Source organism: Sus scrofa, chromosome 12 (assembly GCF_000003025.6).
Source record: "Sus scrofa isolate TJ Tabasco breed Duroc chromosome 12, Sscrofa11.1, whole genome shotgun sequence".
Taxonomy (NCBI): Eukaryota; Metazoa; Chordata; class Mammalia; order Artiodactyla; family Suidae; genus Sus; species Sus scrofa.
Genome location: NC_010454.4, coordinates 23,676,294 through 23,730,028, shown reverse-complemented (window position 1 = coordinate 23,730,028; position 53,735 = coordinate 23,676,294). Strand labels below are relative to the sequence as shown.

Sequence of the window (53,735 nt, the reverse complement as noted above, 5' to 3'; positions counted from 1 at the left end):
GAGCCAGAGGTAAGGGTAATGGGAGGGGCTGAGGAGAAGAGAAGAAACAGTATTTCTTTGGAGTTCTCTTGTGGAACAGTGGGTTAAGCATTTGGCGTTGTCACTGCTGTGGCTCAGGTTGCTGCTATGCCTTGGGTTTGATCCTTGGCCCTGGAATTTCTGCATGCTGCAGGCGCAGCCAAAAAAAGAAAAGAAGACAGTTTTGCCTCTGCTTCTTCCACCTTCATTTTGTTATCCTAAGCCCTGTCCTCTTCGTTTCTTCATGGAAACCATGGTAACCCCTCTGTTTTTCCTGGTCTTCTTACCCCTCCCATCCTTCCCTCTGTTGGACACAGTTAATGGGGAGCCCAGACTTAGCACTGTCTGAGGCAGCCCCCTGGATCCACAAGGGTGTGGATTTCTTTTTGCTTTTTAGGGCTGCACCTGCGGCATATGGAAGTATGGAATTTGAATTGGAGGGACCTAGGGGATGAATCGGATCTGCAGCTGCTGGCCTACGCCGCAACCACAGCAATGCCAGATCCATGCCACGTCTTCGCCACAGCTCAGATCCTTAACTCACTGAGTGAGGCCAGGGATTGAACTCATGTCATCATGGTACTAGTTGAGTTAGTTACTGCTGAGCCACAATGGGAACTCCAAGGGTGTGGATTCTTTTATTTTCTTTTTTTCTTTTTCTTGTCTTTTTTTTTTTTTTTTTTTTTTTTTTTTTTTTTTAGGTCTGTACCTGCGGCATATGGAAGTTTCTAGTCTAGGGGTCAAATCAGAGCTATAGCTTCTGGTCTATGCCACAGCAACAGCAATGCAGGATCCGAGCCTCATCTGCAACCTACACCACAGCTCACAGCAATGCTGGATCCTTAACCTGCTGAGTGAGGCCAGGGATGGAACCCACGTCCTGATGGTTAGTCAGATTTGTTAAACACTGAGCCATGATGGTAACTCCAGGGGTGTGGATTCTTGAAGTCAGCCACAGAGCAAAGCCCTGCCTTCCTCTGCTTCTCTCTTCCACCGCCTTCCCATCACTGAAGTGCTCCCCGCTCACCCAGGGGCACCTGCAATCTGCTGTTTTTTTCCCTTTCTCACTCTGGCCCCACCCCCTCTAAACCTTTGATGTCCCCGATCCCAGTATCTATGTAGGAAGGGCTGGGTGGTGATCCCCTTGCTTTACAGGTGGCCTCTACAAACAGCAATTCTGCCTTGAAACCCGCAAGAGGAATGTAAGGCGTGGAGGAAGAGAAGGGGGCTAGAGGACAAACCCCCACAGCATCCCTAGGATGTCAGAACTAAAAGCGTCTCTGTGGAGTTTCCATTGTGGCTCAGAGGGTTAAACACCCACCACAGTGTCCATGAAGATGCGGGTTCGATGCCTGGCCTCACTCAGTGGGCTAAGGATCTGGCATTGCCGCAAGCAGTGGCATAGGTCAAAGATGCAGCTCAGATCCGGCGTTGCTGTGTGGCGTAGATATAGCTCCCATTCGACCTCTAGCCGGGGAACTTCCATATGCCGCAGGTGTGGCCCTAAAAAGGAAAAAAAAAAAATAATAAAAGGGTCTACAGCCTAGACCTCACTCTAATAGAGAAGGAAATGAAAATAAAAATTGAATGTCAGCTAAGTGACCTCCTGAAGGCCACCAAGCCAGTGAATGGTCACTGGGGTCAGACCTGTATCACACATCCATAGCTCCCTCCTCTGCCTCTGATTCCCTGGGTTAACAGAGAGACAGATGGGGAGGGAGCATGCACCCCATTCTACTTTCTGCGTATTACTGGTTACCACTAGTTGAGGGCGAACAGAACACCTTGGATGAAGACGTAATAGTAAGTTGTTTTTTCCCCCAAGAAGATTTTCATAATAATAACTAATGTTTGTGTAGTGCTGTAGTTTTCATTTAATCCCTACAAGAGTCCCACCAAGGGGGGGGATTATTATTGACCTATTTTTGCAAATGAAACACAGTTCGAAGATGTTTAAATATTTGCTCTTGGCAACACGTCCAGGAAATGGCATGATGAGGACAAACTAGATGGCAAACTCCAGAGGCCAGAGACCGTGCCTGTCTCACTTGTCACTGCACCCCTGAAGCACAGCCCATTGCTGAATGACTAGGTGAACTCAGGACTGGTTTAGATTCTCTGAGTTGTTCTTTGCTAATCTTTTTTGTTTTTTGGTCTTTTTAGGGCCACACCTGTGGCATATGGAGGTTCCCAGGCTGGGGGTCAAATCAGAGCTGTTGCTGACGGCCTATACCACAGCCACAGCAATGCCAGAACCAAGCCATGTCTGTGATCTATACCACAGCTCACGGCAATGCTGGATCCTTAACCCACTGGGTGAGGCCAGGAATTGAACCTGCATCCTCATGGATACTAGTCAGATTTGTTTCCCCTGAGCCACAACGGGAACTCTGTCTTTGCTAATCTTTTAAACTAGGGTCCTACCACTGCAGGGACCACTTATATAGCCCTCAGGAAAGAGGTAGGTTTATTTTTATTTTTTTGCTTTTTAGGGCCACACCCGTGGCATATTGAAGTTCCCAGGCTAGGGGTCCAATCAGAGCTACAGCTGCTGGCCTATGCCACAGCCACAGCAATGCAGGATCCACGACCCACTGAGTGAGGCCAGGGATTGAACCCGCAACCTCATGGTTCCTAGTTGGATTTGCTTCTGCTGTACCATGACAGGAACTCCCAAGAGGTAGGTTTAGACACAAAACCCACCCAACACACACACACACACACACACACACACACACACACACACACATACACACGCGTGTGCATGCAAACCCAACTCACATAATATACTTCCTTTGCTCAGAGCTTAATTTTCAATATTTTCTCCCAGGAACTGGGCTAAAGGCCTAGACGTGTAAGGAAATGGAGACAGGCAGCAGTCCTTGCCCAGCCTTAGAAAGAGCGTGTTTGTGTCTCTGTGCGCTCTGCACAGGTGGAGGTACCCGAAGTGGTGGAGCTAGTCAGCCTCCCTCTGGGGCCAAGAAAGTATCTGGACAGCAGAGGGCGCCATGGAGCTACAGACCTCGCGTTCATGGGGTAATTTTGCTCTGGAGCCAGTTTTCCAGAGGCAGCCAGGGATCTTGGTGGTCTTCTTAGGGCTCCAGTGTTCCATGATCCTGTAGCGATTTCTCTTCTTTTCTCCAGAAACCTAAGTGACACCTAAGAGGTAGCTGAGGGAGAGAAGGTAGAAAATATAAACTTTGGAGTCTGAGCTGGTTTTGAATGCTACCGCACTTTTTAGAATTATGTGACCTTAGGTAAGTAACTCTGAGCTTCAGTTTCTTTATGAGCAAAGACAGTTATTAATTCTGTTGTACAGAATGAGATGAATTTTTATGCCTGGTTAGCATACCCATGGCATATGGAAGTTCCCAGGCTAGGGGTCTAGGCCTCCTTAGGAATTTTGTCTTTAGCCTAAGAACAATGAGAAACCATGAAGACTTACAATTCACAGGCTCTTGGCGAATATTTGTTTTAAAAAGTTCACTGTGGCTCAGTGGTAATGAACCTGACTAGTATCCCTGAGGATTCAGGGTCCATCCCTGGCCTCCATTAGTGGATTAAGGATCTGGCATTGCCAGCCGCTGTGGTGTAGGCCTGCAGCTGCGGCTCCAATTCGACCCCTTGCCTGGGACCCTCCATATGCCACAGGTGTGGCCCTAAAAAGCAAAATAAAATAAAAATAAAAAGGTCTCTCTGGCTGTAAAATTCATAGCAGATCCTTGATCATCTTCCCCTCAGTGCACCTTCAGATACTAAAGTTGCTAAATTTTGCTGGCTGATCCTCCCTCCTTTTTTTTTCTTTTTATTAAAGTATAGTTGATTTACAATGTTATGCCAGTTCCTGCTGCACAGCAAAGGGACCCAGTCATACATATATATACATTCCCTTTCTTATATTATCTTCCATCATGGTCTGTCCCAAGAGACTGGATATAGTTTCCCTGCTCATAAAGAAACTGAAGCTCAGAGTTACTTACCTAAGGTCACATAATTCTAAAAAGTGCGGTAGCATTCAAAACAGCTCAGACTCCAAAGTTTATATTTTCTACCCTCTCTCCCTCAGCTACCTCTTAGGTGTCACTTAGGTTTCTGGAGAAAAGAAGAGAAATAGCTATACAGTAGTATCTCATTGCCTATCCAGTCCAAATAATAGTTTGCATCTACTAACCCCCAACTCTCAGTGCATCCCACTCCTTCCCCTTCCCCCCTGGCAACCACAGATCTCTTCTCTATGTCTGTGATCCTGTTTCTGTTTTGTACATGGGTTCATTTGTGCCGTATTTTAGATTCACTATAAGTGATATACTATGGCATTTGTCTCTTTCTGAAGTACTTCACTTAGTATGAGAATCTCTAGTTGCATCCACGTTGCTGCAAATGACATGATTTCGTTCTTTTTTACAGCTGAGTAGTATTCCACTGTATATATGAACCATGTCTTTTTCTTTTGAAACCACATCTTCTTAATCCATTCATCTGTCGATGGACATTTAGGTGGTTTCCATGTCTTGTGAATTCACTATTGTGAATAGTGCTGCTATGAACATACGGGTGCATGCATTTTTTTGAATTGTAGTTTTGTCAGATATATGCCCAGGAGTGGGACTGCTGTGATCCTTCCTCCTTAACCATTGCATCCTTCAACATCTCTTGGGGACCATTGCAATGGTTTCCAGACTGGTCTCCCTGTTTCCAGTCATACTTCCTCTACACGATCTTAATCTTATTTGATCTGCAGAGCATGCCCACAAGGAAGCAAAGGAGTAATCCTTATCTCTATTTTGCAGATGAGAAAACTGAGGTCTAATGGTACTGTGGAGCTGCCTCATACAGGCTTGGGAAAGCCAATTGTTAAGATTTCAGAAATTTTGCAAGGCAGCTGTTAAATACAGCCAACTATTAAAAATTAAATTATACAAGGTTATAATTAAATATACTAAAAACAAAGGTAATAAATATCCCTAACTCATCACTTCCTAGTAAGTTTTGTTATTATTAACCTATGGTCTAGAGGTTATTTGTGTTATTATATCTGCATGATGAAACTACTGCATAATAGTATGCTCTATGTGGAGTTTCTGTCGTGGTGCAGTGGAAACAAATCCAACTTGGAAACATGAGGTTTCGGGTTGGATCCCTGGCCCCGCCCAGTGGGTTAAGGATCTGGCATTGCCATGAGCTGTGGTGTAGGTCGCAGACGAGGCTTGGATCCAGCGTTGCTGTGGTGTAGGCTAGCAACTACAGCTCCAATTTGACCCCTAGCCTGGGAACCTCCATATGTTGTTGGTGCGGCCCTAAAAAGCCAAAAAAAAAAAAAAAAAAAAAAGTACACTCTGTGTTCAGTAAAGTCATGATGGTCAATTGAAATGAGCCTTGCATTGGAAGTCTTTGCACCATGAAAATCTGCAAATGCTACAAACTGGGACTTGATTTGTTTTGTTAATTATCTAAATTTAAGAAAGTGATGGAGAAAATGTTAATACTTAAGGTTTTTTTTCTTTTTTGGTCACACCCCCAGCATATGGAAGTTCCTGGGCCAGGGACTGAATTCCAGCTAGAGCTTTGACCTATGCCTCTGCAGCAATGCCGGATCCTTAACTCACTGCGCAGGGTTGGGGATGCAACAGACGCCTTCACAGAGACAAGCTGGATCATTTACCCCTGTGCCGCACTGCACCACAGTGGGAACTCCAATATTTAAGATTTTACATGAACGTGTTATATCTGCAGCCATTACATTGTGTATGGCACAGAAACTCAGGAAATATTCTTTCAGTATTTGAAAACAATTTTCCAATTCAGCAAAGAAGTCGCTTCCATAATGGACAGTTAAGAAGTCTTTGTTTTTTCACTTCCCTCTTACACTGATGCAGAGAACATCAACTAACATCTATGTCACAATTGTATTCTCCAGTCAACTGAAACGACAGGTTGGCCACCCATACAGGAGTCTGGCAAAAATCAATGAAAGCATTCTGTGAGAATCAATTGGTTATAAGGAATTTGCAGTTGTACATTATTATTTGTAAATTCTGTGCTTCACATCCTTTACATCAGCACAATTTATGATAAATTTGTGTGTGTGTATATATATATGCATACATTCCCGTTTTCTCTTGACAATCAGCTGTTCAACACTTATCAGCACATGTCCTGGTCTAGAACATGTTATTCATGTGTCATTTCATAAATACTCACTAGATGCCAAGGGAGGGGGGAAAATACAGTTAATCAATGAACAAACGACGTGGCCACAGTCGCACATCGCAAGCGGCACAGGAGGGACCGGAGCCAGGGGTACTGTCCTCCCAGGGTCAGCGGCTCTCTTCCAGGACTAGCTTAGGCTTCCCAGGGCCACCCCACCTTACCCGCGGGTTGGGGGGGGGCTCGGCCTGAGCACCTGGGAAGTGAAAAACCGGGGTCGCAGTAGGGGGCTAACTGCTAGGCGAGAAGAAGCCCATTGCCAATCGCAGCCCAGGCCGCGCGCAACGTCACGCTCCGTAGAGGCCTGCGCGAGCAAGCTCTGGGGAAAGGGGCGTGGCTATCACGCCAGGAAGTGACGCCACCAGGGGCGGGGCTCGGCGGCGGCGGCGCGCGGCCTGGGCTCGCGCTGGGCTCCGCGCGCCCCCCGCCCCCTGTATGAGGCAGAGGCCGCGGTGGCCGTTAGCGCTGTCGCTCCGGGGGCCGCGGCGGGCGGGGCTCCGGCGGGGCCCGGCCTAGTCCCCACCCCAGCCCGGCTCCCAGCCGCCCGCCCTCCCTCCCTCTCCCCGATGCAGGGGGCCGAACTCCGGGATGGCGAGGCGGCGGCGGCGGCCGCTTCGTACCGCGTCCTGAGCCGCCTGCTCGGCTATGGAGAGGCGGCCCCCGAGCCAGGCCCGCCGCCGCCGCCCCCGGGCCATGGCCCCGCGCCGCCACCCTTCCTCGCGCGGCCCGGCCCGCGGGGCTCCAGGCCGCCGCAGCTGATGGTGTTCCGCAACGTGGGTCGGCCGCCGGAGGAGGAGGACGCGGAGGCGGCCCCGGATCCGGGACCCTCAGAACTGCTGTGTCCCCGGCACCGCTGTGCTCTGGACCCCAAGGCCCTGCCTCCGGGGTTGGCGCTCGAGCGGACCTGGGGTCCGGCAGCTGGACTAGAGGCGCAGTTGGCGGCCCTGGGGCTCGGGCAGTCGGCGGGGCCGGGAGTCAAGACGGTCAGCGGGGGTTGCTGCCCATGTCCGTGCCCCCCGCAGCCGCCCCCTCCGCAGCCCCAGCCGCCTGCTGCCGCCCCGCAGGCCGGGGAGGACCCCACGGAAACCAGCGACGCGCTGCTGGTCCTAGAGGGCTTGGAGTCGGAGGCCGAGAGCCTGGAGACTAACAGCTGCTCGGAAGAGGAGCTCAGCAGCCCGGGCCGCGGAGGAGGAGGGGGCGGCCGGCTTCTGCTGCAGCCCCCTGGCCCTGAATTACCCCCGGTGCCCTTCCCAATGCAGGACTTGGTCCTTCCAGGGCGCCTGAGTAGAGGGGAGCAGCAGCAACAGCAGCAGCAACCTCCCCCGCCCCCACCTCCTCCTGGGCCCCTCCGGCCGCTCGCGGGCCCTTCTCGGAAGGGCTCCCTCAAAATTCGCCTCAGTCGCCTCTTTCGCACGAAGAGCTGCAACGGTGGCTCCGGCGGTGGGGATGGGGCCGGCAAGAGGCCTTCTGGAGAGCTGGCTGCTTCAGCTGGGAGCCTGACAGACATGGGAGGCTCTGCGGGCCGGGAGCTGGACACCGGGAGGTGAGACCGGCTGGGGCGGGCGGGCGGGCGGGCTGCCTGATAAACTTCCCCCTTCTTCTTTCATTTTCCCTTTTATTGTACTGCTAACACGATCCTGACAGTGCTTAGGCAATGGTCTTCATAAGGAGGCAGAGACTGCGGGCTAAAGGTGGTGACATTGCTCATTAGGTCAGCGCCCATTGTGGGAGCAGCATTCACTCTGAGAATTCACTCCCAGGTGAGACTTCTCAGCTGGTTAGAATTTCTCTAATCAGGAGATAATTTGAAATCATTCCCCACACGCCTACCCTGGCCCAGCTTTTAAAGTTTTTACAAGGTATCTTATCTATCCTAACCCCTGGCAGAGAGCTTGCTGGAAATGTGGGCCCTCTGGGGCAAAAAAGTTGATGTTGCGTTTTGACTCCCTTGCTGATTCTTCTGTGTACCAGCACCCCACTCCCTTCACACTCATGTGTAGAGATGATAGGACAGACTTGTGAGGTTATAGGCCTGCAGCAGTCAGTTGGGCAGCTCTATTCACAGTTTTAATGTTTTCTTGGTTGGTCGCTTAGGTGTGCTTGGTATCCCAGCCTGTGTGCTGACCACTGGGAGAAAAAATTGCTTTTCTCAAGCCCATATGAGAATTCTAAGTATGAGCTATAGGCATTGATACATGAGTTCTAGGCCAGTTGATGAAGATTCCAAACTTAGACGTGGAGTTTTTTCCTGCATTTCTGAAGGGTTGAATCCAGTGTTAGATCTGTAGGTTGTTTGTATTGCCCTTGTGGTGTGCACTGCTGAGTGGGTTCTTAGAAAGATTGGAACTGGTTTTGGTGCAGCTCCTGTGATGGGTTCGTGAGACATCCTGACAGTCACAACCCAAGGCTGAAAAAACAGACAAATAAACAGAACTTTACTGTGCCCCAGTATCACGTGGAATGCTCTGGGAAAAGATCAGAGGGCCCCAGAATTCCAATTTTTAAAAAACTCCCCAGTTGGTTCTGAGGTATGATCTGGACTGGAATCACTCATCCATGGACTTCTCTTTTCACGAGAACTTGTACTCCCAGAGGAAAGTGTGGGATCAGTTTGATTTTGTTGCCGTCTCTGAACAGCTGTGCCAGGGGCTCATCCTGGGTTCAGACCAAACCTAAACTCCAGAAAGAAATCAGTAGGCAGATGTCTGTTGCCCGTTCAGGTAGACGTATGTTTCCGCATCTGCCTGGCAGTGAGCTCATGCTGGGCGCTCGGGTCTGAAAAAGTGTGTGGCTGCTGAAACAGCTTTTTTTGTGGGAGACTCTGCATTTGATGCCCCACTTAACCAGTTTAGATGAAATTTTCATCAGCTGGGGGGTGCGGAGGGGAGGGCAGGATGGAAGCTGTGGGTAACGACAGGATAGATTGCTAATTTTCCTGTGGTTTGTCTTGCCTTTGTTCCATATTGACCAGGACTTGGTCTAAGATTCCAGAGACACCAAATATGAGGTGTGGCGTGAAATTAGCTGCTACGTCTAATAGATTAGGAAGAGGAAAAGACATATAACATCATACGGGTTTTTGCCTTTGGAAGCAGAATTTAATGGTCATTGGCTTCTCTTGTCACCAAGCCTCACAGTAAGCACAATACAGATTTCTACTGCAGAGCACATTGGGCTGTGGCTCTGCAAAGAAGCTTAGTGCAGGGCACTGGAGAATTACATTTCTTGGTCCAAGAGCTCTTCTGATGAATTGGAAAAGAGCTAGGTCTTCCTGTATGAACGTTTGGTTGACTGCTGTTAGGAGGCAGCATGTTGCACAGAGAATGTGACCATCTCGATTCCATTTAGGAATCCAATGGCAGCTGTGGGATGCAGGCCAATTTTGCCGTCTTCATGCCCCCCCCTTTTTCAGTCTGTAAAATGGGAGTGATTCCTGTCTTGTTCCTGTCCTTATAGAAATAGAGTGAAGACAAGAGAAACTGAGAGGGAATATTTTGTGCTTTTGGAGGAAAAGCATTATGATGGAACTGGTGATTTAAAAAAAAATGCTTAGGACTTGGTGCTGTTAGATTTGCTTGTTAGCTTTTCCGCAGCTTACTATGTGCCAGTCTTGCTGGCAGCCTCGCACTGTGAGAAACTTGGTAAGTCTGGCCAGGGTAGTTGTGATTTCTATGGCTCTGCACCTCCTTCATAAATCCGCCCTGTTGGAAGGAAGGATAAGTTTGGATTTTTTGCTTGTTCTCTTGTTTTGATTGGTAGGACCTGAAAGCCATGAGAAATGTCAGTCTTTTGCTAGAAGGTATGTGTCTGCCTTCTTATTGTTGGCTGGAGTTAATTATGAATCTCTGCATCTTTGCTGTGTAATTCGGGGCTTTTACAATAACCTCTGGGCATGATTCTCTTTGCTCTTCTCAGTATCTACCTCTCCCCATCGCTGTCACTAGAAAGTACCTCTTCGAATCATTTTAAAGCTAAACAGTTTCTATGTTTTAACTTGAAGCAAGACTTTATTTCCTTTCAGATGCTAAGTTGACCTTCCTGGATGTACTGAGTCTTAAGTCTAGTACGAGTTAACTTAGAGAACTCTTTTGAAGTGAGGGAAGAAATGGGCCCACCAGCTAATCAGGTTTCTGTTTTGGAGAACTGGGCTAGGCTGTGTAACACACACATATGTTGGAATTCAGAGAGCTGGGCTTGATGCCTGTGGGCTTCGGTGTTATATAGGCTTGCTATTTCAGGAAAACCAGTGAGTTCCCTTGTCTGTTTCACATATGTTGAGCTGATTGTCTTCCTTTGTATTTGGTGAGAAATAGTATTTGATCCGACTTTTTTGAATCATTACATAACGCACACTTGGTTGGAAATGGGTACCTTGTTCACTTCTCTAGGTTTGTTTTTCTTCATATGTAACAATTGAGGCTATTAATGGCAGTCTTCAAAGTTGTGAGGAGGAAAAATGGAGAACAGTTCTGTAGTGGTTGCCTATCTATTTGTTTGGGAAAAAAAGATACAATTCTGGAAAGAGATGCAGGCTGCCTTGGCATCAGTCTGGGGCCCTGCTGTCGTGGACAGACCTGGCAGACATGAGAAACCCTTTTCTCTGTTTTCTTGGGTCTTCAAGTCTAAGGGAGGTTTTCTTTTTTTTCTTTCTTTCTTTTTTTTTTTTTTTTTTTTTTTTTTGAGAAAGAGCTGAGAGCAAGATTTGGTGGTGTGGTGAGGAGGGTCTGACTTTATGTCTGGATTTTGGGTCCATACTCTGTTGATCTTTTTAACTGTTTTTCCATGGAGTGGTTGTGGCTGGCACCTTTCTTTTGGAATGAGCAGCCTGGCTTCAGAAATCTCTGTCCATTTGGCTCTTGCGTCTTTTACTTCTTAACGTTTTGCCCACTGACATTCCTAAGGTTTTAGACCTTGGGCTACGCTTCTGGGCTTTTCCCTGGAAGTTCCCTCCATAGATTCTTTAGTTGGTTTATGGTGGAGTTTTGGATCTGACCTTGTTGCACAGATGTCTGTGTATTGGAACTAAAAATGAACACATGGTTTTTGTGCCTGTAGCACATGAACAGACACTGGCTTATGATGTGTTGGAAATGGCACAGCCTGGCTAACTTGGCACTGTGTGCTTTAACAGGGGCAGAGGTACATTGTGGCTGCAAAACCTGATATTTGGGCATCCTACTTTATTTCTCGGCTTTTTAGGGCTGCACCCCGGGCATATGGAAGTTCCCAGGCTAGGGGTCGAAACAGAGCTGCAGCTGCCAGCCTGCACCACAACTCGGGATCCAAGCCAAGTCTTCGACCTACACCACAGCTCACAGCAACACCAGATCCTTAACCCACTAAGCGAGGCCAGGGATTGAACCCATGTCCTCGTGGATTCTAGTTGGGTTCTTTTCTGCTGGGCCACAATGGGAACTCCTGTGGACATCCTACTTTAGAAATTAAAAAAGGATACGTGTAAGACTTAAGACACTGTCGAGGGGATTTATGCACAAGCGTGGGAGAGCAATACTCTTTCATTGTTTATAGTTTAGGTTTCAAGGAATTTAAACAGTGGCAATGGTTGTATCAGTGTGTTGTCCGCCTGTCTAGTGTAGTGCTTTTAATGCCTTTTATCCCACACACCTGTTGCCATACCAGTAGTGATTTACAGAGAGGAAATGGACAGAGGCGTCCTATCTCTGTTACCTGCAGCACACGCGGTGCATAGCTGACACTGGACTGCTAGCCTCAAAGAAAAGCTTTAACCTAAGGTCTTGTTCTGCCACCTAGGCCTCGCCCGCCAAGTCCTACCCTACCCCACCCCTCAGGTCTTTCGCTGCTGAGATGCTAATAGCCCACTGGCAGAGTTACAGTGGCTTAACTTTGTACCCTGATGTTTGTTAAGGTGATCTGGGGAGAAGTAAAATAACACGGGAATGTAGCAGATAGAAGAGTTAGTTAAAAACGTTAACTGGGAGTTCCCGATGTGGTGCAGTGGGGTCAGTGGTGTCTTGGGAGCACTGGGACACAGGTTCAATCCTCGGTCCAGCACAGTGGGTTAAGGATCTGGTGTTGCCATGGCAGCTGCTGCTTAGGTTGAGACTACGGCTGAAATCTGATCCCTGGCCTGGGAACTCCATATGCTGCAAGGCAGCCAAAAATGGGGGGAGGGGGGAAGGTTATCTGTGGTCCTATTATTCATGTTGCTCTCCAAAAAACAGCATATCCAGCTTAGAATGGTTATCATTTTAAATGTTTCCTGTATACACAAGGAGATGTATAAAGGGTATGTACTAGAATAACAACGAAATGTACACCCACCACTAGGCTTAACAAATCGAATGTCATCAGTACCTCTAAAGACCCCGGTGTGTTACTTCCCGTTTACAGCTCTCCCCTCCCCCGTGGAACCACCATCTTCAATTTTCTATTAATCATTCCCTTGCTTTGTTTTTTTTATGGTTGTCTAGATTGGTCTTTTCATGAATGACTGTCATTAGCATGCTCTCAGGATCCTTGAGACAGAAACTGCTTTGGATTTTTAGTTAGACAATATCTCCCCAAAGAGCGAAGGAAGCACTCGTTTATTATTAGCCTTTCAGCCTCTTAGACCTTCTCCCTGTCTAAGCTTCCAGCTCTGGGGCCCCTTTATTTGCCAGAAAGAGCCATTCCAAGGCTCTCAGATGGCTCTGCCTGGGTTTAGAGTCATATGCATTTCTTTTTCTAGATCTTAGAAGCTATGATTTTCTTCTTCTGAATGCTGGGGGCGGGGAGAAGATGAGCTGGAGTGAGAAGGCCTCCGCAAGATGTGTGCTTTTGGGTACTGCTGTTCTTCAGTGCTTGGCACTCAGGAGGCCCGTCCTCAGCATGGGCAGATGGCAGAGTAATGCAGCTTCCTTTCAAAAGAGGCAAACGGCCAAATGGCTGAGGTGTGAACCCTTTGAAAGGCCAGTGCTTTAGGCTTCTGCTTGCTGAGTTTAATGTTGTATCCACGAGTTATGGAACAGAAATCAGCTTGGAAGCTCTTGAGTCTTCAAGTTCATGTCCAGTGGAATTAACTTGCCATTCCAGGCCTCTGGAGTGTCAGGACTAAGGTGCAGACTGCCATGAGCAACTTTCATAAATAGAGGGGCTATGTGTGCCGTGTCTTGTTCAGATGCAGTCACCTCTCCTGGGTGTGCCACGTGCAAGGTGTTCACAGCAGGCCCCAGAAGGCAGCGTGGAGGTGGTGGCAGTGGGAGTGTGAGACAGGTCAGGAGAGGGAATCCAGCGTCTGGCTATTTCTGAGTGAGGTCTTCACAGTATGGTTTTGAAATTCTGTTTGAAGTGAGTTCTGAGTAGTGCAGACACCTGTGTTAAAACGTATATGCATAAAGATCTTCCAAAGTTAGGAGTTCCCGTCGTGGCGCAGTGGTTAACAAATCCGACTAGGAACCATGAGGTTGCGGATTCAGTCCCTGCCCTTGCTCAGTGGGTTAACGATCCGGCGTTGCCGTGAGCTGTGGTGTAGGTTGCAGACGCGGCTCGGATCCCACGTTGCTGTGGCTCTGACGTAGGCCGGTGGCTACAGCTCCGATTCAACCCCTAGCCTGGGGACCTCCATATGCCGCGGGAGCGGCCCAAGAAATAGCAAAAAAAGACAAAAAAAAAAACTTCCAAAGTTAAATAATTTTAAATAGGATTTCATTTTGGATTTTCTTTGCTTCTGCCCTAGTCTATTGGTGCAGTTGAAGTCTTACTCAGTCCTTTGGATGAGAGTAATTTTGGAAAGTGAGCCGGCTACAAGGCGTGGAGTCAGGCGTTAAATTTGGCAGTGGAATTGTTTTTTTAAAGTCCGATTTATTGAGATATAATTTATATACCACCTAAAGTTCTCTTTGGTTTTTTTGGCTGCACTCTCGGCACGTGGAAGTTCCCGGGCCAGGGATCGAACTCACGCTACAGTTATGAGTTGCACCCCAGCTGCGGCAACTCTGGATTCTTAACCTGCTGCACCACAAGTGAACGTCCTAAAATTCACCTTTTTCCGTTCTCGGTTTTAATAATTTTGACAAATGTCAAAATCATAGCCTTTGCCCCAAAGTAGACCTCTTTTCATTGCCTTCACAAGTTCTTTCCCTTGTAGTCATTTCAGTCATCCCGAGGTGGACTTTTTGAACCTAGCACAGGGCTAGCCAGAAAGTCTTTATCAGAATCTTTTGGATTTTTTTTTCATTTCTCACTAAAAAACCAGTGGAAATTGGTGCAAAGTGAAGTTACCTTTGGAGTATTTTCATGGGAGAGCTGGGTTTTCCAGGTGGTTGGGAGCAGCATCAAGGAGCAGTCATGGAGTGCCCGTCATGGTGCAGTGGTTAGCAGATCCAACTAGGGAACCGAGAGGTTTCGGGTTCAATCCCTGGCCTTGCTCAGTGGGTTAAGGATCCGGTGTTGCTGTGAGCTGTGGTGTAGGTTGCAGACTCGGCTCGGATCCCGCGTTGCTGTGGCTCTGGTGAAGGCTTGGCAGCTGCAGCTCCGATTCGACCCCTAGCCTGGGAACCTCCATATGGCGTGGGAGTGGCCCTAGAAAAGGCAAAAAGACAAAGAAAAAAAAAATAGGAGCAGTCATAGGAGAGCGCTGTGACCAGCAGCTTAGGGGAGGGGGCTGCCTTCTTTGGGTAGAGCCCCTCACTCAAAGAGGCCCCCTTGTTCTCCAGTGCCTTTGACCCGTAGCTTGGGGCATTTGTGTAGAAACCAGAGGTGTTACTGGTCGAAGATTGCATGTGTAGCAGTTCCCGCTGTTGTGCAACAAGATCAATGATGTCTTTGCAGCAGCAGGGGCTCGGGTTCGATCCCTGTCCTGGCACATTGGGTTAAAGATCTGACATTTCTGCAGCTATGGCATAGGTTGCAGCTCCAGCTTGGATTTGATCCCTGGCCAGGGAACTCCAAATGCTGAGGGATGGCCGGAAAAGAAAAAGAAAGAAAAAAAAAAAAGGTTGTATGTTCGTCCTGGGGTGCTCTTCTCAAGCCCCCAGATCTTGGCCGGTTCACTTCGGGACCTCCTGATCCTAGGGGCAGGCCCAGGGTGAAAGCTGTTGCTCTGAGATGGCACCTGTTCAGGGCAAGAACCTTCCTTTTAGCTTCCATGTGAAAATCAGTTCTGCATCCGACTTCCTTCCTCCAGAAATGGACTTACTAATTACACTCAAGGTGTTTTACTCTTTTAATGTGCTGGGCGTGGAAAGATCCAAAGAGATTTCTTACTGCTTTGTAGGCTGGTGAATTCTGTAGCCAGATCTATTTAAGGAATTGCCTTAATTATTTCATTCTCCCCCTTGAAATTTTAGGCTTTATTACAGAAGTGTGGCTGACAATGACTAGGATTTGCTTTTGTTTTTTTCTGTGCATCTGGAATTGAGTGTTGCAGTGACTTCAATGCATGTGTGTTCATGCCCCGCCTCATTCTCCCTCTGTGCTTTCTCACCCCCAGGAAACCCAGGTTGACAAGAACTCAAAGTGCCTTTTCTCCAGTCTCCTTCAGCCCCCTGTTCACAGGTAAGGGCGATTGCTTTCTTTTTCTTCTGATACCTGAAAGTGGCAATGTTCTGAGACCTGTCAGGAAGCACTTGCAGATGCATCACAGAGGGAGGGAGCTTCAGGCATGTCTGCAGTTATTTTCTTCTTTCCGCGCCCGCTGGCTTTGGGGTGAGGCTATTTTTATGGTGTGGAATGTGTTCTTGACTTTGGATGCTTTATAGTTTGAGGTAGAGACTGCTGGCTGGTAATTAGGTGGCCCTAGCAGTTATGCAGTGTTTTAGTTCAGGGCCATCACATATAAATTAAAAGTAGGGATTACGGATTTATGGGCTCATAGTGCATGAAGGACTCTCTAGAAGTCATGCAATTCTTGTGCCTGCTTCCATGAAAGGAGTTCATGGATTATCTAATAAACATGATCCATGAGGATCTGGTCTATTTTTAAAGACTTGGGGCAAAGGGAATCACATGAACTCTTGTCTAACCCATTATAGGGGCTAGCAGTTCTTGCAGCTGTTAGCGTTCTTCATTGTATCCAATTTAAGTGTCTCCTCTTGCAGCAGGGAACACAGTTGCTAAAGTAGGAAAGCGGGCAAATGTCCTTTTGCCTTCTCCTTCAAAGGAGGGCTCTTTCTGAGAGGGAGACTGTTTGTTATGTGAGTCAGGTGCGAAGCTCCTGCTTAAATGAGCTGGAGAGAGGGCGTTCTGGAGCACAGAGCCTTCCGTCACAGAAACTCAGTGCTCCTCACCAGGCATGGCCGAGAAGCCTGTAAACCGAATCCCAGTTTCAAGCTCTTTGGGCTGTTGTGTCCCTCAAAAAGATGACTGCAAAAAATGTGATCTGGGAACAGACATTTCCAGGAAAATGTTAAGCAGGCTCGTGGAACCCCCATTCCTGGGTAGACCACCATGAGCTGTCAGGTGAGTTGGTGCCTGTGATAGGCACAGATGGGGAAGGAGGGCCTCTGTTCTTCTCCCAAGCCAAGAATTACAGGATCTTAACCTGTAGCAGAATGTCTTCCTAGTTAATAGTTGTTTCCTTTTTAAAACGATAAAACCCATATTTGTAGTTTCAGGTTCCATGTTCTTTTTTCAAAGAGCCTTAGCTCTCTTGAATTACATCCTTTAAATGCTAAACTACCTCCGATCTAGACCTCTCTGACCTTCCAGAAACACAGCTGCCTGGCTCATTGCATTGCTCTGGGCAGCTAGGCCCTCAGTTATTGAGCTGTGTGATGAGTTCCTAGAATGTCCACTGATGACTTTTGGAAGAGCTTTTTCGCTTATCTCAGTTAGTGTTCAAGGCCTTTGTTAAAAAATTGTATGTGGGAGTTGCCCTTGTGGCTTAGTGGTAACGAACCTGACCAGTGTCCACAAGGACACGGGTTCGATCCCTGGCCTCACTCAGTGGGTTAAGTATCCGGTCTTGCTGGTGAGCTGTGGTGTAGGTCACAGATGTGGCTCAAATCAGGCATTGCTGTGGCTGTGGCATAGGCCAGCAGCTGCAGCTCCGATTCAGCCCCTAGCCTGGGAACGTCCACATGCCACATGTGTGGCCCTAAAAAAGCAAAAAACAAAACGAAACAAAACACAACTGTATAAAGATTCTGAAGGCCCAGTCCCCTGGCCTTTTAGAGATACTCGTTTCCTCATTTTCTTAACTGGGAAACATTAAAATTCTAGCTGAAGGGCCAATTCAGCTTCCTAAATAAGAAAAAGGTGTTGAAAGTTACACCCTTAGGGCCAAGTTAGAGAAATCCCAAGTTATGACCTGTGGATCAGACCTACCAGAACCAACCTATTCTTGGAGTTCCCGCTATGGTGCAACAGATCAGGCAGCATCTTTGCAACACCATGTCTCAGGTTCGATCTCCAGCCCGGCAGAGTGGGGTAAAGGACTGGGCAGTGCCGCAGCTGCAGCGTAGGTGGGGCAGCCAAAAAAGAAAGGGGAAAAAAAGAACAAACCTATTCTTGGCTATCAACCTGTTGTTGATAAAATAACCCCTCATTCTCTGGTGCTGGAGAGAAGGTAGATGGGGTCGAGCGGCAAGAGGGAGTGTATACGGCTGAGGACAGAACTGCAGGACATGCCGGGAAGTCAGAGAAACCATGTGCCCCCTCCCCCCCTAGGGAAACTTCCTCTAGGCTTACCTGACTTGTGGCTGACTGAGGAAGAAGTGAATTATTAAGGTTTTAAGTGCACTTTTCAGCCTTTGTAGCCTCAGCTATTAGGAATCAGTTGATATCTGAAATGATTGGTTCTCTCATGAGTGAATATTCTAGAAAATCTAAATGTGGCAAGCAGAGTGCCCGTCATGGCGCAGCGGAAACGAGTCTTGACTAGGAACCATGAGGTTGCAGGTTTGATCCCTGGCCTCCATCAGTGGGTTAAGGATCTGGCGTTGCCATGAGCTGTGGTGTAGGTCACAGACTCTGCTCGGATGTGGCATTGCTGTGGCCTAGGCCAGCAGTTGTAGCTCCGATTTGACCCCTAGCTTGGGAACCTCCATATGCTGCAGGTGCGACCCTAAAAAAAATTTAAAAATTAATGTGGAAAGCCATTTAGGAAGAAGTTAGGGATAACATTGGGACCTTTTTCTGCCTTCAGCTTACCACCATTTCTTACATTTTAATGACACCTGCTTCCCATGTCCATCTGGGCTGGTAACAAGCTGCTTGTCTTGTTCCCTGAGGCAGAAATTGGTTTACAAGTCTAGAAATAAATGGTGTGGCTTCCATTTGAGTAAAGAAGACTTCTTGTTCCAGGTTATATCCTCAGTGGCAGAGCCAGCATTAGATGGTGTTTCCACTGTCAGTCTCATGTTCTCCTAAAGATCCTTGATCTTTATCAGGGTAAAGGAATGATAGGACTTAAAATTGAGTTCCCAAGAGTTCCTGTGTGGCTCAGTGGGTTAAGAACCCCGCATAGTGTCCATGAGGATGCGGGTTCAATCCCTGGCCTCAATCAGTGGGTTAAGGATCTGATGTTGCTGCAAGCTGTGCCTTGGAACTAGTGTTGCTGTGGCGTAGGCCTGCAGCTGCAGCTCCAATTTGACCCCCTAGGCAAGGAACTTCCATATGCTGCAGGTGTGGCCTTAAAAAGAATAAATAAATACAATTGACTTCTCAGATGTTATGGGGGGATCCAGCCATGGGAGCATTAGATCCTGAGTTTCCTGAGAGCCACAGACTGCTAGCCTCTCTTGCTTGCCCTTTGCTTCCCTTTGCTTCTTGGCCTTGGCTTTGGGCAAGGCGCTTCTGTAACATGCTTGCTCCATGAATCTCTCAGGTGAAACAGTATCACTTGTGGACGTGGACATCTCTCAGCGGGGCCTGACCTCTCCACACCCTCCAACTCCCCCTCCTCCTCCAAGAAGAAGCCTCAGCCTCCTAGGTATAGTCTCCTCCCCTCTCTGCCTTCTTGCCTTAGGGGGAGGGCGCGCGCTGTGAACCTGTTGTTCTCTGCCTGGAGCCAAACAAGCTCCTTGGTTGCTCCGGATGGCCCAACTATTTCCTGTCCCTTTCTCAGCACCCGGTCATCTCATGAAACATCTCCCAAAGTGGTTAAATGGGTCTCCTCCTGCCTGCATGCTAGAACATTACTGTCCACGTGTGCTTAGATCAGTATTTATCTTGCCCTGTATCTACTGCTAGTGGGCAGCTTTAAGAATATCGTGGAGTTCCCGTCATGGCGCAGTGGTTAACGAATCCGACTAGGAACCATGAGGTTGCAGGTTCGGTCCCTGCCCTTGCTCAGTGGGTTAACGATCCGGCGTTGCCATGAGCTGTGGTGTAGGTTGCAGACATGGCTCGGATCCAGCGTTGCTGTGGCTCTGGCGTAGGCCGGTGGCTACAGCTCCGATTCGACTCCTAGCCTGGGAACCTCCATATGCCGAGGGAGCGGCCCAAGAAATAGCAAAAAAAAAAAAAAAAAAAAAAAAAAAAAAAAAAAAAAAAAAAAAAGCTTTAAAGAATATCCTGGCTGCAGTTCCCGTTGTGGCGCAGTGGAAATGAATCCAACTAGGAACCATGAGGACGGAGGTTTGATCCCTGGCCTTGCTCAGTGGATTAAGGATCTGGCGTTGCAGTGAGCTGTGGTGTAGGTTGCAGATGCGGCTCGGATCCGGCATGGCTGTGGCTGTGGCTGTGGTGTAGACTGGCAGCTACAGCTCCGATTCAACCCCTAGCCTGGGAACCTCCATATGCCATGGGTGTGGCCCTAAAAATACAAAAAGAAAAAAAAAAAAAAAAAAAAGAATATCCTTGCTTTCCTGCTTTCAAGCAAAGGAAACCAGATTAAGATGATCATTGCCCTCTGTGCAAAAAGACAGGGTGAAGGTCAGGCCATCTTACCCCAGTGGGCAGCCTGGGGTTCCTTCTCCCTGTCCTCAGCCTTCACCTTGCTCATTCTGCGCTCATATTTCTGAACCTCTTGCTTTTGTTTCTCTTTTCTAGATGATATCAGTGGGACGCTGCCTACATCTGTCCTTGTGGCTCCGATGGGGTCTTCCCTGCAGTCTTTCCCCCTACCTCCGCCTCCTCCACCCCATGCCCCAGGTTAGCTTAGCTTAGAGGCAAGACTTGCAAGAGGGGGAGTACAAAGTGATAGACCTTTGAGGGATGGAAGAAATCTATTTGTGGAAATAACAGAACTTATGAGAAAGCTTAAATACTATCCCCTTGGCTGGACTAGAACTTCTTGGAAATGAGGCCAAGAACTGGTTTTTCTAACCCATTTTCTTTATGGAGGTGCATCTGATTTTTGTTAGACATAAAAAACTATTGGGGAGCTCCCGCTGTGACGCAGTGGGATTGGTGGCGTCTTAGGAGCACTGGGGCGTGGGTTCCCAGCCCAGCACAGTGGGTTAAGGATCCGGTGTTGCCGCAGCTTTGGCTTAGGTCGAGATGGTGGCTGATGTGATCCCTGGCCCTGGAGCTCCATGTACTGTGGGACGGCCAAGAAAAAAAAAAAGTCTATTGGATTTTTTTTGTCTCTGCTGCTGAGACCATCCTTGAGTAGATATCACTTAGGAAGCTGCCTTAATTCCAGTAGAGTGAGGAGGTTTAACATGTTGCTGGTTTTCAAAGCTTTGTGGTTTTTCTAAGCTTTTACTATTTACTGCAGCCTTGTAAATAAGTACCAAGCATTTAGTAGCCCATACCTGCTTTGCCAGCCCTCCGTACCCAAGGAATAAAAAGAATGGAATCAGCATTCTTTTCTGCTTGCCTGGCAACATGTCCTTGCCTGGCAAAATCCGTACCCTTCCTGGGCAAGTAAGCGAGTCACTATTTCCAAGGCTGCTTTACCGGCACTTCACCTCGAGGTGGGAGAAGTTGGATTCGCTCTAGGCTGGTGAAGGCCCTGAAGTAGTCACCTTAGTCAGGTTAGTGAGCAGCTCTCCGCCCCTTTCCTGGGGTTAAAAGCCCCCACCCATCCTTCACAGCTTACACGAGCCCACACAGCTTTTTATCCCAGCCCATCCAGCTTTTCCCCACTGCTTTGGCTTCCACCCTTTCCGGCTTAGCTTCTAATGCCTTGCCCCTCTTCAGTTAGCATCTCTGTTTTGGGGGGAGGGTCTGCTTGAGGCTGGGAACAATGAAGGTGAACAAGTGACCACCACTCCCTTGCTCTGCAGATGCATTTCCCCGGATTGCCCCCACCCGAGCAGCTGAATCCCTGCACAGCCAGCCTCCCCAGCACCTCCAGTGTCCGCTCTACCGGCCCGACTCGAGCAGCTTTGCAGCCAGCCTTCGAGAGTTGGAGAAGGTAGGTGGTGCCTGAGGACTGGTGGCTTGCTCCTCTCGCATTCTCCTACTTCTGTACCAGTCTCGCCTTTTGTTGTTTTCAGAGGAAGAGTTGTGTCCTTGCCTCTGCATTTGCAGTGACAAAACAATATGCTGCCATTATTAGTTCTTTAAGAGAGGTCATAAAATTGAATCTGAAAGAAAAATCTGAACATAATGAAGAAAGATTTTGGAGAAATGTTTACCTGGTCTAAGCTGATTGTGGCAGTTAACCGACCCGTGTCCCTCTTCTCTTCTCTGTAGGGCCTTGGTAACGGAATTGTAGGGTTATTCTGTTGCTGTGAAGGATTAAATGTATGATGAGCCTGATGTTCGTTGCTAATGGTTGAGACGCCCTTAGCGGCGTTTACCTACTGCATTGTTTTGGAAACGGGGGGTTCTTGTGGAAGATCGATTGTGCTGAAAACCTTGGCATTTCTCTGTTCCGTTAACTACCTGACCACTCCTTCTTCGACAGTGTGGTTGGTATTGGGGGCCGATGAATTGGGAAGATGCAGAGATAAAGCTGAAAGGCAAGCCCGATGGTTCTTTCCTGGTACGAGACAGCTCTGATCCTCGTTACATCCTGAGCCTCAGTTTCCGATCACAGGGTATCACCCATCACACTAGAATGGAGCACTACCGAGGTGAGCGTGCCGCCTTTGAAGGAAGCCTTCTTCCCCCCTTTGCCTTTCTCTGCCTTTGCTATCTGACTTTTTCATTGGAAAGATTCACAGAAATGGAGCTATAAATAGGGGGGGAAATCTCATAGACCCAATTGAATATTGATGTGGACACTGGTTTCGATCAGTAAAAGAAATGGGGGTGCGGGTGGGGGCAGGGAAGGAGAGTAAGAGTTCCATTTAAAAGTATTCTCAGGGAATTCCCGTCGTGGCTCAGTGGTTAACGAATCCAACTAAGAACCATGAGGTTTCGGGTTCCATCCCTGGCCTTGCTCAGTGGGTTAAGGATCCGGCGTTGGCGTGAGCTGTGGTGTATGTCGCGGACATGGCTTGGATCCCGCGTTGCTGTGGCTGTGGCCGGCAGCTGTAGCTCCATTTCGACGCCTAGCCTGGGAACCTCCATATGCCAGGGGAGCAGCCCAAGAAATGGCAAAAAGACAAAAATAAATAAATAAATAATAAAAGTATTCTCAGTATCTTGTCTCCTAAATAGACGAGTCTGAAGAAGACTACTAAAGAACAGAACAAAGCCAGTAAAACTCTCTTGGTAGAAGGAAGAATTAACCTGGGACCATTAGACAAGTTCTCTCAAGCTTTGGTTCATAATTAAACTTACCATCTAGAGATGGTTATCATTAAATCATATATGCAAGGGGGGAGTTTAGTGTTGATCCTGTGACTGTTCTGTTCCAAATTTCTTTGCCTGAGTCACATCAGCTCTTCTGCCAGGCAGGAAGGATCATTCTTTCTTTTGGTCAGTTTTGGAGTCTCATAGGGAGTCGTCATCAGAACTCTGTGAGAGTTTGTGGGATCAGCATGCTTTAGACCGTCCACCTTCCTGCCTGGCAGTATCTCCCGCTCTGTGATCAGGTTGTGCTTACTGGTCCAGTCATATCTAGAAGCTGACTTGCTCAGCACTGCTGCCTGGATTACCTTTGCCCTGGGGCATTCTGTATTTGATGTGGGCCTCAAACTTGTGATGGTCGTTGGTGGTAGGGCTGAGTAATACTACTTTGTCAAAATTCCTGCAATCTGCTACACATTTTATTTGTTTATTTTTGTCTTTTTTAGGGCCGCTTCTTGCGGCATATGGAGGTTCCCAGACTAGGGGTCTAATCAGAGCTGTAGTCACTAGCCTGCATCAGAGCCACAGCAACTCGGGATCCAAGCCGAGTCTGCGACCCACACCACAGCTCACGGCAATCTGCTACACATTTCAGAAGTGTGTAGAACTCTGGGGAGTTTCCGGGACTTGCCCCTCCCATTCCTTATACTCTTCCCACAGGTGATCCACCTGAAATGAGCTGTATTAGATAATGCATTTCAAGTAAGATCCTCTTTCATGCTCTTAAGCGCCACTGCGTCTTTCCTGCTCTCAGCCATGTTCTGCTGGATTGATTTGGTTTGCTTCTCCTGTTGGGCAAGAAGTAGCTGTTTAAGTCAGCATAGCTTTCCTCAGCCCCCACCTCTGCGTTAGAGATGCCTAAAGAGAAAGGGACTTCAGTCCGAAGACCTGAGACCTCAGAGTTCCCGTCATGGCACAGTGGAAGTGAATCTGACTAGGAACCACGAGGTTGTGGGTTCCATCCCTGGTCTCGCTCAGTGGGATAAGGATCCAGTGTTGCCGTGAGCTGTGGTGTAGGTCGCAGACTTGGCTTAGATCTGGCGTTGCTGTGGCTGTGGTGTAGGCTGGCAGCTGCAGCTCCGATTCAACCCCTAGCCTGGGAACCTACATATGCCATGCGTGCAGCCCTAAAAAAAAAAAAAAAAACCCAAAAACCACAGAGACCTGAGAATTCAAAAACTGTGGGGTAGACAACTGTCTGTTTACCCACTGTTCCTAAAAGTTAGCAAAAATTAATCAAACAAAATAAAATGCAAAACAAAGCATTTCAGAGTGAAGTGCTTTTATAAACCTATTAAGATTCTGAGGCATAGAAATGAGGAATAAACACTTGACCTCTAGGTCCCTGATAGGTGAGGTGCCAGGAATGGGAGAACTGTTACAGATGGTTCTCCAATTACTGTTTGTTCAGAGGGACTTTTCTTCCTTGAATGAATGGAATTTTTTTTTTTTTGTCTTTTTGCTATTCTTTGGGCTGCTCCCGCGGCATATGGAGGTTCCCAGGCTAGGGGTCGAATCGGAGCTGTAGCCGCCGGCCTACGCCTGAGCCACAGCAACGCGGGATCTGAGCCGCATCTGCAACCTACACCACAGCTCAAGGCAATGCTGGATCGTTAACCCACTGAGCAAGGGCAGGGACCGAACCCGCAACCTCATGGTTCCTAGTCGAATTCGTTAACCACTGCGCCACGACGGGAACTCCTGAATGGAATTTTTAATAGAAGCTTGTGAGCCTTTCTTTTGCTTGTCTGCAATGGTATGTTTGTCTTCATCTTTTTATGTGATCCTGCAGAGGTGAGAGGAAGACTGAAATCTCCAGTTCTCTGGAGGGATTAGTATCTCTTTTGTGACTCCTTTGGATTTAGTGCTTTAGCTGTTGGGTTTTGTTTTTGTTTTTGTTTTTTGCTTTTTAGGGTCGCACCTGCGGCATATGGAGGTTCCCAGGCTAGGGGTTGAATTGGAGCTATAGCCACAGGCGTATGCCGGAGCCACAGCAGTGCAGGATCTGAGCCTCATCTGTGACCTACACCACAGCTCACAGCAACGCCAGATCCTTAACTCACTGAGTGAAGCCAGGGATTGAACCTGCAACCTCATGGTTCCTGGTAGGATTCGTTTCCGCTGCACCACAACGGGAACTCCTGTTGTCTTTTTAAGCCATGAGAATTCAGGTTTCCTTTTGCTTTGGGGGAATCTAAAGTTTGGGGTGGGATCTTTGTAACACGTCAGGGTGTGGGATATTTATTTATTTACTTATTTATTTTTTAGAGCCATACCCATGATACATGGAGGTTCCCAGGCTAGGGGTCGAACTAGAGCTGCAGCTGCCGGCCTACGCCAGAGCCACAGCAGTGTGAGATCCTTAACTTACTGCATGAGGCCGGGCATCGAGCCCACAACCTCGTGGATGCTAGTTGGGTTTGTTACTGCTGAGCCACAGTGGGAACTCCAGGGCATGGGATTTTAGACATTAAAGAAGAAAAGACTTAGAATTTGATTTTTGTGTCTAACACACATGAATGAGTGAGACCCACAAAACCGCTGCCCCTGGCTCTCCTGGGCATTTCCGTGAATACTCGAAGTTGTAGATCTTCTTGAGGGGATGTCATTTAAACTTGCTTTTGCTAGAGCAGTTTTTTCTTTAGGGTCTGTGGTTTAAAGGTTAGTGTCCATACTCAACAAAAATCTTTTATATCTTTTTTTCTAACTTGAATTCATTATTTAACGAAAACCTTGTAAGACCTGATTTATGTGTTATTAAAGGCAGCTTCTTTCTTTCCATTAGTTGTGAAACAAGCAGGAACAGTGACCTTTGTCTGACTCAGCTTGACCACAAACTACCCTCCCAGAAGCGAGAATCGTTAGAATGTTCACACCAGTCTCTCAGAGCTTTTTAAATTAAGTTTTGCATTTTTACCTCTCCTTATCTTTCTGTGGCAGGAACTTTCAGCCTGTGGTGTCATCCCAAGTTTGAGGATCGCTGTCAGTCAGTGGTGGAGTTCATTAAGAGAGCCATCATGCATTCCAAGAATGGGAAGTTTCTCTATTTCTTGAGATCCAGGGTTCCAGGTAAGGCTGTCGTTACATTATTTAACTTCCTGGGGTATGAGCCAGCATAGGATCTCCACTCCCATCCCTACTCCCACCCCTGCCCTCCCCAAAAGAAAATCAAAAACACTCAAAAGGTTTTTTTTCCTGCCTCTCATAACAACCACTCTTCCCCGAGCCCAAGGGTTAACTCCTGCCCTTGTACATCAATCCCTCAGCTTTGTACCGAGAAGGAATCTTTGCTTCTCTGACCACGTTCGTGAATGAGAAAAGAGATCCCTTGTGAATACTTAACTTTCAGAGGTTTCTTTTTGTCCCTGATCCCAGCATCTCACATTTACATGTGACACAGAGGGCAGGTCATTTCCATGGGGAGCAGAAAAAGTAAGAGTCTTCCTTAGAAGGGCAATGGTGAGTGTCAAGGAAGCTGGATCCCTAAGCCTGCTCTGGATGTGGTCCATTTGTACTAAACTTTCTGTCAAAGCGTAGATACTTTTTTGCCATGTCTTGTCTCTCTCTCAGTATTGAAAACAGAGACTACTCTCCATTTGGGAGCACTGGGCAGTTCGCGTCCTTGCTGGTGTGGTTACGTAACCACAAGTAGGGAGGGGAGAGGAGAGGAGACAGTTTGGAGGAATCCACTTTTATAGTGTTGGGAAAAGTAAAACAGCAAGTTCATCAACTGAGGACTTCGTGAGAGATGAACAGAACTTAAAATGAGAACTTCCTGCTTTTCCGTTGAATCACATTAAGATTCTTAAACAGACTGTGTGCCAAGAAATTGCTCTGAAAAGAAGTTACAGGAGAGCCTCTGGCAGAACATCAGTAACAGGATTGGGCCAGGTTACAGGAATGTGTTTTATAATCTTGGTGATTTAAATAAGGCATGACAGGGTGTGAACTGTATTAATTCTCACTTCATTTAGTATTTGCCTCAGTGCTGTCAACACAGTTGGGTCTCATGCAGTTGACTCGGTTAAAAGGAAAAAGAATCCTTCCTTATAGGAATTGACTGTGTTTAGTAATTTTTAAAATTTTTTACTTTGGGGGGCATTTAACAAACAAATATTTACTTTTTAAACTCAGCATTAAAATTAAGCCACATCTCTACCCTTGGAGAGCTCTTAGCTTCAAAAAGGGCACAGGTAGGAAGATAAAGGCAAGAGCGCATGTTAAATTTGATGCCAGGCATGGCGGTGATTGACAGGAACAGGATGGGTGATCAACTCTGTGAGTGAACCAGGGAAATCTTCCCAGAGGAGTCTGGTGCCTGGAGCATGTATCTACTCGTAGAGTGTGGAGAGACCTCTGGAGTCTTGGACTCCTCAGGTATAGCTCATTTCATTCCACAGATGTGCCCTGTCTGCAGAAATTTTAACTAAGATTTCTTAACATTGTTAAGGGTTAGAGCTTGCAGTGATGGCTACTATTTACTGAGTGCCTATCATGTGCCAGGTACTTTGTCAGGTTATTTATTGAAATATCTCTAATTGCTTGCAACAACCCCAAAGGTAGCTAGTTAGATTGGATTTTATAGATAAGATATATTATATATAATGTATATAATATACATATTTAAGTGGATTTTATTTTTCTTTATTTTGCTTTTTAGGGCCACACTCAGGCATATGGAGGTTCCCAGACTAGGGGTTGAATCGGAACCATTCCTGCCGGCATACACCACAGCTACAGCAACACGGGATCCAAGCCGAGTCTGCGACTTATACCACAGCTCGTGGCAATGCCAGATCCTTAACCCACTGAACAAGGCCAGGGATCGAACCTGCAACCTCATGGTTCCTGGTTGGATTTGTTTCCATTGAGCCACAAAGGGAACTCATTAAGTGGATTTTGTGTAGGATATCTATTTGCACATAGAATTGTAATCAAGTTGAGAAGATAAAGCTTCAATTGGTATTTGTGCCTAGGCCGTAAGCAACCTCTCTTTGAAGGACTGGGACAAAGAAGGCAAGGCCAGTGTTCTCCTTTCCCGTTTTGTTCGCTGCCTTCCTTTGCTTATTGCAGAGGTCTAGGCATTCCGTGAGGCTGACTTTATGAGGGGGGTGGATTCCTGTGAGGAAGCGGTGGTCATTAGTATTTAGGTGGAGCTCCGTCAGCCTACACCAGGGATTATGACTCAGTAGATTCTAAAATGAACCCATTTGTTTATAGACTTTGGGATGATGATAACTGAATGCCTATAAGGGGCTGGTATTATTTCATTTAACCCTCACGAAATCTTTTTTTTTTTTTTGGTCTTTTTGCCATTTCTTGGGCCGCTCCCATGGCATATGGAGGTTCCCAGGCTAGGGGTCGAATCGGAGCTGTAGCTGCCAACCTATGCCAGAGCCACAGCAATGCGGGATCCAAGCCGCGTCTGCAACCTACACCACAGCTCAAGGCAACGCTGGATCCTTAACCCATTGAGCAAGGGGCAGGGATCGAACCCACAACCTCATGGTTCCTAGTCGGATTCGTTAACCACTGCGCCACAACGGGAACTCCTCACAAAATCTTTTGAAGGGATATCGGTCTCCTCCCCACCTTTTTTTCTTCTCTAATACAGACTAAGAAACGATGTACAATACGTTGCAGAGTCGGGATGCAAAGTTGGGTTTTTCTGGCTCAAATCGAGAGCTGGAAGCACTAGCAGCACATCCAGACTGATGTGAAAGGATGCCATAGAATTTATAAAGCTCAGACTAAAGGGAAAATTCTGGATGGTGGCAGATACGGAGCAGAAGGGATTTAATTAGAATAAGTGGAATAATTAGCCTCTGGGGAAGGAGTCACTGGTAAAAATGATGGTTTGCCCCTTATCTCTTCCTATGGCGGTATGGAGCATGGTCCTGGCAAAGCAGAGGTTGCTGATTACATCTCAATCTGGTCCATTTCACAGTTGTAAACTAAACCCCTAACACCAAGCAGCAGTCTCTAAGAGAATGTGATTGGCGTAGCACAAAACTTTGGACGCTGTGAGAGCCAGAACTCGAAGTGAATGTGTCCTTCTTAGTTGGGAAAATCGCTGTCCTCTGTGAAGTACACCAAGAGAAAATACTTTTTGTTTGTTTAATCATGCTTTGCATTGGACAACTCTAAGGAAATTGGTTGCTAACTCTTTTGTAACCATTGTTATTATTATTTTTGTCTTTTTAGGACCACACCATCGGCATGTGGAGGTTCCCAGGCTAGGGGTTGAATTGGAGCTGTAGCTGCCGGCCTACACCACAGCCACAGCAATTCAGGATCAGAGCCGCATCTTCGACCTGCACCACAGCCCACAGCAACGTCGGATTCTTACTCACTGAGTGAGGCCAGGGATCAAATCTGAGTCCTCATGGATCCCAGTCAGATTCATTTCCCCTGAGCTGTGATGGGAACTCCTGTAACCATTATTAAGGCCATAATTACTTGTTCAGTGATATGTCTTCCTTAAATCTTAGAATTTCTTAAATCAGCCCTCTTGACAAATACTTGGGGCTGGATAATTCTGTTCTTCAAGGAACCGTTTGGTATGAGAGAAAGACCTGGGTTTAGGGTGTTCAGACCTGGAAGAGATTTGTCACACCTGACCTGGTCCTTTTTTGGGAACGAGACATTAGCGAAGTGGCTAGAAACTGGATTTGTACCCAGGACCCTGGCATGAAGCCCAGAGGAAAGTTCCTGATGATCACTCTTCCACCTCCTCCTTCCCATTCAGTTGCACTGGTGTCTTAGGTTGGGTTTATTTCCATTTCTGACCTGTTAACACATTCTGGGTATGAGAGCTCCGATTGTTTGCTGTGTTTGGGGGCAAACAGTAGGTGGTCAGAATGATGGCAGGGAATATCAGAGAATTAGCAGGTGTCAGATTGCTATTTGTGAACCTAAGGCTAAAAGTAACACAGTTAAATAGGCAAGTATATATAGCCATTAAAATTCAAGTAGGCAAACAATCAGATCATTGTATGCTGCTTATTATCCTGACCTCTTTAAACACAAGGCCCGTAGTACTGTCTTTGGGAATAAATAATTAGATACATAAATTACTTTTATCTCTGAAACATTGTGTTGAGTTTAGCAATATTACAACCAACACCCAAAAACTTTATAGTTTACTGTGACACTATTTTTAAAACACGAGAGAAAGGGTAAAATTCAAATAGGCATTTGAACCCCAAATCATTTTAAAAACACTTGAGTTTCAGCATACTCAAGGAAGAAGGAGTTCCCCCTGTGGTGCAGTGGGATAAGAATCCAACTGCTGCAGTTTGGGTCACTGTGGAGCTGAGGGTTCGATCCCTAGCCCTGTGCAGTGGGTTAAAAGAGCTACAGCTGTGGCTTGAATTCAATCCCTGGTCTGAGCACTTCCATATCCTGGAACCCATGCCACAGTAGTGACGTGAGTCACAGTGGTAACAACACTGGATCCTTGACTCACTGAGCCACCAGGGAACTCCTGAATTATTATTATTATTTTTTATTTTTTTGGTCTTTTTTTAGGGCCACTTCTACAGCATATGGAGGTTCCCAGGCTAGGGGTCTAAACGGAGCTGTAGCCGCCAGCCTACACCACAGCCACAGCCACAGCCATGCCAGATCCGAGCCATGTCTTTGACCGACACCACAGCTCACGGGCAATGTCAGATCCTTAACCGACTGAGCAAGGCCAAGGATCAAACCCGTAACCTCACGGTTCCTAGTCGGATGGGTTCCTAGTCGGATTCGTTAACCACTGAGCTACGACGGGAACTCCCTTTTTTGTTTGTTTTTAATGGTGTGTGAGGAGAGTGCCAACCAGTGGTTTGTGTGCGTGAAGGAGGGCTACACTGCTTCAAACTCTAAGCCTTGGGCTTGAAGGTTTGGGGTGAGAAGTCAAGCACAAAGAGAGCCTGGTCCTTCATCACGGTGCTGTGACTGTCTGGACAGCCCCCTGTCAGTCACAGGGGCAGGTGCTCTGGGGAGACTCCTGGAGACACCCCTCCTTTGCGGTTCCCTGGGCTGAACTCTTCCTCAGACAGAGCAGGTGTTCAGGGCAGGCCAGCCTTGCTGGTTCTGTGCCGTGAGCAGATTCCCTAAGCCCAGTCAGTAGCCCTCAGTTTCTTCATATGTGAAATGGGGATTATAGTGGCATGTGTCTCAGAGAACAGTTTTTTTTTTTTTTTTTTTTGTCTTTTTGTCTTTTTGCTATTTCTTTGGGCCGCTCACGCGGCATATGGAGGTTCCCAGGATGGGGGTCCAATTGGAACTGTGGCCACTGGCCTATGCTAGAGCCACAGCAACGCAGGATCCAAGCCGCGTCTGCGACCTACACCACAGCTCATGGCAACGCCGGATCGTTAACCCACTGAGCAAGGGCAGGGACCGAACCCGCAACCTCATGGTTCCTAGTCGGATTCATTAACCACTGCACCACGACGGGAATTCCTCAGAGAACAGTTTTGAAGACTAAATGAGTTAAATGATTTTAGGATAAGCTTACTTGTTTAATGTAGTATGTATTTCAACTGTTTTTAGAAAGTCAGTTAACAACCATGAAAAGGCTCTGGGAGGCAATCTGTAAGCTTTAATTTTTTCTTCTCATGCCTTCATACAAAACTTAAAAACTATTTGAAATTAAATACCGAAAATAGTATTTTATTTTCTAACAAGTTGTGTCTACAGATTTCTTTGGATAGGACAATGGTTGAGAAAAGAATTCTTTCAAATGTTTTGCATCTCAGATTCTCTCTGAGAACAGTTTCCTCATTTACCTTCCATGGCCCCTTTGTTTATTGAAACCAGGATGTTCTTTGTTCCCTTGGACCTGTTTCTGTGTCTCTGCCGTTCTGGGTGTCTCCATTCTGTGGTGTTGACCTCGATGGGGGGGGGGTGAAATTTCCCAGCACAGAGCCTGCTGGTGATGCGTGGGGGCTCCCCTTGGGCCTGGCTGGCATCAGTCAGCCGGCACTTGTGCAGAGTAACACTAATTCCAGCTCACCCAAGCTATGGTAGTTGCTTTTCTTTTAAAAGCATCGTTCTCCTTTTTTCTGTCCCATCCCACAATTTCAAAGCAAAGAAGGGTATTGGTGAGGGCTGGAGGGTTGGCAAGAAGGAAGAGGAAGCTAAACCTGACTCTCCCACCTGGAAGTAAATGGCAGGAGTGCTAGGCTTATAAACCTCGATCATCCCAGCGGTAACCTGCTGCTTACCAGCCTCTCAGCTGGAGTTTGAGGGGACCCTGTGAACAGCCTTTCTGAGTCCTCTCCTTCAGGACACTCTAGGCACTCTAAGCAGGTACCTCCCATTCCCAACAGGGTTGCTTTTGATGCTTGCCCTTCACTGAGTGCCTCGGGCCTGGGATGGGCCACTTGGCTCCAAGCAGGGTCTCTGGCTGGGCATTTCTCATTGAGCTGTTCTGAAGAGCAAGAGTCTTTGCTGTGAAGAGTGATGCCGGGCAGGCCCTTGGCAGGAGAGGACAGGTTCCCTTGAGTACGAGACACGAGATACGGTAGTGGTGCTTCCGCAAATGGAAATCAGCAGTCCGTTGTGGAAGGGAGCTTTTGCACACAATACGTACATGAACTTGAAGAAGCCCCATTGCCCTTCTCTGGATTCTCTTGGTAAGGGAAATTGTAGTTAGCTGCATTGTTTTATCTGACTCTTTCTCTGGGTTTTCATTCTTGAAGGACTGCCACCAACTCCAGTCCAGCTGCTCTATCCAGTGTCCCGATTCAGCAATGTCAAATCCCTCCAGCACCTCTGCCGATTCCGAATCCGACAGCTCGTCCGGATAGACCACATCCCGGATCTCCCACTGCCTAAGTACTACGGGTTTTTGGGGCTTGGGGCAGGAGTGGAGGGTTAGGTACAGTGTTATTGAGGCCTGCAAGCTGAGTGCACAGGCAGAGCCTGGCAACTCCCAGGCATCATCCTTTTCACTTCTCCTGTGTCTTAGCATCTAACTTAGAAATGTCACATCACAGCCAGGAAGGAGGAAGGTGTATATGTGTGTGTCAGCTCCCCTTCTGTAGACTCCGTGAAGAGTAGAGTGAAGGTGGTAAGAGGGAGGGAGACAGAACTATGACAAGTGAGAAACGGGAATTTTGTCAGGGCAGTCTTTGGTGTCGTCTCAACCATATAGGGATTGGAAAGAAAGGGTTGGTTGAACAGAAGTAGTCTTTTTTTTTTTTTTTTTTTTTTTCCTAATCTACATAAGTAACATTTTGTGTGTATCTCTCTTGTGTTTTTCAAAGGCCTCTGATCTCTTATATCCGAAAGTTCTACTACTATGATCCTCAGGAAGAGGTATACCTGTCTCTAAAGGAAGCGCAGCTCATTTCCAAACAGAAGCAAGAGGTGTTAGAACCCTCCACGTAGCGAGGGGCCCCCTGCCGGTCAGCACCGAGGGTATGCGCGCTCCCCCTCACTGTCTAGCCTGGTCTCTTCCTGGGCAGTCGTCATCATGCGCTGGGCCTGGTCCCCTCCCTCCCACCCCACGTGGTATATACCCCGATCCAGGCACCTGATCATGGAGTCCCAAGGGGGCACCTACCCTACTTGGGAGAAGGGCAGGTAGACACATAGCGGCTTAAAGAGTTATTTGCCAAGCAGCGTGCAAGCTAATCACTGAATATATATGAAGAGGAAAATGCACAAGTGCAGCCAGGTGTGCAGCCTTTTCTCCTCCTTTTGCTGATCGCCCTGCTATTGCACAAATGACAAAGAAAGTAGGAAACCAAAGGGGGAGAAAACGTCATCAGAGGGAACACTAAACGCCCTTATTTGCAGTAGCCACACGCTTCAGTGAGCGCCCACTCTGTCCCACAGCTCGGAATATGGGGATGAGGAAAGAGAGCTCGCTCTTCTGTTTAGAATTCCATCTGGGCCACTGAAAAGTAAATTGTTGAAAAGAATAGATGAATTAACTGCAGAATTCATTTATCTAAGAGGCTATTCTCCCATTCCTATGCTGAGTTCTACTCATTTATTTTCCCATAAAATATCGTGGAGTACTGGTTCCAAGATAAATTCTAATTAGTCCTCCTAAATTGCATTAATGTGAACGTTGAAAGGTAGAAGTGAGTGGAGAACAAAATTGCCAGCGAGCGGTGATTTTGATAGTGTGAGCTCTGCGCAAGAGCTCCCGCTCTAGTGCTGCGCTGGGGTGCAGAGACCACCCCACCCCCATCTTTCCTCCCGGGGTGGAGTGTCCTTTTTCAGCACTGAATACTCCTTCTCTGTTCCCCAGTCTCATCCCCATACCAAATTAAGAGGAAAACCTACCCTCTCAGCTCTCTTCATAATGGGAGAGAGTGACAACTGGTGTCTGTGCCTCGTGGGTTTTCCTGAGCCATGGCTAAGGTGGACCCAGCTGTGTGTCTCCTCTTGGCTCTGGAGGTCCCCGATCCTATGCTGTTGGAGGAAAGCATGTGAACCAGGCTAATGAGGATTAGCAAGAGCAAGAAGGAATGAAGAAGAGAGATCAAGGAATGGTCATTCCGGAGTTCCCACCATGACTCAGCAGAAACGAATCTGACTAGTGTCCTTGAGGACGCAGGTTTGATCCCTGGCCTCGCTCAGTGGGTTAAGGATCTGGCTTTGCCGTGAGCTGTGGTATAGTTTGCAGATGCGGCTTGGATCTGGCATTGCTATGGCTGTGATGTAGGCGGCAGATACAGCTCCGATTGGACCACTAGCTTGGAAACCTCCATACGCTGAGAGTGCGGCCCTTAAAAAAAAAAAAAAATGGAAGAAGAAATGGTAATTCTGACAGGCTGCAGAGTTTTAACTTAAAAGAATCCTGGACTGGGTGTACAGTCACTTTGTCAGATCTTCAATTACAGTCATACATTGGAGATACTGGGAGGTTCGGTTCCTACCACTGCAAAAAAATCAAATATCACAATAAAGTGAGTCACATTTTTTGGTTTCCCAGAGCATATGAAAGTTATGTCTACAGTATACTCTAGTGTATTAAGTGTGCAGTAGCATTATGTCTAAAAAAAACTATACATACCTTAATTTAAAAATATTTTACTGCTAGAAGTTCCCTTGAGACACAGGCTAAGGATCTGGCATTGCCAGTGCAGTTTTTGCCACGAGTAGGGCCAAAAAATAAAATCCTCGAAAAAAAATATATTGCTAAAAAATGCTAACCATCATCTGACAACATGGGGTTGCCACAAACCTTCAGTTTGTAAAAATGCAATATCTGCAAAGTGCAATGAAGCGAAGCAAGTTAAATAAGGTGTGTCTGTATCTTCGAGTTGTCTGCCCTTGGAAGTGTCTCCTAAAACATCTAAGCGCTCTAACATCTAGAAGGACTTCTCTGCTTGGGGACTTTGCATTAAGGAGGGTGGGGGGAGCTAGGGAGGCCCACCTACCCAACTGCACTGTTGAGAAGTAACTGGGGCCCTTCTGTTAGAGCACCGCTTGTGTGCTGGGCCTTAGGAGGAGCCCACGTGAACCCAGGCATCTTCAGAGAAGGATTCAGGAGGTGGAGGGCTCCACATTTCATCATGGGGGGGATGAATGAGTTTCACGGAGCAGAGAAATTCTAGACTGAAAGGGGCTTGATGGCCGAAAGAAGTATTTGACGGATTTTTCTAAGGAAGAGTGATTAAACTTATTCTGTGTGGTCCTGGGGGCAGGATAGGGACCACAACCGATATAAGTTATAAAGTTAGATCTCAGTTCAACTTTATTTTTTGTCTTTTTGCCATTTCTTGGGCCGCCTCCGCGGCATATGGGAGGTTCCCAGGCTAGGGGTCAAATCGGAGCTGTAGCCAGAGCCACAGCAACACAGGATCCAAGCCGAGTCTGCGACCTACACCACAGCTCACGGCAACACTGGATCGTTAACCCACTGAGCAAGGGCAGGCAGCCTCATGGTTCCTAGTCGGATTCGTTAACCACTGCGCCACGACGGGAACTCCCTCAGTCCAACTTTAGAAGAAACTTTTTAACAGATCAAATGTTTTCCACAGGAGTTGGTAGGTTCTTGGTTTGTGTATTCATCCAGCAGTTAGCTATATATTAAGTAGCCAGTATGAATTGGGAAGACAGTGCTGAACAAAATAGTCAAAGGCTGGAGTTCCCATCATGGCTCAGTGGCTTATGAACCTGACTAAAATCCACAAGGATGCAGGTTCGATCCCTGGCTTGGCTCAGTGGGGTGAGGATCTGGTGTGGCCATAAGCTCGTGGTGTAGGTCGAGGATATGGCTCAGATCCCGTGTGGCTGTGGCTGTGGTGTAGGCTGGCAGCTGCAGCTCTGATTTGACCCCTAGCCTGGAAACTTCATATACGGCAGGTGCGGCCGTAAAAAGATAGTCAAAGGCCCTGTTCTCACTGAGCTGCAGTTCTCACAGGGAGAGATAGACGGCAACAGGTAAATAAAGTAGGCTCATTTCAGGGACTGTACACATTAAGGGGAAAATAGAACTGGGTGACGTTTAGTGGTTAGTGGTGGGAGACGACCAAGTTTGAACATGAGGGGGTGACACTTCCCCTGTGTTTTGAATATCAGGGAGTTAACACGAGAGAATCTGGAAGCAGCCATTCTAGGCAAAGGGCCTGAGATGGAAAGGGGTGTGATCTGATCAGGGCATAGGCTGCGGTGGCCATTTGTCACGAGTGTGGGGCAAGTCATGTATTGATCGGCCAAGGATTGCATGGAATTGCCAGGGTGTCTTCTGGCTGTGACCCTGGCATCCTTGCCTGTGACATCAGGCTCTAGCTTGCTTCTAGGACCCCTTGGGAAAAGGGAAATAGCACTGTCCAAAGGAAAGACCTTTAAGGTGTGAAATTTGGCCATTTTTTCTCATTGGCCAGGCTGGTTTTAATTTCAGAGCTCTGAGTGAGCTGCTTGGTCTGTGTGCACTGTTACCTGAGGAATTTCACGCCAGGGTGCTTGGAGTTAAGGGACAGAGTAACAGCGGGAGCAGTGCCTTCTTAAATCAGACGGAAGACGCTGCACTGGCCTTTGCGGTTGCATGTTGGCCCTCTCGGTCGCCAGCGGCCGCAGGGCCTCCAGCTGTTCCTAGCCTGCCGCTCAAGGGCTTACTCCAGGGCCTTCGTTCCTTTTTCAGTCCCTGGAGCAGGTGGGCCTTGGGGAAGACGTGGGGGGAAAGTGGCTGGAAAATGAAGGGGGAGAGAGAAAGGAGGCAGTGTGGTGGGACATACTTCTTAGTCACTTTAGGACCTTGTTTGGGTGCCCTGACGAGGGCCGTGCTCCATGCCCGGCCAGCTGCAGGGTTTGCGGAAGGGAGCACTCGGCTCGCCAGGCTCCGGGCTCCCCTTGAGCAGCACGTCACCTCTAGTGGCCAGGCTGTCCTCTCTCCCCACTGTCGTTCCACTCTCACGAGCAACTCTAATTGGTTCTCCTTTTACCTAGGCGTTCGGTTGCCAAGCTCCAGTTTCAAAGAACCAAATGAAGCTAACGTGAAAAGGGCAGTGAGGAAAACAAGAGGGAAGAGGAAGGGTTGGGATCCTCTGCGCAGAGACTTCAGTTCCCCTCGCAGCCCTGGAGCTGGGAAGAAGCACACTGCCATCCTCTCTGAGCGGGGCTCCCCCAGGTCACGGCGGCCCCATGCTGTCCTGGAACTGGATGAGCGAGCTCCTTGGATAAACTGGAAGACGTCTCAACACTGTTTCTTTTTTCAGAAGTTTTGTTTTGAATGTTTGCATTTCTCGGTACGGAACACTCACCCTAAAGGCAGCCGGGGGTTTGTGCCCATTGGATTGGAAGTGGTGCCAAGGGTGAGCAGGTCCAAAGCAAGGGAGGGGAGGGCAAGGGAGGGGAAGGCAGAACGCAGGTCTTCATGGTTGACCTTGAAGAAGAGAAGGAGGCAGACGTGCACATCAAGCCAGGGGTTTCTGAGGGCTGAGACTCTGCCTCTCTTTTAGCGCGGGTGGCTTCAGTAGGAGCAGGAAAGAAAGGAGGGTGGGTGATGCACTGGACAGAAACTGGCACGTGGCCTCTGCTGGGGGCAGTAGTGACTCCTCGCTCGCATCCTTTCCTTTGAAGGTTTAGGAACCTGATTTCAGAATCACCTCTCATAGAAGCTGTGTTCGTTTGGTTTGACTGAATTCCCAAATTCTGTGACCTCAAGTTAGCCCTGTTCCCCCTCTACCCTCAGCCCGTTCCCTCGAGATAACCGTACATTTCCCTCTGGTCATGGTAACATCATTCCTACAGCTTCTGCCTGCTGTCGAGGCCGTAGTTTTTCTCATCACCGGAGCCGTTCAGAGCTCTGGTCCCGGGCTGCTGAAGTTAATGGTGCATGCTTCCAGATTCTTAATGGCAAACCGTCCCCGTGACTTAGGAGTCGGCGTGACTTACCTCCATATGTCTGTCAGCTAGTGAGAGGGAATGCGGAGGAAGGTGAGAAACGAAGCTATTGTCGTGGCGCTCTTCCTCGAGAAAGCTCCCTGGCGTCTCAGCCTTAATGGGCTGTCTTAGATCAGTGAGGAGGAGGGCATTACAGCTCGTGTTCTTAGGTGTGTCTGGAGCAGGAGGCAGGAAGAGCCTCTTTGTTTTCCTGTGTTCTTTCTAGCAACCCAGACGTTTTCCCAAGTTCGGTCCCTTTTGTCCTCCTTTCATTGGGAAGTCTGTCATGCCGATTTGAGAATTGCCTGTTTTCCAGGTGGGCGGGGAGGAGGAGGGAGGAAAACTCCAGGGCTCTTCAGTCGCCTTTAATTTTTTTTCTCAACTGGGCCACTGTCAAATCATCTAACATTACAAGTTTGCTTTTCTATAGAGTTACTCTGGGGAGAGGGTTGCTATTAAGATGGGAAAATTGAGCTGTGTAATCTTTATTACTCTTTGGCAGTAAGCATTCTAATAGGCTGTCTCTTTTGGGTCCCTTATGCTGATATCGGCCTCATCTTGCAAGATAACTCATAGCGTCGGGTTTGTGGTTTCCTAATGGTTTGGGGTGAGGCCCTTGTGTCTTGGTAGCGTATAGGACTGCCTCATCCAGAAGCCTTGGCCTCTTGCTGTGCGTCCTGCTGCATGGAATGACCATTTTTCCTCCTCCTAGCCAAACAGGGAGGGAACATGCATTGTCACCCAGCTGTGAAGCCCACAAAAATGAGCTTTGAAGCGTAAGCACAGCCCAGCTCACTCTGGTGTGTCGTGTGGTGCCTCTTCTCTGGCGGCCCTGGTAGTATTACCAACCAGTTACGATTGTAATCTCAGAAATTGGGTTACCTTATGGGTCTTGCCTCTTGAAGGTGCAAAGCCACTTGCCATCTTGCAGAAAGTGCTCCCCAGCTGTAGAGCCTGCTGTCTGGCAGCCATTGAGATCCTCGAGTGATTGTTGTGCAGCTTCATGGGATTTTTTTTTTTTTTTTTTTGGTTGCTTTTTAGTGTGCATTTGCCTGGCTCTGGGCTACATACTGTGGAAAACACAAGAGGCACAAGACATGATATCTGGTCTAAAGGGAGCTTTTAGGTGACTGCCACACATGAGACAATGGGGGGATGACTCAGCATAGCAGAGAGAATCAAGGGCTGTCTTTAAAGAAATTCTGAGTGGCTAAGATCAGGGTAGACCTCTAGATGGTCCAGGAAAGCTCTGGGGCTGTGAGACTTGGGGTCATAGGTGAGGGCAGGCCAGTGAGAAACAAGAGAACAGGAGCCTGGGAGCGGGAATCTGCATGGCGGGTGCTGACCAGTGCACAGCCCCAAGTTAGAGCAACAGCGTCAGAGAATCCTGTTTTCCTTGCTGTGGTCTAGACCAAAACTTACCAGTCCTCAGGCTGGTCTGAGTGCCGAAGGTTTCTGATGGTGAGGTGAAGTCCAAAGCCAGAAGCCAGGCAGGTTCCTGCCGGTGGCCAGGGACCTGACTGTTCTCAGCACAGCCTGGGTGAGGGAGGCAGAGCCCCGGGACCCCTTGTGGTAGCAGGGCTTTCCACTGGAGAACCCATACTCTCAGGTATAAAACCAAACCAGCTGAGGAAGCGTGACCCAACCTCACCTCCATCCTTCTTTCTCCTTCCGGGGAGGGTGGTGGTTACCTGTGTCCATGATCTGTCTGAGCGTTAGTCAGCCCAGGCTGCAGCCTGGTCCTTCCCCAGGAGAGTGGGCTACCAGACAGACTCCGTCAGGAGGGGAGGAGGAGGGGCGGTTGGCGGAGGTGCCGGCCCTCAGAGGGGACAGGGACAGGGAGCAGGAGCAGCTGGCCGAGCCGGCACTTCCCCTTCATCTCTCCAGGCTGTGCCCCCGCCCCCTGCCAGGTCTGGGTTAGCGCTAATGGAAATGCAGGCTCCATCCTCCTTGGTTGTTGTATTTTCAAGTCACAAGCTGGAAGAGGTTCTCCCTTCTAGGGACTGGTCACCGGTTTCTAAGTTGTGGATAGGTGACGCCAGTACTCTCAGGGCCTGCCTGTGTAACCTCGCTTGTTTGTGACCAATCTCCTGTCACCTTCCTCAGGGCAGGTGGGCACCACTGTCAGCTAGTGACAGCTCCTGCTGCAGTGTGCTGTATTACTTGAAATTTGAGTGCTGTGGCAGTACAGGAAGGGGAGGGTGGAGGCTTTGGGGCGGAGACTAGATCAATGGGTGACAGCTGGGAGTTTGGGACAGTTGGTGATGGACCTAGGCCTGGTCGCCTACTTGTGCCTACTAGATACAGTGTTATACCCTGGAAGGCCAGCCCTGGGTGGCACGCGGCCTCCTGAGGGGGAGCTGGCCCCCAAGGTGTCTCCTCCTCCTCCTCCCTCCATGTCACCGCGGCGGATCCTGCAGGCCCCTGTTAAGCTGGGGAGTGAGCAGAGATGGTGGCCACCCCCCTACAGCGCACATCCAGGAAGAGTTGCGGGGGTGGGGGGGGGCGTTAGTGTCCCAGATCCAGATGTGAGAGACTAGAGCAGAGCCCGGAGCCCTGGGCGCCAGCCTCTTCAGTCCTCACCCCGGACCCCTAAAGAGCACGGCCTGCTTGGAGCTCTGGGCCCAGCAGAAACGGGGATGGGATGGGAGGAACCTGTGTCCTAGGTTAGATCCTCCCCCGCCCTGCTGCCTCTCCCTTGGCTTTGAGCCCTGAAGTGGGGCCTGGGCGCTGGGCCGTATAGCTCCATGGCTGGGAGGTGGTCTGAAGTGAGTGTGTGTATGTGTGTGTGTGTGTGTCCATGTGTGTCTGAATCTTCATTGGCAGAAGTCTTGCCACGTTGGGGTGTTGAGAGCATCTCCGCTGGGGGGACACCTGCCGTTTGTCGTCTACTTTTAAAGAGAATGACGTGCCCCCTGTCCCTAAGGGAGGAACTTTTGAGTTAGACATTTTCCCTATGGGAATCCTCTTGGTTTGGTTTGTGGGAAAGGGGGAAATGGATAAATGATTTTTATCTCTAATTGTCAACACAGCTGTTCTTACACTGAATTTGTGCTATTGCATACATGTAGCCATCTTTCTTTTCACTGCAGCAGTGTTTTATCAGTAGTTCAAAATGATTTATTTGCTCCTGGGGAGTAAAACTTTTTTTATTAAAAAAGAAAAAAAGAAAAAAAGAAAAGCATGACCCCCCTCCCCCACAATAGCTTATAGGATTATCGGGCCACAAGGCTCAAGAAGGCAAAGTCAAGTCTGCCCGTCCCCATGATCCATCCTGTTTTGACGTTGGAGTCTTCATGCTCAGCACAAAACGACAGGAGGCCTTGAGAAGATAGAGAGCGAAGCCCCGGGAGGAGTGAGGTGGGGGTTGGACCATAGAGACAGAGGCACTGGGGACTCAGAAGCTGCAGTTAGGTAAAGAGTAATGAGTTGTATTTAAATTATTGATTCTCTAATCTGCCAGGGAAGGACCTTTCTTTACAGCAGATTCCATATTGTCTTTGTCCTTTTCGTGCTTCTTCACCTTCCTGGCAGGTGCCACCCAGTTTCTTCCTGCTTCCCATCTGGTCCTCTCTGCCCCTTCTCCCATCCCACTGCCGTCCACCTCGCGGGAAGCCAGTCCTGCATGCTGAGTCTGTGACATGCCTTTACGTGCATTTCACCTCCTTTAGAGGAACCTGGAACTGCTCCCAGCCCCTCTCTGCCAGGATGCCGAGAGGCACCCAGGGCAGCAGCCAGTCTCGGTGGAAGACCCGCATGTCTGCTCGCAGCTGGACTGCGATTGAAGCTGCTCCTGGAGATGGAGTGTGAGACGAGCTTAGGACACTCTTGATCAGAACCCAGGATATCACCACCCACACAGCCCCGCCCCGAGCTGCGTCCTAAACCCCCTACTCAGCTCAGGTGGAGCAGGAGGGCTGGTCTGACTACTCCATCCCTGGTGCTCCTTTGAACAGGGACCTGCCCCTCACTGTTAGGCCCAGAACCTTTCCCAAGGGACAGCATAATCCAGGCACTGCTCTGTGGGCAGGCCGGTCGTTGGAATGCCCAAACTGGTGCTGCCCGTGCCACAGCCACTGCTGTACATTTTTTGGTTGTTTTTAAGAAACTCAATGAAGGGGTGTCATTCTGGGCTGGGGTGTTGCCAATTCTTCACCAGAAGGGGAGCCACACCCCCCTGCAACCACTTCCGTCCTCTTCAGCCACCCTCCCCTCCTCCAAGCCAAAGCGTGGCCTGGCTTTTGTCTTCCCATTTAGTTTTTCTCCTTTCCTCTACCTTTTTGTGCTTAATTTATTAAAATAGTTGCTGTATAATTTATTTTCATAAACTATAAAAAAAATTACTAAATGGTTAAAATAGACTTGCAGGCCAATCTTAAACGGGGTGGGAGGGTCCGAGGGTGGGAGGGGGAAAGGGAAAGATGTTTTGATATAAACAAAACAGATGCACTTTGGGTGTGTTTTGGTATTTTTCTGGGGATAGATGGGGGGGTGTTGGGATGTCCCTGTAGATTAGTTCCAGAATGGGGTGTCTGTATATACTGTATGAATAGGCATGTTATGACTCTTGTAAAGGGACATTAGTAGCTGCTGCAGGTCCTGTTTGGAAACCCCATGTACAATTCCTGGTTTTTGTAAGTGTCAGTGCGGGAGACATTTGACTCTTGTGTTTGTATCTCCTTTTTATGATTGCTGTACTGACCCATGTCTTTTTGCGGAAGGGGTGAAAAGAGATTTGAAATAAAAATGTTTAGAAATTATTTCATGTTATTTGGGTTGGTTTTTTTTTTTTTTTTTTTTTTAATTTTTGTGGTCTTTTTTGTCATTTTAAGGCCGCACCCACAGCATATGGAGGCTCCCAGGCTAGGGGGTCCAATTGGAGCTACAGCTGCCGGTCTACACCACAGCCACAGCAACACAGGATCCAAGCCACATCTGCGACCTACACCACAGCTCACGGCAACGCTGGATCCTCAACCCACTGAGCCAGGCCAGGGAGCGAACCTGCGTCCTCATGGATACTAGTCAGGTTCTTTAACCACTGAGCCACAGTGGGAGCTCCGGGTTGGTATTTTTCTTTTTGGCTGCCCCTATTGGTGTTTTTCAATCCCTCTGCCATGTCGCTTGACTCCTCACACCATTGCCACCCTCTTTGGGTCAGGTGACCCACCCGCGGCAATCAGGGCATCCCCAAAATGTCAGCCAAGCAGAGTGGCTTGGGAACTGCCTTTGTCGGAGGTGGAGAGGCTGAAAACTCCCGAGGCTGATGGCCAGTGCTCAGAGCTGCTTTCCTCTTCCCCAGGAAATGCAGGAGAATTTCAGAGGCCTTTCGGGGGGTCTTTTTGCTCCACTTAGGGAGCGTTCCTCTTTTACCACAGTAGTCTTAGTATTTACCTGGGCTGGCAGTCAAGGTTTTTTCATCAGTTTAACCTGTGTCCCTCTTGCCTTTGTAGCCCGTTCCTTCTTGAGCCATCCTTTTGGAGAGAAAAGGACTGGAAAGGTGTCTCTGATTGACAATGGTGTGTTCTCGGAGCCACTCAAATCTCCCCTCTCTCCCACCCAGTCCCTCTCCAAACGCCCCACTTAGGGGACCAGTATACCACTCCAGCACATTCTGGAGAATTTTCTGCAGTTTCTCTGCATCCTGAGGGTGGGAAGCACGCTGACCAGAGGAAACCCCAGTTCCTGGTAGCTGCATTTTCATAGGATGATTAGAGGTGCCCCAGGAGGGCGTCTTGGAAGCTCTTTCAGAAGTCACAGGTCCGTGTTAGGATAAAACAGTGTCTTATCAATTCTGATAACTATTCTGTGAAGGCATGAACTCCTGATTGCAGGCCTTTTCCCTTTTGGAAGAAAAGCACCAAGCAATGAAGTGTGAACAACATTGCAGAGGAAAATGCTTAACTCAGAATCGGCAATTCAGACACTCTAATGGCTGCCCTTTGGACACACTTTGTCCTTTGTCAGTTGTAGGGAATCTCGGCTAACACCAGCAGTCAAGAGTCTTAGCGTGCATTTCTTGAAAGTGGAGACTTAAGGAATTCCCGTCGTGGCACAGCAGAAACGAATCCGACTAGGAACCATGAGGTTACAGTTTCGATCCCTGGCCTCGCTCAGTGGGTTAAGGATCCAGCATTGCCGTGAGCGGTGGTGTAGGTCACAGATGTGGCTTGGATCCTATGTTGCTGTGGCTGTGGTGTAGGCCGGCAGCTGTAGTTCCAATTGGACCCCTAGCCTAGGAACCTCCATATGCCTCGGGTGCGGCCCTAAAAAGCCAAAAAAAAAAGAAGTGGAGACTTAAATTTTCATCATTTCAAGTTCAGAATCATTCAGATTAATGCGAAAATTTGTTAGGAGTTCCTGTCGTGGCTCAGTGGTTAACGAATCTGACTAGGAACCATGAGGGTTTGATCCCTGGCCTTGCTCAGTGAGTTAAGGATCTGGCGTTGCTGTGAGCTGTGGCGTAGGCCAGCGGCTACAGCTCTGATTAGACCCCCTAGCCTGGGAACCTCCATATGCCTCAGGTGCGGCCCCGGAAAAGACAAAAAAAAAAGTGAAAATGTGTTGGATTTGCTTAGAATGATAGATATTATTCCCCTCTGGCTTGGCTCATAAAGCCTGTAGAAGAAAAGGCATTCTTTTGGAAACAGCCCAAGGTAAAACCTCCCACCCTCCGATTTGACCCCTAGCCTGGAAACTTCCATATGCCACAGGTGTGGCCCTGAAAAGACAAAAATAAAGAACTCAGGAGTTCCCATTGTGGCTCAGCAGGTTAAGGACCCTGGCCTTGCTAGTCTAGTGAGTTAAGGATCCCAAAGCTGTGGTGTAGGTCACAGATGCAGCTCTAATCCAGTGTTGCCATGGCTGTGGTGTACCCCTCAACTGCAGCTCCAATGTGACACCTAACGTAGGAAATCTGGGTACAGCCATAAAAAAAAAAAAAAAAGTAGAGCTCAGCTCAGTCACTCTTCTTCACATCCTGGGCTTCTCATCTCATCCCTGCCTTATCCCCTTTCTACTTCTGAAAGACTTGGCTTTGTTTCTGGGCCTTGATTCTACAAATCATGAGTGATGATGGGACAGGTGGGAGAATAGGAGAGGCTATCCTGGGAGAGAAAAATACGTGTGAGAAGGTAACAGTTGAGCTTGGGGCGGGGAGTTTGGAAGATCTGGAAGGGAGCAAGAGAGTCTGGCAGCATCTATCTTATGTGAGAGCTTGACAGAGTTAAAGATTTCAAGAAGTTTCACTACATTGGGTGTCATCTCCTGGTGTCTGTTCCCTGCAGCTGCCACCTGCTCCAATGCCCTGATGTTGTGAAGAAACCAGCCATAGAGGAGTTCCTGTCGTGGCTCAGTGGAAACGAACCTGACTAGTCTCCATGAGGATCCAGGTTCGGATCCCTGGCCTCACTCAGTGGGATAAGGATCCCATGTTGCTGGCTGTAGTGGAGGCTGGTGGCTGCAGCTCTGATTTGTCCCCTACCCTGGGAACTTCCATATGCCCTAAAAAGACAAAAAAAAAAAAAAAAAAAAAAAAAAGAAAGAAAGAAAGAAAGAAAAGAAAGAAACCAACAAGAGGGTCCTTCTGGATATGGAGCTGTTTCTTTGAATTGAAACACTGTATGTAGAAGTGACTGGGGCACAGCTTTAGACCTGTGAAGCTGTTTTGTTTTGTTTTCTCTTTTGGCTGCCTTGCGGCATATGGACTTCCCAGGCCAGGGATCCGATCCAAGCCTCAGTTGAAACCTACACCACAGCTGTGGCAACACTGGATCCTTAACCCACTGTGCTGGGCTGGGATCGAACCCACATCCCTGTGCTCTGGAGACACTACAGATTCTGTTGCACCACAGCAGGAACTCCCTGGTGAAACTCTTGCTGCATGTGGAACATGGGCTCTCTGTCTTCACCTTCAGCTTGTCCTCCACCCCATAAGCTCGTGGTGGGCCAGCACACCAAGAGATGCCCCCACGAATATTTGCTGCAAACTACGCAGTAGATCCAAGACAGCCAGAAGTGGACATAGCTGTGGAGGAAGGTCCTCTGGGCTGGAATCACCTTTGGGCCTGAATGGGGGGAACAGGGGACCAGAATGGGAATTCACCAGGGAAGCAAGGCTGGCTAGGGGAGTACCCAGAATCCCTTGTACAGCCTGTAGAAAAGGGACCCACCCAGGGCGGGGTCCTGCGTTTCTCAGCCAGAGCCAGGCTTTGGGGAGCCTGAATCATTTTTCAAATCTCACATTCACCCCAAGAGTAAGACACCTTCCTAGACTCTCAAAGGGTGGGGTAGGAGAGAGTGGGTGGTAAGGATGGCAGACCAAACTCAGATGCATCTGCTGGGTGCTTCTGCTCCTCCCCACGCCTACATCCACTCGATAACCCAAGGGAAGACTGAACTCCAGCGCAATCTATGCTTTCTCTGTCTCCTCTTGAGAAGGGGGAGAGGTGGTGTTTTTTTTTGGGTTTTTTTTGTTTTTTTTTGGTTTTTTTTGTTTTTTTTTTGTCTTTTTGCCATTTCTTGGGCCGCTCCCGTGGCATATGGAGGTTCCCAGGCTCGGGGTCCAATCGGAGCTGTAGCCGCTGGCCTATGCCAGAGCCACAGCAACGCAGGATCCAAGCCGAGTCTGCGACCTACATACACCACAGCTCACGGCCACACCAGATCCTTAACCCACTGAGCAAGGGCAGGGACCGAACCCGCAACCTCATAGTTCCTAGTCGGATTCGTTAACCACTGCGCCAGGACGGGAACTCCATTTTTTTTTTTTTTTTTTTTTTTTTTTTACCTCTCTGTGAGTAGATGAGATAATGCATATAAAATGCCTGGGAGCTGCTTAACACTCAATATCTGTTAACAGCCACGGGCATTAATTATTATCGTTATTAGTGGCATTTGAGGAGGCTGAGAGCCTTTTGCCTTCCCAAAGGCAGAAGGAAGAACTTCAGGGGTTCCATCGAGGGGCTGGAGGCCCAGTGAGGGTTGGGCTGTAGGGAGCGGGGCGGGGAGGTTGCCGGAGGGTAGGGCTCGGGCGGGTGGAGGGAGCAGGTGGAGCTGGGTTAGTTGTTGGGCTCGTCCTGCCACCTAGTGGCTGCTCTGGGCGAGGCCACCCGGTTGTCCCTTCAGATCTGGGTGGTGGTGGGGCGAGGCTGGGCTAAAATATTCCTGAACATTTATCCCCGGCCCTCTTCTGCTGCCCGCTCTTGTAATGAATGCCCTGTCCCCTTGGGGACCCTGGCCCGTGACACATCCTCCGCATGGCCCTGGCCTGTAAGACAAGCCCCCTTTCTCCAGGTGGAGGAGGAGGAAGCCTTTGTTCTCTTGGCTCCCAGGCAGAGTGGGGGGAGCTGAGGCAGACACCCTGGGTGGGGGCACCCTCACACCCCACCCCCACCTCCACTGCCTTGCTGGCGCCTAATGGGACCCTCGCCCCAGGGGGATGCCAGGACCTCCTGGCACTGGGAGCCCAGACCTGTCTCAGTGTCTGCCTAGGGTTTTCATTTAATTCTATAAATATGTACTACTTGGTGCAGGCCCTGCCTGGCCGAGTTCTCCTGAGCTCTCCCATCCCAACCTTCTCTGGGGGATTTTGCCTTTTGTCTCCAGGATGCGTGCAAGGAAGCAGACACAGAGACCCGCAGCCCCAGGCCGGCTGGTGAAGGGCCCACTGGGGGCCCCGGAGTCAACGTGGCTGGCATCTGAGTCTCTCATCATCTCCCGCCCCCCATGAGGCGGTGCCCTCCCTCTGCGGAGGCTCCTGCAATGATGTCCTAGTTGCATCATGTCTGCCTCCTGCTTCAAAGGCAGTTGTGACTCTTTGGGGACGGGGCTGACCCTGGGTGAGGGGCTTCAGGAGGGCGGCCGGGAGCCACAGGAAGGAGTCCCCTCTTGGGCTGGGAATCCTGGGTCTGGCACCCACAGGCCCCTTGCTTCTGCCCTGCTGCCCTGCCCTCCCCACCCCCAGCGCCCACTTCTCTCTCTCAGGGCCTTGCAGCCTCAGCTGCACCAGGCCTGGATTGCATCATTCTTGGCTTTGTTCGCAGAGCAGCAGGTGGAGGAGTGGGGCCTGCTGCCCACCGCCCCCCTTCCCTCTCATCTCCTTCTACACCCTCCTGGGTAACCCTCCTCCTTACCCGGGGAGTTGTCCGCCTTACCCGGTGGCTCTCAGCTCTCCTCCCACCTTCTCCTGCTCCCCAGGGAGCCCGGAAGGCGACAGAAGCAAAGAGAAGGAGGCTGGGGAGGCAGGGATTGGCACCAGGCTGGAAACCGCCCTTCATTCTGTTCTGCACCCAGCTAAAGGCAGGTGCTGCCCTCAAAAGCAGCACCTGGTTGTCACCAGCAAAGTCAGAAACGGTCACCTGCTGAACTAAAGGTAATAATAATCAGCGTAAGAGGAAATCATTCAGCTTCTTTATGGAAGGTATTTAACTTGTATTGATGATTTCGGTATGTGCCCATTAGAGGACCAAGCGCTTAACACTCGCATCTCATTTAATCTTTCATCAGCCCCTGGAGGGGGTGCTGTTATGCCTCCTGGTTTCCCCTGATGAGGAAGCTGGAGCTCAGAGAGGTGAGAATACCTGCCCACAGAGCTACTAAATTTCGGCAGATCTGCGGCTTGGAGCTTAGCCTGTCCTCCTCCAGTGTAACTCAAAGCTTTTCAGTGAGATGGAAAATCTGATGCCGGCTCGACTTGGACATTTTTTACCGTCTGAAAAGAGATTTTTGCCCAAGACACTCATCAAGAGATAAGACTGTCCTCCCCCCCCTCCCTTTTTTTTCCCCAGCAATGGAAGCCTGTGGAAGTTCCGAGGCCTGGGATTGAACCCAAGCCACAGTAGTGTGACAGCACTAGACCCTTTAACTGCTAAGCCACCAGGGAACTCCAAGGCTGTCTTCTTTTAATCTTATGAAGGAGATAAAAGAAGACATACATCCAATGACCTGAGCTGGGCCCTGTCCCTGCCCCACTGCTGCCCCTTGGAGGTAAAGCTGTGGCTGAAGGTTCTGACCCATGTCCAGTGTAGAAACAGAAATCAGAGTAGGAGCTTATCAGAGATCCGGGCTGCCAGGGAAGAGGGAGGACTGGGGTGGTTGCACATGTGGACCCTGCAGGCTGGGGTAAAGATGCTGGGCAGTACCACCCCTTCTGTTCACTGGGATTCTCTGCTTATGAAGCTTCCTGTAGTGCTCAGGGTGCATTGATAAAATAGTTTTGGGGTCTAGCAATCTAGCCACCATGACTTTGGCTAGTAGGAGTCTACTCCTCAGGGCCAGATCAGCATCTTTGGGGACAGACAATTCTCGACCCTGCAAAGTCCCAGGCCAGACCTTAGCCCTGGGCAAGCAGCAGCTGATTCAGAGACCAGAATGGGTGGCCACTGTCACTGGGCCACCTCCTCTTCCTCGTTTTCACTTCCAGTGGCTGCTTCAGCCCGGAAAGAAAACCAGAGGGAAAGCAACTGGGAAGAATGGAGCCTGCCTTCCGTAGCCCTGGGCCCAGCTCCACCAGGGCTTGGGAGAGACCGGGTCAGGGGGACCGTGCTTGCTGGCTAGCATTCTTCTCTGTCTCCTGTCTCTTTAGCCCAGGACAGATTCCATCTGAAGGGACAAAGGGCCTCATTGACCCCATAGCCTTGTGACCCCACCCAAGTCTGTCGCTCCCCTCCCTGGGCAGCCAGCAGGGCACCCAGTTGGGTAGCAGACCGGGGCCACGAGGCCGCTGAGAGGCCATGGCAGGGAAGCCAAGAGAGGCCGCAGCCAGCTGGGCGGGGAAGACTGGGAGTGTGTGGGCAGCGCCCAACAGATCCCTGAGGGGAGGGGTGGCCGAGACTGCTGGCTGCAGTCCCAGGAGCAGAGCAGCACATACTCTGCAGGGCCAAAGCACGGGAGGGCTGGGGGGTCCAACCTCAGCCCCAAACTGGGCTGCCTGGGAGCTTGGGGCCCTCCCGGCCTGCATTCCTGCCTTCCTCCCCCTAGCATGCTCCCCACCCCCAGCCTATAAAGCCCCCTTTGTCTGGACCTGCTGAGGATCTTAACTCTCCCCATCTCAGCTTCCAGCCCCCTGCCCCCTCACCCTCGGGTCCCCTTGGTGGTGGCTAGGGCGCCATAAGGAGGGTCCCCTTCATGCCGCCTGGGCACAGGCCCAGGGGGTTTGTGCAGCCAGCCTGATGCCCCCACCCCACTGCCCGCCTCAGGGCAGGTTAATTCCCAGCCTTGTCCACTCCGGGTCTACACACTCCCGCCCTGGGCAGCATGCCTGCCTCTCACGTGCCTGCTCATGTGGTAGCCCCCTTGGTTTGGCCCTGCCCTGAAAGGCGCAGGACGGGGGTGGGGGTGGGGTGGTGGGATGAGGGGTGTGGGGGGCCTGGTGGGTGGTCAGGAGCCACTCCTGATGGGGGAGGGAATATCAGTGGGGGAGGCAGTCTTTTCGCCCCCTTCCTGGCCTTCACCAGAGTTGGTGGCTCCACTGCCCACAGGTCGGGTTCCCAGCTGGTATTGGAGCTTCAGATGACCCTTCTCTGTCACTGGACAAACAGTTCAGCTCCTCCTCCTACTTGGCACATGCCCCGGGCATGGCACACGGTGGGCGACAGGAATCTCCATTCCTGCTCTCCACACCCACCCAAGGGCGTCGGGGAGACATTCGAAGAGAGGCTGGATGAAGAGAGGCTGGATCCCGGCGGCGGGGAGTGGCCCCTCCCTCCCCAGCTCCTGTCCTCATCGGGTCACAGGGCTCAGACTCCTGATCACGGGGTGGGGTCTCCCTGGGGTCCAGGCTCTGTGGGTATCTCTGGCGGGCTCTCAGGTGATCACAGCCGTCTGAGTCATGGGGTCAGCTCTGTCACCAAGCTGCTGCGTGACCTTGGGCGGGCCTCCTCTATGGTCCCCATAAAAAAAGGGCTGGGGCCCCTTCTGACTCTGATCACCTCAGAAGCGAGGAGAGGGGCTGCCCCGAGAGTGGATCTTCTCTGGACTAGCAGTGCCCCCAGGACAGGTGGAAGAGGGGGTGCTGGCAGGATGTGCCCCCTGGGATGTGTGAGGAGTGTGTGTGCATTGTATGTGTGTGATTGAGAGAGAGAGAGAGAGAGAGAGGGAGAGTGTGTGTGTGTGTGTGTATGTGTGTGTGTGAGCGCGCGCGGAGTCTCTACCCGCGGGTGGGGGAGGGAGGGAGGGGCGGGGCGGGGGCGGGGCCTGCGGGGCGGGGCGGGGCGGGGCGGGGGTCTGGGCGGCAGACACCAGGCGCTCCTCGAGCGCACGGGGGCGGCTGGGTGCTGCACCGACCCGGCGCATGGAGGAGCCGCCGCCCCCTGCGCCCCACCGGGCTGGTGCGGCGAGGACGGCATAGCAGTCGGCAGCATGGAGCAGGTCAGCGGGCGCCGGGCGCGGGTGCGTGTCTGCGAGGAGAGGGCGGGGGCGTGAGGACTGGATTGAGGGTGGGGGCGCCAAGAGGGAGGGGGACCGGCCATCGCGGGAGGGGTTGGGGCTCTGGAGCTCCGGGCGGGGCCGGCGCTCTGGAGAGGGAATAGGGCTGGTGTGACACAGAGCTGGTACGCGCGCGCACTCACACAGACATACACACACGCACACACACACACCCGAGTACTCCCCCACCAATGACACTTAGGGAGGTGCTTATCTAGGGCTCGCACGCTGTCTGTCTCCCCACCCCCACTCCCAAAGGAAAGCATTTAGAAGCCCCCCCCCTCCCCACTCAGTAAGGTCCTGGCCCCTTCCAGGATCCTAGCGGGCGCTGCATAATGAAGGAGTGGCAGAAGGTGGGGGTGGCTCTCTGAGGCCATACAACCCGGGACCCTCCAGACCCCCCCTGGTGGGACCTCAAGCTACAACTCCCCCCTCCCCCCACACATCAAGGGGCTTCTCCCAGCCAGGCTTCCCCTCCACTCCCAGTTACAGCAGCTGCAGCAGCTGCTGCCACCATTTCGTGGCAGTGAAAATATGGGGTGGGCTGGGCAGCTTCTCCACGTGCCCCCCAAATACAGACCTGCAGCTCCAGCCAGGCGCCCAGGGGCTGTCTTTCTTTCACACAGCCTCCATGCAGGCACGGGTGGGGGGGTGTCAGGGTGATGGCCCCCTCATGTTAGAGCTCCTCACTCCCTCCACAGAGCTTAGCAAATCCTGGACAAGGTGGGGTCTGTCCCGTTGGGGGGAGGGACTCTATCCCGACTTGTAGCCACTAAGAGGGCCAGTGTCCTGATGTGGGCTGGTGTGAGGGGGCTGCCTTGCTCCCTTCCTAATCCGGATTTGGTGAGAGGTCTTGGGGTGGGTGCACTGAGCTTGTCCACATTCCCAGGTTCTGCCTAAAGCAGTGGCCTGGGGCCCTGGGATCTGAGACCCCTGCCCTTTGCGGCGGAGGGCTTCTTGGGTTGCCTGTGACTGTGGTGAGGAGGGGTGTGGGGAGGGGTAGAGGGTGAGGAGTCAGGGGCTTGGGTGATCCTAATTTTGGGGGGTTGGAGAGGGGCTCTGAGGAGGCGTGAGGGTTCTGGGCATCTTCCTAGGCTGGACCTGATGTGTGGGGAGGGCTGTGGGCTGGTCTAGTCTCCAGACCTGCTGGGCATCTTGGCTGTTAATTTAAATGGCCAGTGGCAGCTCCCTGGAGCATCAAGCCTGGCAGGGGGAAAGGGATTCCATTTGTCATTCTTTGCTGTTGTCATTACAGACTCTACCCTCAACTTCACTCTGAGCACAAAAAAGTGGGGGTTGGGGGGGACAAGACTAAATGCCACTGAATGGCTCACGTTAAAATAGTTAAATATGGAGTTCCCGTCGTGGCGCAGTGGTTAACGAATCCGACTAGGAACCATGAGGTTGCGGGTTCGATCCCTGCCCTTGCTCAGTGGGTCAAGGATCCGGCGTTGCCGTGAGCTGTGGTGGTAGGTTGCAGACTCGGCTCGGATCCCGCGTTGCTGTGGCTCTGGTGTAGGCTGGCAGCTACAGCTCCGATTCGACCCCTAGCCTGGGAACCTCCATATGCCGCGGGAGCAGCCCAAGAAATGACAAAAAAAAAAAAAAAAAATTACCATAAAAATAGTTAAATGTACGTTATGTGAATTTCATCTCCGTTAAAAAAAAAAAAAAAAAAGAAAGAGGGGCAGAGCTGGGGACATCACTACTTTCTGCCTAGACGATTCTAAATGCATCTCACTGGGCCTGCAGCTCGGCCTGGGTTGCTCCTCCATCAGCCTCTTGTACTTCTTCTGGGGCTCCGGGGCTTTCCCCTTTCCCAGGGGCAGAGCCTGGCTCCCCTGTGCCCTGGCATCATCGTGGAAGGGAGGACAGAGCTTGGAGGAGAGTCAGGACATGGGCCTCCTGCCCCAGCCCCATCAGAGGATGCTGGGAGCCCTTGCACATCCGTCCTTTCTGGGCTGCTGTGAAATCCCTGCCAGCTGTGCTGAGCGGTGCCTTTCCAGGTCCTTTCCCTGTGTCCTAAGCTACCTCTGCCGAGAAGCCCAGCAGCCAGCCTGTCCCCTGGGCGTGCGCGCGACACTCCCACCCCTGCCACCCCACCAGGGGACTCTGATGATCAGCACAACCTCGGAGGGGCCCGCGCTGATGCCACC

At 49.8% G+C, this 53,735-nt stretch overlaps 1 protein-coding gene across 3 annotated transcripts; it reads left to right on the top strand.

Moving 5' to 3' along the window:
* Positions 6,602-42,914, top strand: SOCS7 (suppressor of cytokine signaling 7). Of its 3 annotated transcripts, NM_001201486.1 has the most exons (10): positions 6,967-7,768; positions 15,677-15,741; positions 19,013-19,117; positions 20,179-20,280; positions 21,360-21,490; positions 21,986-22,154; positions 25,756-25,884; positions 32,511-32,646; positions 33,078-33,231; positions 37,219-37,360. In NM_001201486.1, exons 1-9 carry the CDS (start codon positions 6,984-6,986, stop codon positions 33,199-33,201), a joined length of 1,746 nt encoding a protein of 581 aa, NP_001188415.1. In that variant the 5' UTR covers positions 6,967-6,983; the 3' UTR covers positions 33,202-33,231; positions 37,219-37,360. The 3 variants fall into 3 exon arrangements, with proteins under 3 accessions (XP_005654072.2, XP_005654071.2, NP_001188415.1); XM_005654014.3 differs by lacking the exon at positions 20,179-20,280 and having other exon boundaries at positions 6,604-7,768; positions 37,219-42,914; XM_005654015.3 differs by lacking the exons at positions 19,013-19,117; positions 20,179-20,280 and having other exon boundaries at positions 6,602-7,768; positions 37,219-42,914.

Excerpts from the sequence above, each read along its gene's own strand:
- SOCS7 (XM_005654014.3), top strand. The coding sequence starts at position 6,792 with ATGCAGGGGGCCGAACTCCGGGATGGCGAGGCGGCGGCGGCGGCCGCT. Across the intron at positions 7,769-15,676 it reads CGGGAGCTGGACACCGGGAG|GAAACCCAGGTTGACAAGAA; the intron begins GTGAGACCGGCT and ends TCTCACCCCCAG. Across the intron at positions 15,742-19,012 it reads CTTCAGCCCCCTGTTCACAG|GTGAAACAGTATCACTTGTG; the intron begins GTAAGGGCGATT and ends TGAATCTCTCAG.